At 43.7% G+C, this 72,089-nt stretch overlaps 1 protein-coding gene and 1 long non-coding RNA gene across 6 annotated transcripts in view; both read left to right on the forward strand.

Moving 5' to 3' along the window:
* The first annotated feature begins 51,227 nt into the window (after positions 1 to 51,227).
* On the forward strand, positions 51,228 to 55,747 carry LOC114053292. The gene is made up of 5 exons (XR_003570368.1): positions 51,228 to 51,302; positions 51,463 to 51,505; positions 53,387 to 53,455; positions 54,655 to 54,771; positions 55,640 to 55,747. It is a non-coding gene; the product is annotated as an uncharacterized LOC114053292 (long non-coding RNA).
* Positions 55,748 to 60,216: 4,469 nt separating this feature from the next.
* Positions 60,217 to 72,089, forward strand: part of LOC114053425 (forkhead box protein P4) — a 99,165-nt gene continuing 87,292 nt past the window's right edge. For 4 of the 5 annotated variants that reach the window (XM_027876465.1, XM_027876468.1, XM_027876467.1 and 1 more), the window contains exon 1: positions 60,217 to 60,301. The gene's annotated coding sequence lies outside the window, so the exon portion shown is untranslated. Of the gene's footprint in view, positions 60,302 to 64,278; positions 64,301 to 72,089 lie in introns of those variants that run through there. The other variant, XM_027876466.1, reaches the window with a different exon arrangement.

Here is a 72,089-nt window from a genome sequence, read left to right on the forward strand (position 1 = left end):
GATTTCTACTAACTGATGCAAAGTGAAACAAACAGAACCAGGAAAATATTGTACACAGAATCAGCACATCGTGTGATGATCAACTATGAATGACTCAGCTCGTCTTAACAACACAATGATCCAAGACAAGTAGAAAGGACTCATGAAGGAAAATGCTATCCACATCCAGATAAAGAACTGATGGACTCTGAATGCAGATTGAAGCATACTTTTTTCACTTTATTCTTTTTTGTGTTTTTTTCTCTTTTGATCTGATTTTTCTTTCACAGCTGTGACTAATACAGAAATATGTTTTACATGATAGCACATGTATAACCTATATCAAATTGACTACCATTTTAGGAAGAGGAGAGGGAGGGAGAAAAATTTGAAACTCAAAATCTTATAAAAATGAATGCTAAAAATAGCCTTGACATGTAATTGGAGAAAAATAAAATACAATTAAAAATGTAAAAAGTACAGAAAAAAAATTGAGAAAAAAAGAAGACCTGGGTTTGAGTCTCTCTGGCTTACTAGTTATGTGACATTGAACAAATTTCTTCTCCTCTTGAGACTCCACTATCTTATCTATATGGTTGTTTTGTGGCTAGAACAATATTCATGGATAATAATGAAGATGACTAGTCCAAGACTGACAGTCTCCAGAAACTGCAGTTGATTGGATAAGAATAAAGCACTTAATGAAATAAGGGGAGACAGCAAGGTGTAATGTGATGATAATATTCATAGCTAGTATTTATGTGGCATTTGAAAGTTTGTAAAGGGGTTTACAAATATTATCTCAGTTTATCCTCACAACAACCCTGGAAGGTAGGTCCTCTTATGCCCCACTTTACAAATGAGGAGGCAGACAGAGGTTAAGTGACTTACTTGCCTAGAGTCTACAAAGGCTACTAAGTGTCCAAGATGGGCTTTAAACTTAAGTCTTCTTGACTGCAGATCCAGTATGCCATACGTTTAGACACCTAGCTGACTCTAGAGAAGTGATAGAGACAATCAAGCTTTTGGGTATTCTAAAGAGGGTTAGCCCAGTGGGCTGGGGTCACCAAGGAATGCTGCATGGAGGAAGTGGCGTTTGAGTTGTCTCTTGAAGGAAGTATAGTATTCTTGTAAGTGGAGTGGAAGGAGAAGGACATTGCAGATGAGGAGAAGGTAGTAGGTGGGGAAGGCAGAAGTTTTAATTGAAGAGCACATGAAGGAGACTTGGTCTCCCTGTGGAGTGGAGGGGTGCATATTAAGGAGAAGTGAGAGAGAAAGTAGGAAAGATAGGGTAGGATCAGACTGATAAGGGAAGTCTGGGGTCTCATCATTTAATCTCTTCCTGTGGTTTCTGCTTTTTCTCTATCTCTCACTTCCCCCCTTTCCACCCCCCCCCCCAAAAAATAAAAGCAAACCTCAGAGAGCTACTTGGGATCTGCTTTCAGAAGTTAGGGGTTAGAGAATGGAGGAGAGCCCAGCTCAGGTGTGTGGAGCTAGGGGATCCTCACCTGGTTTGGTCTCCCTCCATTCCCTAACCAGGCATCCCCTGGTCTCAATCAACTCTTCTTTTCCAAGCAGTAAATAGATGTTAAAAGCAACAGTCTCCATTTAAAGCTATGCAAGGCAGGGGGAGGGCAGGGAGGAGGGGCCCCGATGGGCCCTTGTTTGGCAATGTTTGTACCGCAAAACAATCTTAATGGACAGAGATTTATCACCGTTTTCATTAGCCAGAGTTGCTTCGGTTTAGAGTTCTCTACCAGAGTTGAAGATTTATGGTGGGTGGAAGGGTTGGGGGCTCAGGAAATGGGGGGGGAGGGATGAAGGTTTGGGCTCATCCCATACTGAGAGAACCTACATTTTCCCCGATTGGGGTGGGGAATAACTGGACCAGGGATACAAAAGATTTATGCAGCCTATAGATAGAGAACTCTTTCTCTTCCCCGAATTTAACCCCTTTCTCCGCCAAATTGTTATGACTGAAAGTCTGCTTTGGTGAAAAAAGCAAAAGAATTAAAAATCATTTGACCTGGGTTTAATAAACATTAATTAATTAAACATATATGCTATGAACTATACTGGGGAGTGGGGTGGGAAGGGGAAGAATAGAAAGGCAAAAAAGAAGGCAGACCTCAAGGAGCTTACATTCTTTTGGATTCCATGGGTTCTTGCCCTGTTCTGCAATTACAAGCCAGCTGTGTGGCCCTGGGAAAATCATTTAACTTCTTGGGGACTTCTTCACCTGTCAAATGGTCATGGTGATACTGGAGAGGGTTTTGTAAACCATAAAGAACAATAAAAATGTGAGCTAATTTTATGAATGTTGAAGGTTGAAGGAAGTAGGGATGTGTAGGGGCAACTCCTCGGAATACTTCAGCCTTCATTGATGGTCATCTCTGATTATCCTGGAAGTGAATATTTGTTGAATTGAACTGAATTGACTCTATTCAAGAGAAGACCCAGGGCAGACCTGAAGTGGGCATGGGTAGGAACGTGTCCTGGCCCCAAAATATTTTTCTTATTGATGTTAGACATTTCACCACTAAAAAAGAATGGGAAATTAGAAGACCAAAGTTCGAGTAATGGTTCCGTCCCTAACTGTGTAATCTTTTCCCTTTCTCTATGCCTCAGTTTTTCCATCTATAAAATGAAAAGGTTGAAAGGGTTCTCTTAGGTCACTTCCAACTCTGCCATTCTATGTTCCATGTTCTAACATTACATGTTCTAGATTAGTTCTAAGATCCCTTCCCGTTCTAATTGCTAATATCCGTTACTTTTTGGGGTGGGGATTAAGTAGTGCCTTTTTTCTCCCATTTCCTTTTTGGAAACACAAACCCTCAGTCTGAAGAGGGTAACTAACATGCTCACCATCTTAGTATGAATGAGTATACCAGATGTTTTTCTCTTAAGGGGCTAGATAGATTGGGCAGCAGGAGAGTCCTGGGCTGAGGAAGGTGGGAGGAGGGAGGAGTGCCTTTAAGGATGGTACATCACAATTCTGTTCTAGGGTGTCATTCAGGCTCTATAGGAGAGGAAGTACTTGCCCCCTCCTAACCCCCTTCTAGGACAGAAATCTAAATCACTCTCCTACCAATTTTCTACAGAATAGCCCTCTGTAGGCAGTTAAGGGATGAAAGAATCTTGTCAACTCAATTTATCAATCAATCAACAAGAATGCGTTGATCGCTTACTTTATGCCAGGCTGGGGATACAACAAAAGATTAAAAATAGTCCCTGCCCTCAAGGAGCTTGTATTCTAATGGAGAGGAGGAATTAACATGTATATAAATAGATATATACAAGATAACATAAAAAAAAAGATGGAAGGTGACTTCAGAAGAGAAGGCACTAACAATTCAAAGATGGAGGGAAGGCTTCCTGAAGAACGTGGTGGTGGTGGTGGTGGTGGCAGTGGTGGCTGCAGCAGTAGTATTGTTGTTGTTGTTGTTGTTTGACCTTTGTTCTTGAAGAGGACTAAAGACATCAGGAATGTGATAGCTTGTCTTTCAAGCCAATTGGATTTAAGTGAGGCAGGACTGTGCAAAGTCATCAGCCTCAATCTCTCTTCCAGAATCATTTGGAATCAGGAATCCCTAAGAGGCAGATTTGAGGGAAAAGAGCATTCCAGGCATGGGGGACAAGCCAAAGCAAAGCCCTGAGAGGGGAAATGGAGCATAGTATTTAAGGAACAGCAAGTATGGCTGGAGATCTTAGAATTCATGGAAAGGAGTAATGCGTAAGAACACTGGAAAGATTGGAAGGGGTCAGATGGTAAAAAGCATTAAGTACCAAAAAGCTTTAAATGTCTTTGTTTAGGCATTTGTATTTTATCCTAGAGTTAATAGGGAGATATTGGAGTTTATTGAGTAGGGGAAGTGATGTGGTCAGACCTATGATTTAGGGAAATCACTTTGGCAGGTGAGTGGAGAATTGATTGGAGTGAGGTAAGACTTTAGACAGGGAGCCCAATTTGGACAGCTATTGAAATAGTCCGGGTAAGAGGCAGGCCTTAATTCAGACGTTAGTTGTGTGAATGTAACCAAAGGGATATATATAGGAAAAACATTGTGGAAGTAGAAATTGTCAAAAAAGATTGAATTTTTTTAAATGCTGACATTTGTTTTTCATGTACATATTCACTATACATATTTGTAGTTTTCTTACCCTCTCAATGGGGGGGGGAGAATTTGGAATTGAAAATAAAAGTGAATTAAAACTACAAGATTTGGCAACTTATTGGATATTCTATGTGAATGAGAGTAGTGTTGAAAATGACACAAAGCTTTTGAACCTGGGTGACTAGAAGGACAATAGCACCCTTGAAAGAAATAGGACAATTCAAAAGAGGGGTGAGATGGATGTGGGAGCTAATGAGTTCTGTTTTGGATTTGCTGAGCTTGAGACATCCAGTTCAAAAATACAATTCAATTGAACAAACATTTATTAATAATACCCTTATATGCAGGGCATGTTGCAGAGTGCTGGGAATATAAAGGTGAAAAAAATTTGACAGAGACTTTATCCTTAAAGAGTTTATGGTCTAATAAAGGAGGAAGGGGCATGTACTCAAATATCTGTAATAGAGTCTATAGTGGGATAAATGTATAAGAGGTCAAATGATCAAACATGTGGCATGAGAATTTTGAGGAGTAAAATCACTTTATTTAAATTTTTTAATATTTTATTTCTTCCAATTACATATAAAAACAATTTTTGACATTTTTTTAAATTTTGAGTTCCAAATTCTCTCATCTTCTCCTCCCTGCTCCCTGAGAAGGCAAGTAATTTTATATAGAACACACATGTGCTGTCATGCAAAACATATTTCCATATTAGTCATGTTGCAAAAGAAACACAGACCAAAAAAAATGAGAAAAATAAATTTTAAAAATAGCTTAGATTTGTATTCAGACTCCATCAGTTCTTTCTCTAGGGGTGGAAAACATTTTTCATCATGAATCCTTCAGAATTGTCTTGGATAATTGTATTGATCAGAGTAGCTAAGTCTTTCACAGTTGATCATCTTTACAATATTTCCATTACTGTGTACAAAGTTCTCATGGTTCTGCTCACTTCACTCTGCATCAATTCATATAAGTCTTCTCAGGTTTTTCTGAAACCTCCCACTAATCATTTCTTATAGTACAGTAGTATTCCTTCACAATCGTATACCACAACTTGTTCAGCCATTCCCCGATTGATGGGAATCCCCTTGATTTCCAATTCTTTACCACCACAAAAAGGACTATTAGAAATACTTTTGTACATATAAGTCCTTTTTCTTTTTCCTTGGAGATCACTTTATTTTTATAAAGAAATATTATTACTTCATTGGTCCTCAGAGCAACTTTATGAGATAGGGAGGAAAAAGCTATTCCTATTTTAAGATGAGAAAACTGAGGTTCTGAGCAGCAAAGTAACTTACCTGAGGTCCCATGGTTCATATCGTAGTGTGGTCAGGATTCAAACCCAAGTCTTCTGATTCCTTGTCCTGTGCTCTTTAGACCACCCCAAGAGCTGCCTCCGAAAATAAAATCATCCCACACTCAAATGAGTCTAATGATCAGTAAGTCAATGATCTAATGAGTCAAATCATCAAATGAGATATTTGCAAAAAAAAAAGAAAAGAAAAGAAAGAAAGAAAGAAATAGATGAAAGAGAGGGGAAGGAAGGAAGAAGGAGGGAGGGAGGGAAGGATGGAAGGAAGAAAGGAAAGCACTTAGCACAGTGCCTGGCACATAGTAGGTGCTATATAAAAGGTCATTCCATTTTGTTCCAGACTCTTCTCTTTACCATCTTGCCCCATGTTCCTTAGCCCTTGGAATAGAGCCTGCTTAAGATGACCTGTTAGATCCAACGTGTGTCATCACAGGGCTTGGCAACCTTTGAAAAGTGTTATACCATAGTTCCTACATCTGGTTTTTTCATGAGTCAGGCAGTGGGGGAGGGAGAAGGATGAGTGCTCACACCTGCTGTCACTTCACTGCCACCAGGGGAGTGGGGAGAGTATATGCCAGATGCCGAGACCAAGCCATTGCAGCTTTTGAAATCAATGAAGTGGGAGTATGGCAATGATAAGTGACCTTTGTGCTGATGAGATTTGACTTACTGTGAGGGTGCTCACACCTGCTATGGGGATCTCGAGTCAACCCACCATTTTGCCTACTGTGGCAACTGATCAGCCACAGATTTTGCTTTGAGCATCTGGTTGCCATTATCACCCACTCTGCTTACTTAAAAGTCCTTTGTTGATATTGCCACCATCTTAATCTGGTCCTGTACAGCCTGTGAAAAGGGAAATCTTTTGAAGCCAAATCATTTCAGTAGCCCAGAAAAAGTCAAACTTCCAGGGAGAGAGGATCGCTCTGCCTAAGTTAGGGCTTTGCAGGCATGTGCAGGTACATTGCCTGTCACTATCATGAAGGGGGCATGGAGAGATCTTAATCAGATGGGTGAGATGGGAAATTTCAGGAAGCTGGATAATTTCCTGGCTCTTTTTTCTTTTTTTTAACAACATAGCTTCATTATTTGGTTAAGAATGCTATAAATTCCCAAAGAATTGGGACGTATTCCAAAGTGAGGGATAAGTGACTTTTGGATTACCAATAGCCCTGCTCAAATCAATTTAGCTCATGAAGTATTTGCTGAGTGTCTACTTCATGCCTAGTGTATTGCTAAACAGTAGTAAGGGATAAGTAATAAGGCATGTGGTCCCTACATTTTAATAGCTTATCTAGACTAGGGGGATAGAAAAGACAGAAATACAGGAGCAGGTTAAAAGGGACCTCTAAGGTCGTATGACCTAACTTATACCAAATCAACTATCCCTTCTACAAAATACTTAAAGAAATGGTTATCCAGCTTCTTTTTTAAAAATATTAAATCTCCAGTGTTGGGACACCCTGTATTTCCAAAGACAACCTTTTCTACCTTTAGATAGTTCAAATTGTTGGGGACTTTTCCCTTACATCAGATCTAAATCTGTATCTTTGTAAATTCCATTCTTTGTTCCTTCTCCTGTCCTCTGGGGCCAAATGGAACATGTCTAATCCCTCTTCCACATGACAGTTTTCTAATACTCAAAAACAGTAAGCATGTACCTCCCAAGTGTTCATTTTCCTAAGCAAAACAAACCAATCCTCATTTGACATGGATTCATGTCCCCTTACTATCCTGACCATCCTCTTTCTGCTGGACTTCATCTTGTTGATCAAAGGCCTTCTTAAAATTTGTCATTCAGAAAGTATTCAGATATAGTCTTTGGATATAGTCTGATCAGGGCAGAAAACAACTGGACTTTCACCCTCTTCATTCTGGACACGGTGCCATCTTAACTCCTAGGATGGAATTAGCTTTTTATGACTGCTGCATCACACTATTGATTCGCACTGAATTCGCAGTCCACCAAAAAAAAAAAAACAGATCTCTTTCCCTGAACAACTGTTTCCTAAGAAAGTTCAAGTCCCATCTTGGTCATTAACTGAAGGTGTGACTTTAAGTAAATTGCTCCACCTCTATGAGCTTCAATTTCCTACAAAAATGGAAGTGATCATATTACTGTCTACTTTACAGGTTGGTTGATAGGGTCCAGTGAGACAATGTTTGTGAAGGTGATTTAAAACTGTAAAACCCTTATTCAAATATGAATTACCACTGTAATGCCATAGGTTTGGGAGTTAGATGGAACTCTATGGACCATCTAGTCCAACTGGTCCATTTTACAGATGAGGAAATTAAGGCCTAGGGGAATGCCTACAGTCTCCTATCTGTTCTCTTTCTTTCTCTCTCCCTTCCTTTTTCTTTCCTTTTCTCCTTCCATTTTTCTTTTTTTATATTCATTTCTTATATTTTATTTTTTCTTTTTAAATGTTTTATTGATACCTTTTTTTATATTAGTTACTTTCCAATGGCTCCCTGTTCATCACCATTAGAACACTCTACTTGCAACATTCACATGAATGAATGAAACTATTTATCAAGCAACTGATAAGTACCAGGCATAGTATTAGGCATTGGAGGTGCAAATATAAAAATGAAACAGCCATTGCCTTCAAGAAGCTTATATTCTAATAGGCAGTGACAACACATATAGAGAAGAGGTGGCTAGAATAAGGAGGTTTTTACACTTTTTTTCCCTCTAGGGAAGGGGAAGGAAAGGAGGAAAGGGAGTGAGCATTTGTGTAGCATCTACTATGTGCCAAGCACTGTGCTAAAGGCTTTTTACAGATATTATCTCACAGCAGTTCTTCAAGGTAGATGCCATTATTATCCTCATTTTTACAGTAGAAGCAGCTTAGGCAGAAAGAGGTTAAGTGACTTGCCCAAGGTCACACAGACACCTGTCTGTTTGAATTCAGGTCTTCATGATTGTAGATCAAGCACTCTATCCACTGAGGAACAAGAACAGTGACTGGAGCCAAGCACAATGGATTGTTTTACTCTTTTCATCATTCTCAGACCATAAGGCAGAAAGCCTGGGGATTGAGGAGTGGGAAGAGGTCAGTGCTTCAGCACAGTATACAAGTCTGCTGATGAGCTGGTGGTAAGATGTTTAGGGTGGAAGGATATGAAACATGGGGTGGAGACTGGGAAGGGAGGTGGTTAGATATAGTTAGGTGAATTTGTACTCATTTATCTGTCAAAAGAACTCAGTTCTAATTATACATGAACTGTTTGAAAAAAATAGATAAAGAAAGGATCCTATTGTATTACTTTTATGACACAAATATGGCCTTGCTACCTAAACTACAGCCAGAACAGAGAGAAAACTATAGACCTAATATTGATGCAAAAATTTTCAATAAAATATTAACAAGGAGACTACAGTAACATATCTCAAAAATCATACACTATAAACAATCTGGATTTATACCAGGAATGCATGGCTAATTCAAGATTCAGAAAACTAGAATTGACCATCTTAAGAACAAAACCAACAAAAAATCACATGATCGTTTAAATAGATATAGAAAAATTTTTAGACAAAATACAATACTCATTTCTGTTAAAAACTCCAGAAGGCACAGGCATAAATGAAGCTTTCCTTAAAATGATAAGAATAGCTATCTAAAACCAAGAGCAAGCATTATCTGTAATGGGGATAAGTTAGAAGCTTTCCCAGTAAGATCAGGGGAGAAGCAAGGATGCCAGTGATCACCATTACTGTTCAGTCTTATCCCTGAAACTCTAGCTATAGCAATAAGACAAGAAAAATAAATCGAAGGAACAAGCACAAGCACATTTCCTAGTTCCATAGGAAATAAAGATAGCCCAGGATGGCAATCCAGAGCTGAGTGAGTTAATCCACCCAGGGAGGGATACAAGGCCTTCTGGAGGTTTAGTTTTGAGGGTGCTTCTCCAGGTGGGAAGAACAAATGACAAAATATCCAAGACAGAGGGGGTGAAGCATGGCCAAGGGAAACCAATTACTGAGCTGATCATGTCTAATAAAGTATGAATCTATCTAGAGCTGACCACTTCTCTAGGAAGAGGAGGGAGATACATTCCACTATCAGTCTGCTGATGTCCTGATTGGACGCTACGGGTTGATCGGGTTCCGAAGTCTTTCATCATTGTTGTTTTCCTTTACGTTATTGAGGTCATTGTGTAAATTGGTCTCCTAGCTCTACTACCTTGATCTGCATTGGTTCATACAAATCTTCCTACATTTCTCCAAATTCTTCATGGGCAATAATATCCCATCACATTCATATGCCACCATTTATTCAAGCTGTTTTCCCCTAGTCTTTTCCTTGAATTCTCCTCTACCACCCATTCTAGGTCCTTGGCCATCAATAAAATCCCTGGAAATTATGGTGGGATGAGGCTTTTGCAATCATGTTTTCCACCCAACCCCCCACCTTTACCCTCATCCTCAGGGTTGTACTCTGGGTCAGTTGTTGCCTGAAGTGGCTTTTTAAGCAATTAGACTGAGCTGCTGGACACTTGCAAGCCTAATTGTTTCAAAAGCCCTTGAAGGGTCTGAATCCCTGCTCTTAGAAAGCCTGTGAAGTGGGAAATCTGTGAAGACCTAAGAAGTGTGAAGAATTAGGGCTTCTCCTCCTCCTCCTCTTCTTTCCTACTCAAAGTCTCCCTCCAAATGGGAAGGTAAGAACAGAGTCAGATGATCCCAAATCTTCCCAGAGCTGTTGGACTCTGTTTCAGGAGATTAGACCATTGGGCAGAGGGTTCAAGAATTCAAGCCATCACTGTCTCCCTTTATGTTCATCCAAGGAAGAATGGACAAGCATCCCACTACCCCAGGCTTCTAGACAGATAACCTAGGGAGGGTGGTTCTCCTTCTGAGTGCTTCCTACAGCTACAGCAGTGGAAAGCAGAAAAGCCTGTTGGGCAGATGCCGTGGAGAATAAAACCATCTTAAAAGTTCTTTTAAAAAAACCATCCAGGGCAGCTAGGTGGCTCAGTGGATAGAGCACCAGCCCTGAAGTCAGGAGGACCTGAATTCAAATCCGGTCTCAGACCAGATACTTGACACCTACTAGCTGTGTGACCCTGGGCAAGTCACTAAACCCCAATTGCCTTGCCAAAACAAACAAACAAAAATCCATCCATTCAACAAACATTTCTAGATATGAGTACTAGCCACAGATCCTACCTAGGAGAGGAATAATTTGTAGTGCCCTTGCTAACTGTGAGATTCTCATGTGTCTCTGGGCCTCAGTTTCCTCCTTTGTAAAAATGAGTTGGACTGGATGACCTCTAAGACTCTTCCCAGCTTTAACATGTTGTGTTTGGAGAAGAACAACTAGTTCAGTTTGGCTGGAGCAAGAAGCTGTGCCAGAGGAGTAGAATAAGCTTAAACAGAAAGGGAGGTTGAGGTCAGAGCATGGAGTGTCTTAATTCCTTGAAAAATCATTACAACTTTTAGGTGACCAGAACTCTTTTAGGAAGATAGATCTGGGGTAGTATTCTTCTCTTCCCTTCTATGCTCAGCAGAGAAGGCAAAAATCTAAGAATAAGATGGATGTTCTGTCACCCATCCCCTCTACCGTGTTTCCTCACTGCCCGGCACACAGTAGGCAATTAGTAAGTGTTTATAGGCTGACTGACTGATTGCTTCCAGCTCTGACATCCTAAGTGGAGCGTTCTAACCTTCTAAGTTCCGAGGTCTCTTCCAGTCCTGACATTCTAATTTTGTGTTTTTCAACATTCTTTGTTCTAAGGTCCTTTCCAAAGGCTAACCATTCTGTGTTCTCCCATCTCCTCCAGCTGTAACACTCTATGCCCATTCATTCCACAAGCATTATTAAGAGCTTACTCCAGGCAGCTTCATGTTTTCTGGTTCTTCGGGAAGTTCAATGCTTGGTTCATTTATTTCTTTCAATCACCCTCAGCCCTCTTTTCAAAGCCTTGAAAGGGCAGCTGTGGTCTATCATACAAAGGGCCTGGGATCTTCAGACAGAGGTCCTTTGCTTGAATACTAGCTCTGGTGATCACCTGAGTGACACTAGGCAAGTAAGTTACTTCCTTCTCTGGTCTTCAGTTCCCTCATTTGTAAAATGAGAACGTTGGAGTAGATGATAATCTGTATTTATAAGCTCAACGGCTCCAAATCCTGTGATACTTGATATGGGAGAACAAGGGTAGATTTTCTGATTTATCCTGTATAAATCTTGTTTGGGACAGCTAGGTGGCACGTTGGATAGAGCACTGGTCTTGGAATCAGGAAGACCCATCTTCATGAGTTCAAATCCAGCCTCAGACTCTTACTAGCTGTGTGACCTTGGGTAAGTCACTTAACTTTGTTTGCCTCAGTTTCCTCATCTGTAAAATATGCTGGAAAAGAATATGGCAAACCACTCCAGTATCTTTGCCAAGAAAACCCCAAATGGGGTCATGAACAATCTGAAACGACTGAAAAAAAAAAAAAGGCTGTAGAACAACAACATTTTGTTTGTACACAGTTGTCTGCATGTTATTAAGACTGTGAATTCCTTAAGAACTAGGACTGACTTTTGCCTTTCTTTGTATCCCCAGGGCTTAGCACAATGCCTAACACCTAGCAGGTGCTTAATAGTTGTCTATCCACCAGCTGACTGACACTAAAGTAAAACAAGTCAATCAGTGGAGGAGTGGGGAGTATTCAGTTTGGGTCAAATTCCAAAGAGGAGGAAAGTGGAGATCTGTCACTTAAGGCTTTGAGGTCTGTGGTCAGATCTTCATTCACAGTTGGATTGATCTAGGTTAGATCTTTGATCTTTATAAGATTATAACCTTTTTAATGGCAGGGATGGCCCCTGAACATAATAGTAGTAATGAAGTAATTTCTATATAGTGTCTTAAGGTTTGCAAAGTCCTGTATATACATTCTCTCATTTGACCCTCACAGTAATCCTATGAAACAGATTCAATTATTATCCCCATTTTACATAAGAGGAAACTTGAGTCTTAGATGAAGTGAGACTAGCTTAGTATCACAAGCTAGTCAGTATCCATTGAGTGACTAGCTCTTGGTTAAAATACAAACTCCCCTGGGAGAGGTTACAATTTAAATGGTTATTTGCAATTTATATCTTTACCTGAATGGAAATTTTGAGGCCAGATTTTCCTAAGGGAAAGTGAAGGCAGAGAAACATTAAAAAGGATCAAAAAATCATTGGGTTTAGAGCTGGAAGGTATCTTCCAACCCCTTATTTTACTCAAAGGGAAACTGAGGCCCAGAAAGGTGAAGTGGTTTATCCACCTGGATAGTATAGCAGAATCATGAGTCTAAGGTAAATATTCAGATTTCAGCATCAGTTTTCTTTCCACCAGGATGTTAAATTTTAAAATATACTGAGAATCTGGAGTACGGGGAGGAAATTCTGTGCAGAGAAGAGGGAGTTTTGGAGACAGGGTGGTGGGAGACAATATGCATGCTTTTGCTCCTACAAACACATCTCACACCTGTGTTCCTAACTCTTCTTCTCTCAATTAAATCCAATGAGAATTTATTAAGCACCCACTGTGTGCAGAGAACTATTTTAGGTGCCAAGGGAAACACCACTTTTAGGTAGCAAGGTTTCTTCCCACAGAGATCTTATGGGGAGATTGAGAAATCCGCATAGAGAGCTATAATATATCCTAATAATCAATCAATCAATAAGTATTTATTAAGCACCTACTATATGTCAAGCCCAGTGAAGAGTGCTTAAGATTCACAAAAATCAAAGTTCTATGGGAGGTCTTTGGGGGAAAATCATTACTTACAGTAAAAATCTCAAAAGATCACATGGAAAATGATGCACTTAAGCTAGGGTTTAAAGAATAGAGAGAAATGAATGAGCAAAAATCATGGATTACGTTCCAATCCTATAATAGGAAACAATGTGGAACAGCACAGTGGACTGAACCACAGGTTGTTTTCAAGAAACAGCCAGCAGTCCAATGGGTTAGAAGTATAGGGTAGATGGAGGGGATAAGGTTGATAAGATGAGATGAGGCTGGAAAAGTCGAGGGTCACTGGATTTTGGAGGGCCTTGAATGCCAGGGGAAGGTATTGGAATTTTGTTTGGCAAAATGGAGCCACTGAGTGTTTTTTTTAGAGCACAGGAATGAAATGATCAGTCCTATGCATAAGGAAAAGAAATCTGGCAATGTGTTTTTTTAACCTTTAAACTTTAAAGGATGGGTGAGGGGAGAAGGAAAGAGAAGAGAATGGAGATGAGCATAGTATAGTGGAAGAAATTTTGCATGTGGAGATAAAGGATCTGGGTTAAAATCTTGGCTCTATCTTTTCTTACCAAGCCATTCCATCTCTATGGGCCTCAGTTTTCTTACCTGTTAAATGAGAAGCTTGGACTAAATCATCTCAAAGGTCCTTCCCAACTCTAAATCCAACTCTGAAATGGATTACCTATTCTCTTTAAGGTCCCTTTTAACTCTAACTCTATGATCCCAAGACCTACTGAGAGACTATTGCAATAGTCCTGGCAGATGGTGACGAGGGTGTGGACCAACCTGGTAGTAGCGGGATAGGAGAGGAGACCGATTCAGGAGACGTCGTGTCTCCGTGGTTGGTGGTTTACATTGAGCTCTCTCCACCTTTCCTCTCCCTGCCCTGGCTCCACCTCCTCACCGCTCCAAGCCCTTCACCTGCCTATAAGGAGGTCGGCCCCATCCCTCCTAGCGCCCCAGTGCTGAAAAGTGCTTTCAGGGTGAAGAGGAAAGGTATTTGGCCCCGAGGCTGGGGGCGGGCGGAAGGGGGTGGTCAGGGAGTCAGACCGCTTTTCCAGGAGGGCTGACGGCTGTTTATATGTAAACATTAAGGAGGGGGAAAGCCGCTTCCTGTCGGTTTAATTTTTTGAGGGGGAGGGGTGAGGAAAGAACTGAAATCCTTACCTGGCAGTCTTCTCTTCCCTTCGTCCTCCCCTCCCCTCCCTTGAGGCTTCTTAGGGCCCTTCTGTTCTACAAACAAATCCCAAACTGAAAGCAAGTGGAATCTTTTTCAAGACTTTCCCCTAAACATCCGTTTCTCTTGCAAGAGATGCCTCAGAGGGGCTCCATGATTTTCACCCATTAATTCCTATCCGTTCTTTAAACCTCAGCTTAGATGCCTCATTCTCCATGAAGCCTTCCAGGATTCTTCCTGTAAGGAATGAGGCTTCTGGCCTCCGGAAACCTAGGGCCATAGCCCTTGAAAAGTAAAAAGAGCACTGGATCTGGAATTAAAGACCTGAGTTCTCTGCCATTTACTCTCTGAGTGACCCCAGACAAACTGCTCCCTCTCTCCTAGCCCCAGTTTCCTCATCTGTTAAAGGAGGAGAATGGATTAAATCATTTCAAGGGTTCCTCCAAACACTAAATCTATGATCCCAGAAGTTGCAAGTTTGTGTTTGTGTGTGTGTGTGTGTATTTGGTAAGGTGATACGATTTGATAGGAAAAAGTCTAATTCCATCCCTACCTCCCTCAATACTTTCTCCAGGGATTTATTTCACTTGTCTTTGCACCACCCCCTCCCCAAAGCCTAGGCCCCGTAGCAGTTTCTTTAGAGATGCTTGTTAATTGATGGATTGTTTGACTGAGTTCCATCAATCAATCAACAAGCACACACACATACAAACACATATATATGTATAGCCTAAAGCCTTGGAAGGTCTGAGTCCAGCCCTTGACATATCCTGACTGGGTGCATCTGGGCAAGTCACTTGACCTCTTAACAACCCAGGCCATTTGACAAGACTATAAATTGCAAAGCAGATGCTAACCCGGATTGGCAGAGGAAATTTCTTCACGAGACATTCCTTATATCAATGAAGTCACAGGTCCAGTAAAAAAAATTAAATTAAATTAAAAAAGCCTCTTCCTTCAAGGAACTTACATTCTATCTGTGAAGATGTCATGTGTGCACGGAAGTAGATTCAACATATATAAAATGTAAGTACATGGTACTTTTTGAAGGGAAATTTGTCTTATGCTACCCAAATTCCTTCCCCAGCTGAAAATGCTGAAAATCATAACTCATGTTTCTATGCCATGTAAAAGTTGACAAAAAATGCTGTTTTTTAAGTTGTGTTCTACTCTTTGTGACCCTTTTTTGAGGGTTTTCTGGAGTGGTTTGCCATTTCCTTTTCCAATTCATTTTACAGATGAGGAAACTGAGGCAAAGAGGGTTGAGTGACTTGCTCAAGGTCCCAACAGCTAATGAGTGTCTGGGGCTGAATTTGAACTGGAATCTTCCTGACTCCAGGCCATATGCTTTATCCACTTCGCCCCCTAGCTGCCCTGTGAGAAGCAACCTGCCTCCCAGCAATGTTGTGAGGTAGGAAGTCTGATAGGGGGCAGCTAGGTGTCACAGTGGATGGAGTGCTGGTCCAGGAGTCAGGAAGAGTCACCTTCCTGAGTTCAAATATGGCTTCAGACAAGGCTAGTAAGCTGTGTGACCTTGAGCAAGTCACTTCACCTTGTTTGCCTCAGTTTTCTCATCTGTAAAGGAGAAGGAAATGGCAAACTACTCCAGTATCTCTGCCAAGAAAACTCCAAATGGGGTCAAGAAGAGTCAGACATGACTGAACAACAACAATAAAAGTCTGCAACACTGCAGTGAATTGAATTACACTTCTTGTTATCTGACAACACCTAGTCTGGCCCTAGGCAGTAGTAAGTGCTCAATAAATACTTGGTGACTTTTTTTTTTTTAAAGAGAAGGGGAAAAGGGGTGGGGGGGGGGAGGAGAGAAGTCATCTTTGTGTTTAAGAACAAAAATCACCTGGTCTGGGGAGGTGGGAGTCAAGGAAGGGGTCTGACAGAAAAAAGTTAAAGAAGGAAGAGAAAAGAATGAAGCCTAAAACCAAAAGCCACAAAAGTACAGCCTACGCATTATGAAAGCAGACCATTTACAGTGGACATGCAGGGGAAACTGATTGATATCCAGACATCATGGGATAATCTCAGAAGGAAGCAAAAATACAATACTTTAGTATCCTAACAAGTCCTATCTTAAAAGGGGCTTCATCTAGCCTAACCCCTTGATTTTACAGGTGAGGAAACTGAGCCCCAGAGAGGGAAAATCAAAAAATCTTAGAATTTGAGAGTCAGAAGAAACCTCATCTGCCAACTAGTCCAACTCATGCCTCAAAAGAATCTCCACTTACTGGATGATTGGTTAAGGAGCCTTGGCTTGAAAACCTCCAAGAAGTGGGAAACCACTAACAATCATTCAACCAGCAAGTATTTATTAAGTGTTTATTATGTACTGGTCACTATGGTGGGCACTTTTGTACAAAGGGAAAAGAAGTGAAAGTCTGTCCACTCAAGATGCAAATGGTTGTGTGTGTGTGTGTGTGTGTGTAACTGCAGGAAGGGGGAGGAGACAAGTAGATATGTAGTTGTGTATATCTATAGGAATTTAGAACATTTGCATACATAGATACGTACAAAATTACTATATGATAGATAATTTGGGGAGGGAGAGAGGTATTTCCATTTGAGATCAACAAAGACTGTCAAAGGCAACACGAAAGCTGAGCTCAGAAAGAAACTAGGGATTCTTAGAGGTAGAAGTGAGGAGGGAGTGTATTCACAAGAGATCAGCCAGTTCAGAGGCACAGAGATGGGAGATTGAGGGCCATCTATGAACAGTAGTTAGAAGAATGTTGTGGTTAGTCAGAAAGCATCTCAAAAAGGAGTAAAAATATAATAAAGCTGGAAAGGTAAGTAGAAGGCTCAGGTGTGAAAGGCTTTAAATCCCAAAACAGAGGAATTTATTTGCTTCTAGAGGTAAAAGGGAGCCATTGCAGTTTATTGAGTAGGGGAATGACATGGCCAGACCTGCACTTTAGGAAACTTCCTTCAGTAGCTATATGGAAGATGGATTAAAGTGGCTTGAGAATCGAGACAGGGATCCCAATTGGTAAGTTAATATAGTAGCCAGGGTGGGAGGTGATGGGGACCCAAACGAGGGTGCTGGCTGTTTGAGAGGAACAAAGAGGATATATAGGACAGACATTATGGAGATAAACCTACAAGATTTGGGAATTGATTGAAAATGTGGGATGAGTGAGTGTGAGGAATTCAGGATTACCTGGCAGTGAGTGACTGGTGGAATGGTGATGTCTTTGACAGAAATGGGAAGGTCAAGAGAGGGGTAGTTTTTGAGACCTGTTGAGTTTAAGTTGCTTTCTGGACATCCATTTTGAAATATCCAATAGGTGACTGATTCGTTGGTTGTTGTCCTTCATTCTCAAAGAGGACCAAAATGACATCACTATGTTGGAGTCAAGGTACTATGTGTCTGACTGTAGCTGATCAGACCAAGGTGAGCTCTGAAGGCTCTACCACAGGTTGAGCACAAATTGTCCTTATGAACATTTGGAGTGGACATGTCTCTAAACTTGGGAGTCTCACGTTTCTGTGATTGCTATGGCAATTCTGCTTCACTCATAGAGTTCAGCACCTTCTTTGATGCAGGCACACCATGCTGGGCAGACCTGTACCAGTGTCTCCCATGTCCCACAATCAATCCCAACGTTCTTCAGAAAAACCTTGAGAGTGTTCTTGCATTGCTTCTTCTGACCACCATGTGAACGCCTGCCTTGTGTGACTTCTTCATAAAATAGTCTTTTAGGCAAACATCCTTTTGGCATTTGAACAATATGGCCAGCCCATTGGAGTTGTGCTCACTGTAGTAGAGTTTGAACGCTTGGCAGTTTGGCTTGAGAAAGGACCTCAGTGTCCAGTACCTTATCTTGCCAGGTGATCTTCAGAATCTTTCTAAGACAATTCAAATGAAAGCAGTTCAGTTTCCGGGCATGGCTCTGGTATACAACAGGTTTCACAGACATACAACAATGAGGTCAGGACAATGGCTCTGCAGACCTTCAGTTTGGTAGTCTGTCTTTTCTCCCACACTTTTCTTCAAAGCCTCCCACACATTGAGCTGGCTCTGGCAATGTGTTCGTCAACCTCATCATCTATATGTACCTCCCTGGGAAATATAATGTCAAGGTAAATAGACTTATCCACAGTATTCAAAATTTTTCCTTTTGCTATAACCAATGGTTCCATATATGAATGATGTACTTCCAAAACCAACCCATTCCACTTTTGGACAGCTCTAATTGTTAGAAAAGTTTTATTCCCCCCCCCATCAAAATCAAATTTATCTTATTGGAACCTCTTAAGATCATATGTTTGTACTCTGTGTGTCCTAGGGGGAAGGAAACACAGTGAGCCAGCAATCCCTGAAAACTCTGTCCGGAGGCTTGACATCTTAGACTTTGCCTAGATTGACTGGGGATCTCATTCTGGTCCTGGCCTGGAACCCAGTCACTTGAGGGTCCTGAAATAGGGGAGAAATCTAATTTAGGGGTATAAGAATAGGGAAGTTGGGACTCTTCCCCATGTTTTAAGATGGAAGAGCTATAGGACCCTAACCAGACCGTGCCTGCTCCTTATTCCCAGAGACACATATTTACAAAGTGCTTAGAGATACTTTTCCTAGCCCTATCCCACCTTGGAAAGGGTAGGTAGTGAGTGACATCCCCCCAACACCAGGGTTATAGGATGACACTCCTCACCCCCCACCTTCAGGAGGACCCCCTTCTTCAGCTCTCTCTTGCTTTATACCAGCTGCCCAAGATCTCCTGAGCAAGCTGGATCCCATCTCCCTCTGACATATCCCCTCACAAACCCCACCCCCAGGGAAATATAGGTCTGGCAGACTGGAAGGCTTAAGAATGAGGGGGAAACATACTACTGGCTAATTTGCAGGAAGGAGGGGGTGGGGTCCCTGACCCAAGAATAAACTCCAGAGTTACCACCTACCCTTCCCAATCATCTTCTACAGATTCACCCTACCCCCCAAACAGCTTGCTCCACCCCTCTGGAGGACAGGCCATGGGGAAGATCATAGAAAAATCATAAGGAGTTCACACTTATGCAGGACTTTTAAGTTTTACTGAGACTTTCCCTTACAACAGCCCTATGAGGTAGGTGTTACTGGAGGAGGGGGAAAAGGGAAGGGAAGAAAGAGGAAACTGGACTGTGATTTCATTAGTGTAAGGGAAATCAGCACCTGCTTTGCAATTTAAGAATCTTGCCTTTAAGATTAAATGTTATTACTCCCATTTTACAGATGAAGAACTGAGGCTCACACAGGTAGTAAATATCTGAGGTGGGCTTGGACTGCAGGTCTTCCTTACTCCAGATCTAACATGCTATCCACTCTGTTAGACATAGGATTAAGAGCTGGGAATGTGTGTTAAAGACTATTCACTCATTTTACAAATGAAAAAACAAAACAAAACTGAGTCTCAGAGACATCAAGTGACTTGTTTAAGATCACACAGGCTCAGACCACTTCTATCTCATTCTTCCCACTCCCCTCCCACCAAAAAATAATATAAGATAAAATGGCAGACAGGCAGGCTCTTCATTTCAACTTCCAAGCAGAGTTTGGGAGGTAGGGGCCCCAAGGGGGTGGCCATTTGTCCTCTGACCAGGAGTCCAGAGTACAAAGGAGTCTGACCCTTCCCAGAGGCCATGCCAATTCAGGCTGACCAACTAGGAAAGTGGACACCCCTGACCTGCCAAGTGTGTCTGGACTCACTGACAAGAACCAAACCCCTTCCCCTCATCTCCCTTCTGCTCCCCTCACCACCCCTACCCCCTCAAATTTGTTATTTTCTTTTCCAGAAAGATTAGTCTATGTTACTCCTCTATCAAAGCCAGGAGAATAAATATGTGGTTGGGAGACAGAAAAACCCAGGCTCGAAGGGCCCCACTCCCCCTGAAGCATAAACCCTGGGGCTTTTAACCAGAATGGCTTTCAGTAAATCTCTCCTATCAGCAGAAACCTTTGAGAGAGTTTGTTTAAAGGCCCAGGAGATAAACAGCTCAGAGAAATGTTTGTTTAAGATGTATGTTCTGTGCCCCCAATCCGAGGCTAGGATTTCTATCTGTGGGGAGAGGAGGGAGCCTAGCCCACTCCTGTGACCTGGGGTGAGGGAGGCCTCCTCGAGGGGGGCCAGCGCCCCATTGGGGAGTCACTCTGGGATGGGGGCTGGGACATGCACCTGAGGTTGCTCTGTGTATGGCCCTTAATGGAAGCACTAGGGTTGGGGGAAGGAACTGGGCCCCCCACACCTGCTAGGATCTCCGAAGGGGGAGGGGAGGCCAAGAGAAAACGCCACAAAGAGGGAGAGCTCATGGAACATTCAACATTTATGAAGGCCTACCATATGTAAGGCCCTGTGATCCACACAAGAAAAAATAAGATATGGTCCCTGCCTCTGGGAGCTTCCAGTCATACATGAAAGGAATTTTAGAGGCCAAATCGTCTGACACACTCCCCACCCCCATTTTACAGATTAAAAAAAAAAAACTGAGGCCCAAGGAGGTTAAATAATTGATTGAAGGTTGAACAGGTAGAAATGATGACAGATGGGATTTCAACTCAGGTTCTCTGAACTCAGAGCCAGTGCTGTGTCCACTGTACATAATAATAATGGCTAACATGTATATGGCACTTGCTATGTGTCAGGCACTGTGCTAAGGGCCATAACAATACTTTAAAAACAATGATAACTAACATAGCTATTAGCTAACAACAGCTAATATATAGCACCTACTATATGTCAGACACTGCTAAGCTCTTTACAATCAGCATCTCATTTGATCCTTACGGCTACCCTGGAAGAGATTGGACTATTATTATCCCCATTTTACAGAGGAGGAAACTTAAGTGACTTGCCCAGGGTCTACAGCAAATAAGTGTCTAAGGCCATATTTTAATTTTCCTGAATTCAGGCCCAGCATTCTATCAACTTTTTCAGACACAAAATTGAATTTAAACACACAGAAAAGTAGCAGCAAAGTGCTACAAGAGCTTAGAAGAGAGAGAACTCATTTTCAGTTGTGGTATCATGAAAACAGCTGAGGTTTAGGGTAAGAGGACAATGGATGAGCTACTTCCCTTCTCTGGGCGTCAGTTTCTTGTCCTGTAAAATGAAGGCAATGATCTCTGAGGGCCTTTCCAGATCTAAAACCATGATTCTACATTTTATTGACAGCCTACTATGTGCTAGGCCTTGAGCCAAAGGTGTAGAGAACACAGGAAGTTTGAGATGTAGACCCAGTCCTCAAGAATCTTACAAGTACAGTTAGCAAGACAAATTGATCTAATACACTGGAGAAGAAAATGAACAATACCAGGCAGTGTGTAAATGGTAAGTGCCTAATCCCCACTCTAGGTAGGTGCTAGAGGAGCTGAGGGGAGAGGGGGGAGGGGGAAAAGGAGAGAGACCTGGGGATTCTGGGAGTCAGGGAAGACAATGGAGGAAGGAGCACTTGAGTTGGACGTTCCCCAATCTCACTTTCCATCTGAAAATAAAAAAGAAAAGTGGAACAAGGTTACTGTGGAGGAGAAAGGGAGGCCTGGAAGAAGAGGAGGCTGGGTGATGGTGAAGGGGAAGAAAACTAGGCTTGGAGGGTAGAGAAAGCTGATAGGGGAGGAAAAAGGAACAGCTTAAGGGAAAGTGGAGGGTTGGTTAATAACAGCAAGTCAGCAAATCCCTGAGCGCCTCAGATCTCAGACCTCAGGCTCTCCCTGGAGAAGCCAGGACTGTACATAGGCATAACTGTGAAGCAGGCAAAGGGTTAACCCTTTGAGACTAATCCCTCATGTCCCCCCTACACTTCCCCTACCTCCATCTATTTCTCTAGAACGCTGAACTTTCATTCATGCCTCCGGCCTGTTCCAGGCCAGCTCCAGAACTTTCCAAGATCCCTGTCCAGAGATATCCTGGCCCTCCCTCGTGATGGGACCAGTCGAGAATTAATGAAGGCAATTCTAGCTAAGGAGTTAATGACTGATATAGGCAAGGTATTGCCCATTTTTTCCTAACACCACTCACTTTCTAGACTTTAGTACTTCCTTCCTTTGCCCTTTCAAAAGGCTTCTGCCCAAGGAGGCTTGCTTTTCTGAGTGATAAGTGCCTAACCTGGTCTGGCATTCACGAAGGGCCCCACCCAAGCTCATTTTATTCCCGGCTCAATTCGGTCTCTAGACTTCTCATCTCCTCATCCGCAATCTCTCCTCCCATTCTGTGTCACCTTCCCTAAATTAGAATATAAATTCCTTGAGGTCAGAGATTGTCTTGATTGATTGTATTTGTATTGTCATGGCTTAGCACAGTGCCTAGCACATAAAGATAGCTTATTTTTTTTATTTTAATTTATTATTTATTTTAACATTCTTTTCTTTTTAAATTTTGAGTTCCGAATTCTCTCCCTACCTCCCATCCTTCCCCCACCCACTGAGAAGGCAAGCAATATATCAATTATACATGTGAAATCACACAAAATATATTTTCATATTAGCCGTATTTCAAAAAAATCAAGAAAAATAAAGTGAGAAAATTAGAGTTCAATTTACACTCAGTTCATCAGTTTTCTCTCTGGAGGTGGAGCTTAAAAGCTTAATAAATTCTCCCTCTCTTTTTCTTCCTCCCTTCTTCCATCCCTCCCTCCCCATTCTCTTTCTCCTTTTCTTTCTTTTTTCTCTTTTCCTCTCTCCCTCTCTGCTCTCTCTAACATAGTGACCATTGCACACACACACACACACTCTCTCTCTCTTTCACACACACACACACACACACACACACACAACCCTATCTTCTTAGATAATACCAATTCATTTTAATAGGGTCCATTAATACTACAATCCAAAAGAAGCAGTAATAAAGTAATAAGAGAATTTCTAGCATGAAATAAAGTAGGAGGCAGGTTTGATATTTTGGGGCAGGCAAAGCTTTTCCCAGCTCCAACTCAAATTACACCTTGAATCCCTTCTTCCTATATGAGAGCAGTAGGGAGTGGAAAGCCAGGCAGCATAAACCCTGGGGCTGTGAGACACAGATTGGATTTGCTGTCAGCAGAAACTTGAGTTCAAATCCCGCTTTGCCACTTTGTAACCATGGAGAAGTCACTTTATTTCTCTGAACCTCAGTCTCCCAACTCTTGAAAATGGGACATCTAATAACTTCTGTACCTACCTCCCAATGGTGTTTCGAATATCAAATATGATAATGGGTATAAAGTTTTCCAGAAATCTTAAAGCCCTAAATGTCAGCTATTATAATCATCATAGTTATCATTAAGATGTGGATAAGGCTCTGGGCCAAAGCCCCTAGATTTAAAGGGGCATCACCCCTGATCCATCTCGGCCTCCATGGCTAGACTTAAGTACTAGGGTCTCCCTAGGATGCTTTTCCTCTTCTCGATGCCTCAACAAGGAAAACCCTCCTGCCTGGCTGCCACGAAGCCAGCACTTTTCTTTTCAAAGCTTCTGCATCTCCTTTCCCTCCTCCCCCCACCCAAAAGGAGGATGCCCCCTCTGTTGAGTACACAGCCTGTAATTTGGCTGTCAGATCCCAGCCAGCAGGTCAGTGTTGTGACTGACTGTATAAGGATCGCTCCCTTAAGGGTAATTACACTAAATTCCCCTCTGAAGGACAGCTCTCTCTGGATATAATACAAGAAAGCCCGCTTCCCCCATTCACTGAAATTCATGAATTCGGCGCCTGTCACCAGCACCCCAGAAACTAGACACTCAACTCCTGAGTTTCAGTGCAACCATCAAGTTGAGCTGCAAGAAGTGTGGCATTCCTTGACACTCCTCCTACAACCCTCCCCCCCCCATAAGAGAAGAGGGGATAAGGAAATGAACAAATATCTGGTATCAGGCAGGAAGGGCCTGAAGGTCACACACAAAGGCATGACTCTGACCCTGGGTTGGCTAAATTGAGAGCTAGGGATGCCTTCATGTGAGAAATCAGAACTCAAGGAGCACCAGGTCAATCCAGGCCCTGGAATAGGATACCCAAAAAACCCAGTCGTTGCTGGGAGAGACAACTTAGGAACTCTTAAAGCAATCTATGTCTTTCTATCAACTCACCCAATTGAGATTAGTTTCATAGTTGCATAGATTTAGACCTTGAGGGACATTTAACCCAACCCCTTCATTTTCCAAATGAGGCAATTGAAAGCTCAGGGAATTGAACTAACTTCCCCACATCACACAGGTTAAAATCAGTAGAGTTCCGATTTGAGCGCAGGTTCCCTGACTCCAAATCTATAGTTGGGATTATAGAATTCAGAGACAGAAGAGACTTTAAAGATCATCATGTTGACCAACCTCTTGATATTAGAGAAGTGAGAAAACTGAGGCCCAGGAAAGGGAATAATTTGTCCAAGGTCCTTCCTTCCTTCAAAAAATATGTCCAAAATACACATGACCTACCCTTCTTTGTCCTTGGCACCACAGGCAATGGAGAGAAATATAAAATATAGTCTTTACCATGAAAGAGTTGACAGTCTAGTGAGAGAACAAGACCTATGCCTCCATGAAAAGTTAAGTACAATATAAGAGCCTATAGAGAAAAGAATGACTGAAAGAACAAAAAAAAATTTAAAAATTAAATAAAAAAACCCAACCCTTGATTCCTCCAAGAGTGAGGGAGATGGGGAAGGTCAGGCATAGCTTCCCACCTGGCAGTCTAGCCCAGTACTCACCAACTTCTCCCAGTGCCCCTCTCTTGGGGACACCTCTCCAAGAGTCCGGGAGTCACTCACCCACAACAAACAGTTAAAAGGAAGAAAGCGGGGCTGGCGATATCAATGCACTTTGATAACAATAAACTCTGCTTTTAATTTATGCTAATGTGTGGGGCTGTGGTGACAGTAAGAACTAAATTACAGAGTGGCTTTCCAGCTGGTAATTATCCCCCCATTTTTCGCTGCTCTGGAAGATGGACACACAATTATGCTCTCTTGCTGTATATTAATACGGATTCTTGACATCTTCAGCAGACCCGGAGCTGTCATCGGGCTTTTTGTCTCCTTTAATTGAAAATTAATGGTTACTGGGTTGCCACGGAAACAGAGGCCACGGACGCCAATGGCGCTCACGTCTCACCAAGGGACTGGCGGCATCAGGAGTCCGGAATGACCTTGAAAGTTAAAAGAAAAAAAACTTAAAATAAAAAAGAGAGGGAGATGGAAAAAAGAATGGTAGATGGTGAGTGGAAGATTATGTGTCAAAGGCGAGACAGAGAGAGGAGAAAGGAGAAACTTAGGGAAGAAGTGGGGGGGGGCATGAATCTAGGGGACCTTACTGCCTTTTGTGTCTGAATTGTTTTTAATGTGAATACCTTATCTAAGGGGGTAAGCGGAAAGGACTATATGATTTCTTGAAGCCCCTTTCACCTCTAAGATCTAAGATTATAGGAAAAACCACTATGAAAATACCAGGACGTCATTGCAGATGACCACACTGAGAGCAAAGAGGTGGGGTACATAGGCAATGACCAGTTGACTTGTGTGGGCAGTGGCCCAGTGACAAAGTGGGGTATGAGCACTAGCAGGGTGATGGGGGGAGGAAGGTGGCAGTGCTATGTGGGCAGTAGCCCAGTGGTGAGATGGGTTGTGCCATCAGCATGAGGGAGGGGCTGCCTCACTCACGGGTGAGTCCTGAGAAGCTGCCACAACATTGCCATCAATTTGAAGACACAACAAAAGAACTCAAATGAGTCTGAGAAGGGGAGGGAAACAAGGAGGGAGGACTGAGGGAGAGGGCCCTGGCAAGGAGGAGTTAATGTTGTTTTTTTTTTTCCTAGAAGGATAAGAGGTAAAAAGAGAGGAAGAAGGTCCCTGAGAAGGGTTTCTCCATAGCAGATAAAATAGTCATTGTAGACAAGCCTAGATACTTTGAGCCACTTTCCCTAGCAGAAAGCTTCCAAGGAGCCAGAGAAAGGCTACTAGGATGTAGGGCAGAAGAGTGACACCCTTCTTAGGACCCCACCCCTCCTGTCCAGATCATCTTAATTGTTCCACCCCAAACAACTCTCAGAACCTCTTACCATTGTCTCCTACAGACCAGTCTCCTCAGGCTAATAATCCCAAAACCAAACCTACCTAGACCAGTCGCCTCAAACTAATCCATTACTGCCAGTCAACCAAGAAACATATTGCGTCAGATAGGGGTACGTAATCTTTTTGGTTTCACAAATCCTTTGGCAATCTGGTGAAGTCTGTGGATCCCTCTTCAGAATAATGTTGTTTTTCAATTCATAATTAAAGGAAATATTCTATTTCATTTAGAGGTTAGTGAAAATTAAAATGCACTTTCTTTCCCATTCAAATTCATGGATCTCCTGAAATCTATCCTCAGACTAGAGACTCAGGTTAGAAACCCCTGTCTTAGACCAGTCTTCCCAAAGACTAGTTCCCCTCACCTGACCAATCTCCCATATCAGCACCATGACATCTGTCCTCTAAGAACATCATCTAAAATCAGAATCCCCAGAGACCAGTTTCCTCAGACCAATCTTCCCAAACACCAGTATCCTCCACCAGAAAATTTCTCACATTCCAACCCAATCTTCTCCAGCCCAGTTCTGGTTGGCACTAAATGGACTATATTAACTGTCATTGCAGGGCACTGGACAATAAGCCAAATAGAGAATGAGGGGTGGAGCACAGTCAGGAAGGGTAGGTTAAGACTTTTCTCTACATTAGTAGAAGACCAGAGATCTCCAGTGAGAAGCTCTAGGGAAGCCACAGTCTAAAGGACTTCACTTACTCTTCATGCCTACATCTCTTTTGTGAGAAAGTATCCTTGAAGAGAAGAAACTCTTTGAGGCAGGAACTTCAACAAAGAATCCAGTCCCAGCCTACTGAGGGAATTGCTTCAGATACTTCTCATTAACTATCAAAGGGGCCAGATTCCACCCAGAAATATTCCAGAAATATTTTGTATGTCTCAAGCTCCATTCTGCTAAGGTCACTTCCTATCCCTCACACAGTGTCTCAGAATCTCAGAGCTGGAAAGGATCCCAGATATCATGGAGACCAGCCCTACCTATACAGTAATCTTCTCTTGCAATGCCCCAGACAGATCCTCCACCCTCCTATTCAAAGACCTCCCATCCTCTCACAGCTTTGCCTTGGAGAATCAAATAAAGAATTTGGCAGAGTTAGTTTTATTTGCACCCAAAACATCATTTTGGGGGACACTTAGCTGCCTTGCTTTTGCAGTGCTCTTGATGAAAATAAGCAAAAAAAAAAAAAGGAAAGAAAGAAAAAAAGAAAGACCGCCATAAAGATAATTGCAATTTAGAGGCCAACATCTGTTGAAAAAGATGTCGAGCAAGTGATATTAACAACCTGAAAAAGTTCTCTAAACCAAGTAATCACATACCTTTATTCTAATTGTCTTCAACATGAAAGTGGTAGGCATGGTGGAGGATAGGAAAAAAAAAAGGATTGGGAATATGGATCAGTATCAAGAAATTAAAGAGACCAAAGGCTAGTTGATGATGTGGAAATATCACACCTACATATCATGAATGTTTTATTTAAAAAGAGAATCAGAAAGCACAAAAAAGTGAAAGTGATTATATCCTAATAGATAGGAAAGGACTAGTTACTAATGGAAAAAACCTTTCTGAATCATCTCTACATGTACATTCAGACCATTGACTTTTTAGGGAAAAAAAAAGATAAAAATCAATACCAAATAAGAAAGAATAAAATGCTATGGTTTGCCATCAAAATAGCTTCAGCTTGACCTATTTAAATAAGCTATCAATGCACAAAAATGGAGAGTGGAAAAAGGAACAGACATTGACATGAATTATCAGCATTTCTAAAAAAAAAATTAACCAATGGATCTCTCACCATGAGGGTTGGCCAAAAAATCCTAGAAGGCACATTAGCCAGCAAACACATGGTCTCTTTGTCAAGTGGAGGGATATGGCAACTAATACCATGTTTTAGAATACAAACTTGTTTGTAAAATTATCCAGAGGAAGATGATGAAAGATTACCAGTGATATCCCCTCATAAAACCCTAAGTAATAGTAGAAGAAAAAGGAGTTTACAGGAAGCTTGTCATGAGACCCAATGAAGTCAGATCATTCCAAAAGCATTTGAAGAACAAACTGGAAAGAGGACAACAAATAAATGAAAAATGAGAAGTATTGTGTCAAGATTTCTAGAATAAACTATTTTTTTCCATCTGACATCAATGACATTTGGATTCTACCCTCACTGAATCCTGTTTTCACTATAAGGGAATGGAAATAGCACTAAGAAGAATAAAAACAGAAAGTGCAGCTAGACCAGAGCAAGTATGCAATAGGGATCCATGATGGAAGCAAGATGGTTTGAGTTTTGTGGGATCATCGATCCTATATAGCTGGATCACTTCTCAAGATATCTAAAAGGGAAGATACTGAATGATTGGGGAAAAAATGATGAGTCTTATTACTATTTTAAAAGGGCTATCAAGAGTTTATCAGTAACTACTAACCCACATGCCTACTTTTTCATCTCTATGAAATCTTTATGAGAATAAATTGCATGTATATTGAGGGGTTTCTTGATGAAAATAGAAGAAGAGAAGAGGCAAGTATTGTCAAACAATATTCTAAAGCTGATCACATCTTTACAGTCAGTCATACAATTGACTGAATGGTGCAGAGAATACAAGATCCCACTGTGCTCATTGTTTGTTGATGATAGGGGAAAAAAAAGCATTTAATGAGGTTGAGCAATATGAAACCGTAAAGGTTCTCCTCCAAAAAGATGTTTCCTTTGCAAAAGTTAAAATCCTATAAGATTCCTTAAAATATGCCACAAAAAGCTTCTTTTAATTATTAGTTAATAATATTAGTAGGCATTAAAAGGCATAAAAATAGGGAGAAATGTTCTTTCCTAGGATACTATTTGCTTGTTACTTATAGAACATGTCTAGTACAGAGTCCAACTAGAAGTGAGATTCCCTAAACAACAGTGAGGTCTTCCAGATGTTCCTATTTGTGGACTATTGTGCTGATTGAATCAAACCTTTAGGAGGCAGGGCCTCCTAAATGAGATCTAACATCACTCAAAAGGGTTTGGCTTAATTATCTGTGCAAGAACAATTCAACAGATGAAGGATGACTATTGTTCTAACAATGAGTGTCAATTAGATGGACAACCCATAGAGATGGTACATCAGCACACATACCTTGGACCCACACTGCGGGTGGACAACAAATGGGGTCCAGAACTGAGCAGGAGAAGAATAATAGCCCATATTGCATTTGGGAAATTATGGAGTATTTTCACTGATGTCAAGTTTCTCCCTAAAATAAAACCCCATCTTTCTAATGCCAATATTCTTTCAATGGTATTATGTGGCTCTGAATCATGGAACGTCATAGCTGCTGAGGCATCTAAACTCTGGGTCACTTAAAGGGCAATGGAAAGATGTATAGAGGACATTAATAGGCTGGACCATGAAGCATCATAAAAGATATCATCAGGGAGATGTATGACCCAAAAAGGAGCTTGGCCAGTCATTCACCAAGAGGAAAAGATAGGAGGTGGACAGACTGAATATGGCATTGGTGCCCAGATAATATGAAGACCCAAGAGGAAAGCCCCCCAGTGCCTTGAGTGGACCTTTCATGGAAGATTTATAACAGGACATGGAGAGGATTCCCGCAGGAGGGGAGACGTGAATGGATCATAAGGCTGCAGATTTGGAGCTTAAAAGAGACCTGAGAAATCCTCTAGTCTAACTCCCTCATTTTATAGATGAGGCAACTGAGGCCCAAAAAGGCTAAGTCATTTGTTCATAATCACACAAATGATAAATTACAGATAAAAAATTCCTCTGGTCCTCTGACATTTTGATCTAGCAATCTCTCCATTGTGCCACAGATAGGTTGCTACCTGTGCTGTTGGAGGGAGCACCCACATCTATGATATCACATGTGCTTCAAAATATTGAAGCATGAGGGCAGCTAGGTGGTGCAGTAGATAGAACACCAGCCCTGGAATCAAGAGGACCTGAGTTCAAATCTGACCTCAGACACTTGACACTTACTAGCTGTGTGACCCTGAGCAAGTCACTTAACCCCATTGCCTAGCCTATATATATATATATGCATAGTCATGTAACCATTTTTGGGTGCCATGTCATACTTTGGATTCCTCTTGTTCCAATAGTGCTAAGGCAGGCAGATGTACATCGTTGGATCAGGGAACTTAAGGAAGGAATTTGGGAAAATAGAGACTAAAAGTAGAGTCATAGATTTAGAGTTGGAAGGGATCTTAGAGGACATAGAGTCATTTTATGGATGAGGAAACTGAGGCTCAGAGAAGTTAATCAACTTATCCAAGGTCACAGAGCTAGGATAATCAGTAACAGAGCTGGGAATTTAACCTATGTCCTCTGACTCCAGATTCAGTGCTCTTTCTGCCATACCACACTACTTTCTAGGCTCTTCAGACATTTTTTTCCTTCTCTATCTCACCATATTTGCCCTTGGCATAGTAGAAATTACAATGACTTTGGAATTAGAAAATTAGTTTTAAGTGCTATTTCTGGGATTCAGTTTCCTGATTTATAAAAGGGGGTATTAATCCCTGTCCTGTCTGCCTCGTGGAACTGTGATCAGAGTCCACAGAAATAATGCATGTAGGGCTTTATAACATACTGTATACACATGACCCCAGACATTTACCAGCTGTGTGACCCTGGGCAAGTCACTTAACCCTGTTTGCTTCAGTTTCATCATCTTTAAAGTTAGCTGCAGAAGAAAATGGCAAACCACTCCAGTATCTGTGCCAAGAAAATCCCAAAAAGGGGTCACGAAGAGTCAGATATGACTGAAAATGACTGAACAACAACATTAATATTTCTTATGAGGACCTCACCCAAACTCCCATTTTGAAGAAATCAGACCTACTTCCTGTCCCTCACTTACAACTTGTCATGCTTACCCATGAGACTAATCAATCATTTACCCTCACCCTTCTATATAAATCCATTCCTTTCCTCCCTGTGTCAGATCCAGTTCAAAACTTCCCCAGGTCAATGAGCCAGACTACATTATCCTGGGTTCATGAAATATAGATCTGAAAGAAAACTTAGACATCATATAACTCAATCTGCTAATTTGACATATAAGGGAAACTAAGGTCCTGGTAACGGTAATGATGTTCAAGACCACACAGATGAAATGGACAGAACTAGAGTTTTAACTTGTCATTTTCTTTTCCTCCTTCTTCCCCATCTTCCTCATAATTCTCCTCTTCTTATTTCTTCTTAAAATAAAAAAAAAATACCTTTGGCTTTCTAAATCCACCCAAGTCTTCTGACTCCGGGTCTCATATTCCTACATTGTCCCATAACTTCTTGATTCCTTAAAGGAGAAGTGTCAAACACACAGATTAAAATATAATTGGGAAATGTTAAGATAAATAAAAATATAATAAGACATAGATAATGTTACTATATGGTTTTCTAAGTCAATATTTGTCTGCAGGGATCCTTTTGTATGGCTTGGTGGCCCTGTTTTTCTCTGAGTTTGACCTTACTGCCTTAGAGCTCATCAATTAGTGTTTCCTGACATTCTCCTGCCCTTGACATTGTAAGCATTTGAAAGTCATTCCAGACTTCGAGTCTTCCTTGTATGACCTTTATTTCCCTGACATTACCTGCCTGGAGATATATCTGCTTGTACTAGCAGTTTGATTCTATTTCAGTGGCTGCCCATGACTGAGCCTTTCTTGAGTTATGCTAGAATATTGCTGTATCAAATAGTGTTAATATTAGTAGACACATGACTAGGTTTTAGGGATATTTTTGTTTCAAAGACATTTTAGTTGGAATGATGTTTAAGAATAGGGGGATTTGGTCTGTAGGTTCACTTGAATTTGTTGACTTTGCTTTGTAAATTGCTTATGGATGTTCCCTATATTTCTTGTTCTCTCTGCTACAACCCTGCATCAGAGGAGAAGCTCCCTGAGGGTAAGGATTGTTCTCTCTCACCAGACTGAGAAGTCTCTAAGGACAAAAACAAAATTACAGAGTCTCCTAGAACTCAGAGGTTTAATGCAACTTCACAGGAATCTTTTCTATTACATCCCCAACAACCGTTCATCTAGCTCCTGAAAGACCTGGAAGGGAGAACTTATTGCGTCCAGAGACATCCCAGTCCACTTTTGGATGGTTATAATTGCTAGGAAGTTTTTCCTAAGTCTGTCTTTCCTGAATTCAACCCACTGTTTTTAGTGCTGCCCTCTGGGGACAAATTGAAGTCGAATCTTCCTGCATTGGAGGGCTCTTCAGATGAGGCTAATGACAATGGCTGACATACATTCTAAATCTTTTCTCCAGGCTGAATAGCATCCGTTTCTTCAGCTGATGCTTGTGCAGCAAGATATTGGGTCTTTGTTTGGCAAATTATGTGGTCCTCTGATCATACCCATCATCTTCTGGTCAATCTCCAGTTAATCATTGTCCTTCCAGAAATGTGGTGCCTTGATCTGAACACAGTGCTTCAGATGCGACCAGTCTGACCAGGGCAGAGGAAAAACTACCATTACCACCAGCTCTCTAAGGCTTATAAAGCTCTTTTCACATAATAACTCATTTGATACTTACAACAATCTAGTGAGGTAGATGCTATTATTGTCCCCATTTTACAGCTAAGGAGGCTAAGATGAGAGATGCTTAGTGACTTAATCAGGATCCCAAAGGTAGTCAATTATCTGAGGCAGAATTTGAATGCGAGTCTGCCTGACTCCAGATCCACTACCCTACACTGGTACCAAGGACTCCTATTTTCTGGATGGCATCCATGCCTTTCTAATTCAGCCCACGATCTCATTAGTTTATTTGTCATGTCACACTGCAGACTCCTATGGACTCTACTGACCCTGAAACCCCAGTTTTTTTTAACCCCAACTATCATCTAGCCAAACCTCCCCATCCTATATTTGTGAAGTTGGATTTTCAACCCAAGTGTAGAATTTTACATTCATCACCATTAATCTTATTAGATTTGGTTAATCGTTCCAGCCTGTTTATGCATTCGTTCATTTTTTAATTTATTTATTTATTTATTTATTTATTTATTTATTAGAGAGCCTAACTCAGTCATCCAATGTGTTAGCAACCTCTCCTAAGTTTTGTGTCACCTGCAAATTCACAACTATGTTGTGTATGCCTTCTTCCAAGTCATTGATAAAAATGTTGAACAGATTAGATAGGGTCAAGAACAGAGACTTGGCCCAATCTACCAGTAACCTCCCTCCATAGGATCACACGGAATCACGGAATTTCAGGGTTGGGAGAAAACTTAAGGCCATCTAATCTAAACAGCTCCTAAAGAAGAGTTCATCATCCCTTTTTGTTATTCAGTCATTTTCAGTCTTGTCTGATTCTTTGTGACCCCATTTGGGGGTTTTCTCAGCAAAGATACTGGAGTAGTTTGCCATTTCCTTCCCCAGCTCATTTTACAGATGAGGAACTGAGGCAGGCAGGGTTAAGTGACTTGCCCAGGTCACACTGCTAGGAAATATCTGAGGCCAGATTTGAACTCATGTCCTCCTGACTCCAGGCCTGGCACTTTATCCACTGTGACACCTCAATGCCCTCACCATCTCTATCCTCCAGTAAAGCAGATAATTGTTCCTTGATGACCTTTAATGAGAGGAATTTATTTCCTCCCAAGACAAACTACTCCACTATTAGATTCCTCTAAATATTAGGGATTTTCCTGACATCAAACCTAAATTTGGCTCTATGAAGCTTTCACTTATAGCTCATAGTTCTGCCCTCTGGGGTCAAGCAGAATAAATATTATAGCATCAAAGATTTAGAAGGAACTTAGATGTGATCTAGTCCAACCTCTCCATTTATAGATCATAAAATTGCCAAGACAGGCTAAGAGACTTGCCCAAGATGATGGAGTGGTTTGTCATTTCCTTCTCCAGCTCAATTTACAGATGAGGAAACTGAGGCAGACAGGGTTAAGTGACTTGCCCAGGGTCATACTAGTAAGTACCTGAGACCGGATTTGAACTCAGGAAGATGAGTCTTCCTGACTCCAGACCCAGCACTCTATCTGCGTACCACCTAATTGCCCTGTCTCTTCCACAGGAGGGCTATCAAATTATTGAAGACATCATATCTCCCCTGAGTTTTTCTTTCTTCAGTATAAACAGCTCCAATTCCTTCAACTGGTTGTCAAATAGCATGAACTTCAAGCCCTTCACAATCCAGATTATTCTTTCCTGGATACTCTCCACATTATCCATGGATTTTCCTAAAATGTAATGCTACCACTGTATCACTGATCTCTAATATTTAGCAATGATTCATCAACTAAGACCAAATCCACCTACAACACATTTTTCTATCTTCCTTTAAGTTCATCAAAAGAGACTGAAAAATCCAAGAAATCCAAGTAAATTATATCTATAACATTCCTCTGGTCAATTGCTGACCAGTAGAAATTGTATGAGCCTATAATGGCAACTAGAAATTGCCATTTTATTTTCTAAATGTTCCTTTATGATCCTTTTATTAATAACTTCTAGAATTTTACCAAGGATAAAGTCAGTAAGAATCTGCCCTCTGGGTCAGGGTCAAAAGAAAGAATAGAATAAATGGGGGGGGTGGGATAGGATTAAGGGAAATAGAGTTAGTTTTTCACAGCATGCCTACTATGGAAGTGTTTTGCATAACTGCACATATATAACCTGTATTTAGTTGCTTGCCTTATCAATGAGGGTGGGTGGGGAGGGAGGAAGGGAGAAAATTTGGAACCCAAAGTTTTAAAAACACATGTTTAAAAAAAATGTTTTCACACACAACTGGGAAATAAGAAATACAGGAAATGGGGTACAAAAATCCATCCTGCCCTACAGGAAAATTGAAGGGGAAGGGGATAAGAGAAGGGGGGAGATATAGAAGGGAAGGCAGACTAGGGGAAGGGGTATTCAGAATGTATGCCATCTTGGGGTGGGGGGAGGGGCGAAATGGGGTGAAAATTTGGAACTCAAAATCTTGTGGAAGTAAATGTTGAAAACAAAAAAAAATTTTTAAATAAAAAAAGAATAAGAAAAAAATAAAATTTAAAAAAAAGAATCTGCCCTCTGCTATTTAAAAAAAAATGACTATATTAACTCATAACCAGCCTTGTGTCCCCTCTCTAGTTTTTTGTGAAATTTTTCCCCCAATGATCACCAATAGTGGTTAAACAATAACATCTATAAGTCCTTTCAGTATCCTGGAATGTAGTTCATCTGTGCCTGGTAAATTAGTGAAAGTAGATGTTTGTTTGGGGCAGCTAGGTAGATAAAATATTCACTTCTTCCCAAGTTTCCTTTCATTTCTTTTCAGCAGTCAATTATTGGTCATAAAAAAATTCAAAATAGCATTTCACTGCATTATTTCCTCTCCTTTTTAATAAACAAAATCACCATTAAGTCAAGTGAAAATTTAGCAGCTTCCCTCATTTTAGAAAAATGAGATCTCCCATGGATGTTCGGGGTACTTAAATTCTAGTATCACTACTGTGTTGTATTTCTGTTTTAAGTTTGTGATATGTTTATAGAACTCATCCTCCATGACTTCTTTCTGGCAAAGTAGGTTGCAGTATATTCCCACTATGATATTGCTTTCTTTTTTTACTTTGTTCTTCACCCAAACACTCTCCACCATGCTTCCCCCATGCTGTGTATTTCCTTACATGAATATATGTTCTTAATACATAATGCTTCTCAATCCTACTGGTTTTTGTCTAATCCATTCTTTTTGAATGAGGAATATACATCCATAACCATATTCTAGTGATTTTATTTACCCCCATAAAATCTCAGTGATAACTACGAGGTTCGGGTGCCTTTTGAACTTTGCAAATTAAGAGCTGAAGACTTGGTTTCACATTACTGGCTCTCTTCTGGAGTATTTGTCTTTTATGAATTACTGGTCCCCTCCACTAATACTCTTTTTCTTATGTCATACTTGCTTCATGTTAGGGGTAGCTAGGTGGCGCAGTGGATAGAGCACTGGCCTTGGGTTCAGGAGGACCTGAGTTCAAATCCAGCTTCAGACACATAATACTAGCTGTGTGACCCTGGACAAGTCACTTAACCCCATTACCTAACCATATTAAAAAAAACAACAACAACAAACAAAAAGGAAAAACAAAAAAAATACTTGCTTCACTTTGTCATATTTGACTAGGCAGATAATTATGACCAGTTTTCTGCCTCTCCTTTCATTTTCAGTCCCTCTGCCTTCCTCATCAGAATGGGAGCTCCTTGGTGACAAGGATGTTGTTCTTTCATCAGCGTGGAAGTTCCCTCAGGTAAGGGTCTATATTTCCCCCATCAGCATGAAAACTCTTTAGTCTCTGGTACCAGCTCTGGTCTTCAGTATTCCCACTTAGAAGCAGAATGTTGCTGTGAATGAAGAACTGCCCTTAAAATCAGGAAGACCTGGGTTCCAAGACCCATCTCTTACACATACTGGTTGAGTAATACTAATAGCTAGCATTTATATAATGCTTTAAGATTCGCAAAGCACTTTAACAATATTTCATTCAAGACCTCACAATGACCCTGAGAGGTAGGTGCTATTATTATTATCATTTTACCATTGAGGAAACTGAGGTAGGGAGCAGTTAAGTGAACTGCCTATAGTCACAGAGCGAGTAAGTATCTTAGGCTAGATTTGAACTCATGTCTTCTTGACTCTTGGTCAAGCACTTTATCCACTGAGCCACCTAGCTGAGCAAAGAACTTACCCTCTCAGTGCCTCACATAACTTCAAGACTATAGACGGTGCCGATTCGCATACCTGTTCTTCAAGAGTACCCCATGCCTATGAAACCACAAATTCTGTCCCATCTCATCTATCCCCCAGAACCCAGTACAGAATGAACATGGGAAATGATAAGAAGAGGAACGTACTAAGATCTGTTACTGAGAACTCACTTGCTGAAGCAGGTGTCTCTGGGAAGTGCTTGGAGATCACAAGTGAGAGAGCAGGAGGCAGGGAAGGGAGCAGAACTCCTGGTGGGGTAGGCCTGGAAGCTCCAGGAACCCTACTCTTTGGCTGGGCACCGAGTCTGGAGATATCTCCCTCCCCTTTCCTGCTTCTATCTCCCCTCTGAGCCTTCTTTCCCAGAATGAGAACAAGAAGAAAACAAGCCAGAATGGAGCTGGCCCCAGGAAACAGCAAGAACCTTCCTTCATTTTTCCCCAGCTTCCCTGATCCCGACCTTAATCCCCTGCTCAGCATCCTGTCAGCTGGGCTGTTCTCAAGCTGACATTGCTGCAGGCGCCTTCTCCGAAGCTTTCCCTCAGATCTGCCTCCTCGAGGGACGTCTAAAGAGGAGCCTGAGATTTCTCTGTTACAGGCTGGTTCACTCCGTGCCCTCAAGCGAAGCCACAGCCCCTTGGGGGGTTGCAGAGGAGGGAGGGAGGCTGGTGGGGAGGGGCTGGGAGGAAGAACAGGAGAGAGCAGTGGGAAGAGAATGAAAGTCCTGCAGAAGGAAGGTGTGAGGGTGCTGAGGAGCTGGGGAATTAGACTGGGGCCTTGTTAGAGCCCTCAGATTCCCCCAAAGCCTGGGGTTTCACAAGCGAGGGGCCCCAGCCTGTGCTATGGGTTCATTCCACCCCAGATTGGGGAGGTCCATGCTTAGGTGTGCAGCATCATTAGACTGTGAGCCAGACTGGATAAACTGAGGCTCTGGCCTAGACAGGGGTTGGCTCTTGCCTGGTCTTGTAAATGGTGAGAAAGAGGGCTTTGTGCCCTACAACCTCTCCAGGATTGCCCAGCAATCATTCCATGTGGGACACTGAAAAAAAAAAAAAAGTCCTGGACTAGGGGTTAGAGAGCTGAATTCTAAACCACTTCTGCCATTAAATCGCTGTATGACCCTGGACAAATTATTTCCCCTCTCTGGGTCTCAGTTTAACCTTTTAATGGGATGTATGGGGTGTCAAAGGAGAACTAGCACCTCTGGTGTGCTAGCCATTTTCCACGGTGCTCATACACCTTTGGTGTCCACCTGTCACCTAGCTCTCACCTGTGGCTCCAAGAAGCTACAACATGGGCAGGGGCCACACCTCAGTAAAACTGTCTAAACCAAGTTGAAGGTAACTGATGGGCCTCAAATCTGTCTGTGAGTTAGGATGATGCTTACCCCAAGCATGTGAAGAATTCCCCGTGGAATGGGAGGATGAGAACAATTTGTTCCAATGGTCATGAGGGTGGCTGAAGCAGATGCAGTGGAGCACTTAGAGTTTGGTCAGGCATTGAAGATGCCAAGGTCATCCATTGCATCCCAGGCCATGACCGGTCATCCTGACTTTTGTCCTGCCACTGGATTTTGATGACTCTGGAAAAGAGTGAGGCTGATGACTGCACAACTCTGCCTCACTTAAATCCAATTCACCCACAAGTCAAGACATCCCCCCATGATGTCATCAGTCCTCTTCAAAAACGATCAACAACAACTTTTTTAATAAAGTAAGTGGATTAGACAAGATGGTCTCTAAAGGCACCTTCCAATTTTGACATTCTATGCCCCATGGCTCTATAAACGAGGCAGATTAGAGTAGGCAGGGAGGACAAGAGGACTCAGGTTTCAAAGGATTTAGAGAAGGATAATGGAAAGACCACAGGCTGTGAAGTCCGAGGACCTGGTTTCAAGTCCTTTCTCTATACTTGCCACCTGCATGACTTTGAGTAAGTCACCCCACTGGGCCTTGGTTTCCTCATCTGTCAAATGATGGGGTTGGACCAGTTGGACTCTGAGGTTCCTTCCATTTCTAGATCTATAATCCTACTTTCCCCATCCAAGAGCTGGAAGGTATTGTAGAGACCGGCTAGAGATCTCTTTATAGTTGAGGAAACTGAGACCCAGCAAGGTCAAATGACTTAATAAGTTAATAAATAGTCAAGACAATATTCACATTTGGGGCCTCTGACTCCAAATCCAACACCTTTGGCATTACCTTTATATTGCGTGGCACTTCAATTAGATATGTGCATGTACTTTTGAAAGAGTACCCATATTAATCAATCATTGACAAGCCTTCATTGACCATCAATGTCTTACCTTAGGTGATGTGGAGGTTACCATAGAACAGACCTGTATAACTTGGCAGTAGGTAGGGGCCAAAATTAAAATAGGCTAAACCTCTTCAGATAGGTTAGACAAGAGATAGACTGACGATGGTTGGTTGCAGCAGGTAACATGACAAACAGCTGAGTGCGAGGTGGCAACCCTACATTTTTGGTGGGCCGCCCAAAATCCTTTGGCAGGCCGCAAGTGGATGTATGTTGTGCAGGCCTGCCGTAGAAGCATAGTGTAACTCACATTTCCAGCCCACAAGGAGCTTACAATCAATTTGGAATTTATCTTTATGTGTGGGAGGTATCATAATATGTGAATGTGTTCCTATGTCCATATACACATTGATATAGATTGGTTGGTTAGTGTCCTTCATTCTCAAAGAGGACCAAAATGACATCACTATGTTGGAGTTAAGGTACTGTGTGTCTGACTGTAGCTGATCAGACCAAGGTGAGCTCTGAAGGCTCTACCACAGGTTGAGCACAAATTGTCCTTATGAATATTTGGAGTGGACATGTGTCTAAACTTGGGAGTCTCACGTTTCTGTGATTGCTATTGCAGTTCTGCTTCACTCATAGAGTTCAGCACCTTCTTTGATGCAGGCACACCATGCTGGGCAGTCCTGTGCCAGTGTCTCCCACGTCCCACAATTAATCCCAAAGTTCTTCAGAAAGACCTTGAGAGTGTTCTTGCATTGCTTCTTCTGACCACCATGTGAACGCCTGCCTTGTGTGACTTCTTCATAAAATAGTCTTTTAGGCAAACATCCTTTTGGCATTTGAACAACATGGCCAACCCATTGGAGTTGTGCTTTCTGTAGCAGAGTTTGAATGCTTGGCAGTTTGGCTTGAGAAAAGACCTCAGTGTCCAGTACCTTATCTCGTCAGGTGACCTTTGGAATCTTAGAAAGTTAAGACAATTCAAACGGAAGCAGTTCAGTTTCCTGACATAACTCTGTATACTATCCAGGATTCACAAGCATACAATGAGGGCAGCACAACAGCTTTATAGACCTTCAGTTTGTTAGGCAGCCTAATACCTCTTCTCTCCTACACTTTCCTTTGAAGCTTCCCAAACACTGATATAGATAGAGATTGTGTGTATGTTATGTCAAAATCCTAGAATCTCAGAAATGGCAAGGACCTCAGAAGTATCCAGTCTAAGATCCTCTCTCTAGCATCTCCAACTAGTAGTCATCCAGCTTCTTCTTGAAGACCTGTATGTCCCATGATGAAAGCTACTCTATATATGTGTATTTGGAATTGATTCTGCCCTATGAACTGACCCCTTTGAATGCGTCCCCACCCCATGGTCATCCCTTCCCCTGACAACTCATAGAGCTGGCAAATGTTCAAAGTACTGAGTGTGATGGGGTCAGAGATCAGAGCATGGGTTGGCCCAGTGTGGCCTTGTTTCCCAGTCCCTTACTACCCACCCCCTACCCCCACCCCAGGATACTCCTCTTTTACTCTTCCCTTCCACTGTCCCACAGGGAAGGAAACTGAGACTTAGAAAAGGTAGCCCAGGAATAGTGCTGAAAATAGGATCCAGACTTCTAGGACTCTGCTCCAATCCCCAGGTGTCTATTCTCCCTCTAGATAAGATTTATTAGAAGTTAGGCATGTGATATAGTAAAAAGATTTGGAGTCAGAGGTTCTAATTCTGGCTCTATCACTTAGTACCTATGTAAACCTGGGAAAGTCATTTCTTTTCCCTGGGCTTCAGTTTCTTCTTCTGTAAAATAAAGGGGTTAGATTAAATGACCTCAATTAGATGGTCTCTAACATTCCTTTTGGCTCTAAATCTTCAATCCTTTTTCTCCCCAACTTGGCACCTCCACTCTAATCAATTATTCTTACTGCTATCTTGCTCACAGGACTCACTCCTTCCTATCTTCTGATGGCTCACTTGTCCCTCTCCTGGGATGCCTTTCCCCTCTCCTTGACCTCAGTTCATGTTCTAACTCTCCTTCCAAACCTGCTGAAAATTCACTTGTTCCAGGAAGTCTTACTTCTTTGATTTCAGCTAGCTTCCAAGACTGTTACTCCTGGTTCCTTTAGGGTTTATCTACTGGCTTTGCACCATGTTCTTATTCAAAGTTCTTGTCAGAGAGTCTTAACTTCAGCACTGGGAGGGCCCTTGTAGATTGTGACCCTCTCATCCTACAAATAAATGAAGAAATTGGGGACTGGAGAAGTGACTGACCCAAGATGATACAGTCAGTAAGAGGCAAAGTCAGTAGTAGAAGCCCAGCCCTCTGTCTCTAAATCCCATGCTCTTTCCACCATGCTAGGCTGCCTCTTACCCTTGCCATTACTTCATAAGTCTAAAAAAGTCTTTACCTTATGTCTGTGAATGTGTGTAATGTCTTTCTCATCAGACTGGAAGTCCCCCAGGGAAGACCACAAGTCCCTTCATTAGACAAGCAACTCCTTCCTCTGAATTGTTATACGTGGACAATGCACTGGACTAAGTATCACAAGACCTGAACCGGAGCTCTACTTGTGCCATTTATTAGTTAAGAGACCTTGAGTATATCACTGACCCTCAGTTAATTCATCTCCAAAATGGGAATAATAATGAGGAGGAGATGGAAGAAGGAGAGGAAGAGAACTGACATTTGTATAGTGCTTTATTAAAGATCAGATCATTATTTGCAAAGTGCTCTATATGAATTATCTCAAATGAATCTCACAACCACCCTTCCAGGGAGGTGCCAAAAGCATTATTATCTCCATTTTACAGATGAGGAAGCTGAGGCTCAGAGAGATGAAGTAACTGACCCCCATGCACTACTTTTTTCACAAGACAATTGTGAAAATCAAAGACTATCTCTATGAAAATGCTTTGTAAAGGGCTATACTAAAGGTGATACTATTGTTAGTATTCTGTCTAGGGTTCTGCCCACATTTGGCCCAGTTTCCTGAAAGACTGACTGGGTAAGGTACAGCCACTATTGAAAATGGGAAGCTAGGGGAGCCAGGCCTTGAGGGATGGGAGGGGAGCTTACAAAGTTATGTTTACTTTCAAAACAAAACAAAACTCACTTTTTCCTTTCCTTTAGTATAGAGGAACATGGTGGTATAGTGGAAAATGTGCTAGACTGAGTCGGGAGAGAACTGGGTTTGAATACTCCCCCTAGCACTAACTGGGGGTAGGAAGGAGAATGACCCTAGGAAAGCAAATTACTGATATGTGCCTCAGTTTTCTCATCTGGAAAATGGGCATAATACCTGTAGTGCCTACTTCGTAGGGCTGTTATGAGGCTCCACCAGCACAATGTACCAGGAAGCAATCCTTAAATCTTAACTATTAGGATTGTCATCAACTATGTCCCCAAAAGAATTCCTATTTTTCCATACTCCTGGAAAAATGAGGAAGCTTTTCCGAAATTCTCCACCTCATCATTCTTGTGCCCCTCCTCCCACACACATATCCTTACTCCCCTAGCCCTAACTCAGGGTCCGTAAACTTGCCATGAACTTCCCCAAGGTAGGTTCTTCTCCCTGGGAAAGGAAGTAGGGGTGGGCTTGGGGTCTTTCTCCCTTTCACTCCCTGCCCTGTAGACAGGTGCAGCCCACCCAGGAAGCCCTTCTTTGCCTTGTTCCAACTGCCTTTGCTCAAGGAATCCCAGTTCCCCAAGTTCTCTGAGCTCCCAAAAGCCAACCTGGAGGACTGGAGTGAGTGGGTGGGGGTTCCTATCCCACCTCCAGTCCTGCCAAAGAACGGCATGGAGAAGTGGGTAGTGACAAGTCCCCTTTGAGGACAGGCCTTCCAAAGTGAAGTAGGCTCTGGGGGAAGTGGAGGAGATACAACCCTGGGAGACTGATCCCGAAAAATCGGCGCCCCCCCCCCCGCCTGGGTGTGAGCCAAGACATAGGACCCCCACCCCAGCCACTGTCCGGAAAAAATAAACGGTTTCCTGCACCCAACTACGAAACAAAGTCTGTGAGTGAGCTGTGACACATGTTACATAAATAGAAGCCGCAGAGGGGAAAAGCCTGTTTTCTCTTTCATTATTTATCACTATCTAACCATCTCCAGCTGGGTGAGTAAACAGCCTCATTGGCCCGTAATGAGAACAGGCTGTGGCGATGCTGCCGCGGCTGCCACCGCTGCCGCAGCCGGGAGAAAAGAGAGAGGGAAGGAGGGAGAAAGAGAGTGGAGGTTTGGGGTGGGGAGGGGTGGCGTGGGAGCGGGACGGAGGAGGGTCTGCGTGAACGGCCGTGTGACTGCAGAAGGCAACAGGACACTTTGCGGAGTGGCTCGGGAGAAGGGGGTGGGGAAGAAACAAGGGCGGCCCCCGGCCCCGGTACTAAGCCCCGGGCCCTGAGGGTTTGTGGGTGACCTGATGGGTTGTGTAGTGGAAATGTTGGGGAAGGGAGAGATGAGAGTTTAGAGGAACTATGTCTCTTCGTGTGTTCAAGTGTTAGAGCACTAGTGTGTGAATCTGGAAGGGCACGTGAGGGAGCATTTGGAGCATGGCAGTGTATATGTGTATAGGAATATACCTATGAAAGACCATGAGTCAATGAGGACGATAATGTAAACGGAAAACAACCACATCGAAGCCTAAGGCTGAGTAATGGTAACCACCAATCTTGGCACCAAGGAGAGATGAGAAAGCGTTTTCCTTTCCATAGAGAGTGAGGGACTATGGGTGGGAATGCTGTATACACAGAGGAGGGACACCTTGTAGGTCGATTTTGCATAACTATGACTAAGGAAGGCTCATGGGAAGAGGAGAATTGAAAATATAAAAAAGAAAATGTGTTAGTATGGTGTATGTGTACATGTAAACACAGGAGCGTGTGTATAAGCATTCATTAGTCCAACAAACATTAAGTCCCTGCTTCACACATAATACTGTGTTGGTGAGTTATAATGGAAGGAATGCTGGCTTGGACATTTGAGGAGTTGGGCTCAGATCCAGGCTATAACTTAACATCTCTGAGCCTCAGTTTCCTTATGTCTAAAATTAGGGGGGAGGAGGGATGAACCAGATGATGTCTGAAGACCCTTCCAACTCTAAACGTATAATCTTATGATAGAAACTTTAGACACAAAGTTTAGATAAGACACACTTGCCCTCTGGGGTGATACATAGAGATATAGAGGGGATGTTATGGTTCAAATAGTCTTGACTATCCTCATTATACAACAGAAAAAAATTGAGGTCCAAACTGTGACCTTCCCCCTATCCCGTAGGTGGTCTGAGTGGCAAAGCCAAGATTCAGATCCAGGCCTTCTTACTCCAAATTCAATGATCTTTCTACTATACCAATATGTCTATCATGGAGTTCTCAGCCTACCAGGGGGATGAGAAATGTACACAAATAATAATGAAAATACAAGAAAGATGTGCGGTTTATCTCAGCCTAGGAATAGCTGGTATACTATTTCCCTTCCACAACCCAGGTAGCAACCTGTCTCTGACTTAGTGCTAAGAGCGATGCCTAAGGCACATAGGAATTTACAGTGACTTGCCCAGGGTCATATTATAAGTCAGAAAATGCAAATTTGAACTTGAGTCTTCCTGACCACAAGCCCAGTCCTATCTACTATAACATGTTCCCTTATGCAGATAAACTATATTACACAATAATACATTAAATATATTAAAGAACAAAGTTCAGCGTGAGGTTCGAGGGGGAAGATGGGAGTATATTCAAGCATGATTATGTATGTGTGTGTGTATGTAGGTATGAAAGAGAGAGAGAGAGAGAGAGAGAGAGAGAGAGAGAGTATTACCCAGTCAGGATAATATTGGGAAGAAGCAGCTAACAGGGATGCCAGAAACCCAGTGTTATGTATCTACATCCCAGTGTTTCAGTCCCAATTCAAAGGTACCTGGGTTCTTTGGTTTATGTCTTTGGGATGCATCCCTAGAGGTCCCTGACTGGGGATGCCAGAGACAAGACAGTCCTGCAGTTGCCTGCCTAAATAACTTATATCCCACTGTCATCACAGCATCAAAAATGTGGATAAGAATAGGAATTAAACCAATTAGTTAATTTGTATCAATGAACAGGGGAGTTTCTTGTTGAGGAAACACACCTCATATACAGGTTTGTGCCTTTACAATTTAGATCATTGCTTAGGATGCTGACTGGTTAACTTACTTGTCTAAGGCCATACAGCCAATATTGTTATTGTTGTTGTTTGGTCCTTCATTTTCAGAGGATCAATAATATCACAGGGTGATACCTTGACTTTTAAGTGAGGCAGAGTTGTACCAAGTCATTAGCCTCACTCTCTCCTCTAGAGTCATCAAAGCCCAGAGACAGGACAAAAGTCAAGATGACTGGTGATGGCCTGGGATGCAGTAAATGACCTTACATCTTCAATATCTGACCAAGCTCTAAGAGCTCTGCAATACCTACTTCATGGCCATTGGAGCAGACTGTTCTCATCTTCCCATTCTTCTGGGGGAGGTCTTCTCATGCTTGGGGTAGACATCCCCCTAACTTACAGATGGGTTTGAAGCTGTTGGTTACCCTCAACCTGGTTTAGCCCATCTGCTGAGATGTTTTGTCTGGGATGTGGCTGCTCCCCATGCTATAGCTTCTTGGAGCTACTGGTGAGAGTTGGGTGATAGATGAATACCAAAGGTGGATAAATATCTCTGAAAAGGGCCAATACATATGTCAGAAGAGGAACTTGAACCCAGGCCTTCCTGGCTTCCAGGCCAGTTCTCTCTCCACTAATACATGCTGCCTCATTGATATAAACGGTATACACTAAGAATGAATACCCAAGGCTCCAAAGGGTTTCCAATTCTTTGCCACTATAAAAAAAGCTGCTATAAATATTTTCATTCATATAAATCCTTTTCATTCCATCTTTTTGGAATATAGACCTAGAAGTGACATTGCTGGATCAAAGGGTATGTACAGTTTTTTAGCACTTTAGGTATAGTTTCAAATTATTCTCCAGAATGGTTGGATCAGTTCACAATTCCAGCACTGCATGAGTGTTCCAATTTTTCCATGCCACCTCCAACATTTGTCATTTTCCTTTTCTGTCATATTAGCCAATCTGATAGCAGTAAGGTGGTACCTCAGAGTTATTTTAATTTGCATTTCTCTAATCAATAGTGGTTTAGAGCATTTTTTCATATGACTATAGATAGCTTTGAGTTCTTTTTCTGAAAACTGCCTATTCATATCCTTCGACCATTTATCAATTGGGGAATGACTCATATTCTTATAAATTTGAGAAATGAGGCCCTTATCAGAGAAATTGGCTGCAAATTTTTTCCCAGTTTCCTGCTTTCCTTCTAATCTTGCCTGTATTAGTTTTGTTTGCGCTGTCACTCCTTAACCCCTTATGATTCAGCTTCTGACCTCATAATTCCACCTAAACTGATTTCTCCTATGTTACTAGTTCTTAAATAGTTACTATCTCTTAACTGCCAAATCCAATGCCTTTTTCTCAACCCTCAGTGGTAATTAATGATGATTCACAAATCTACCTATTCTGCCTTTAACCTTTCTGCTGACTTATAGTCTCACAACCACAAGTGCTGTATGGAAGACATCTCAAACTCTATGTCCAGTAGACATTATAAACTCAGCATGTTCAAAACTGAACTCATTATCTTTCCTCAAAACTCTTGTTCCTCCTAAATCCCCCATTACTGTTAAGGGTACCACCATCCTCTAGGTTGGTAATCTAAGTATCATTCTCAACTTCTTACTCTTATCCTTCATATCCAATCTGTTGCCAAGGTCTGTCAATTTTATCTTTGCAGTATCTCTTCAGTATGCACCCTTCTCTCCTCTGATATTGCCACCATTCTGGTGCAGGCCTTCATCAGCTCATGCTTGGACTACTGCTATGGTCTGCTGGTGGGTCTGTCTTCCTCAAGTCTCCTTCCTCCAATCCATCCTTCCACCATCCAGCCACCAAAGTGATTTCCTAAAGTGCAGATACAAGCATCACACCCTCCCCAAATAAAGTCCAGTGGCTTCCTGTCACCTCCAGGATCAAATATAAAACCCTTCCCCCACCCTACCCAATGGAAAGGTACAACTCTATGCTCTCATCGCAGGGTCCAATATCCTACAGTTACTCTCTGGATATTTTCCCAATCAACCAAAGTTGGAAGTTTGGCACTAAGAATTACTTGTTGATTATTGTATGCCCTATTGTTTGCATATCTAGACTTTAAGACTAGAAGATAATCAAGGGCAGGGAACCTGTGTGACTGGGCCTCTATAAGGCTAACCAAAGAATCCCACGTGGTTATCACATCCTTAGGAAAGACCCTGGCTGTCTTCTCAAATCTGTCCTCACTACCATAATATGCTTCCATTCATACTAATTCAAAAAGGTTATTCCAATATTCTCATTCTCATAGGATTTAGAGTTAGAAAGGACCTTGGCATATCATCTTGTTCAATTCCTTCTTTTTATGATGAAGAAAATGAGGCGCAGAGAGGGAAAATCCCTCATCCAAACTTATACAGGTAAGAAGTAACATAATCAAGAATTGAACCCATCTTATGACTCCAAATTCAGCATTCTTTTCCCCACGTTAAGCTAATTTTCTGTGCCCAATCATCCTTTTCCCCATGGCCAAACCTTGGTCCATGCCATGCTATAGTCATCCTTCTATCTTTCCTCCATTTCATCTGCCAGACTTCGTCCCTGTCCTCAATGATGTCATAATGAAAGGCTGCCTCCCTCAAGAGGCCTTTCTAGATTGGTCCAGGCCATTTGCCTCAAAACACCAGCGCTATCCCTTTTTTCCCCTCTACATCATTAGCCCTTTGCTGCCCCAGTGACTTATGGTAATTTTGTAATAATACAAGTAAATTGATTGGTCTCATCTTCCCTTGGCCTTAGTAGATGATGAGCTCCTCAAGGACGAGGGTCATGTTTGCCATGTAAATATAAATGTTTGTCGACTAATCAACTGGGTTGTTTTTTACATTTTATTGATGACTTTTGTCTTTACATCACAGCCTTTCCTTTACACCAAACCTTGAGTTGAACCCTCCCCTTGTGACAAAAATAATTAAGCAAAAAGATCTGATGAAGTTGTAGAATTTTCTCCATTACTCAAAGTTTTGACTTCCTTATAGTGATCCTTTTCATACTGTTAAGTCACCATGTAAATAGTTCTGGCTCTGCTTACTTCACTCTTCATCATCATGCATCAGTTCATGCAAATCTTTCCATATCTCTCTGAATTTCTCATGTTCATCATTTATTTCTAAACAATGGTATTCCATTATATTCATATACCAGAGGGTTTTTTTCCCAATCTTTTTTTGTTAAACAAAATACAGTTTTATTTAAAGGAGGAAAAACAAATAGAAATACTCTGTCAAGCAACTATTAGTACCAAAGATGTATATAAATCTTGTAAATCCCAAGAGTAATTTACAGTTTGGAGTAGGAGGGCTAGAATTGGGGGAAATTCTGACCTGTAAAGTGTCTCTAGGCAGAGTTAGGAATGGTGATATGGCCCTTCTTTTTGAATTCCTGCCAGTGCTCATGACTGTAGCATATAGTCCACTGGTTTCTTTAGTGAAACTTTCTATTAATAGTCAAATTGATGATTAATCAAGGGAATTGACTCCCCCCAGGGAGTTTCTGTGAATGATCCAACAGGCCTTCTACCCTAAACTTAGAAGTAATAGAGAACACTGGGGTATCCTCGGCACCTGGGACCTACCACCTCAAGACTACCTCTACTTGTGGTAGACAGAACCAGGAGACCAATTTATACAATAACAACAACATTGTAAATAAAAACAACTCAGTGAGACTCAAGTGCTCTGATCAAGGCAATGAACAATGACAACCAGAAGGGACCCATGATGAGGTACCCTTCCCACCTCCTGAGAGGTAAGGGACTCCACATGTAGAATATTTTAGTACCATAGCACTTTTCAGGACTTGGGTTCCCTGACTTTGCAGTTCTCATCTAAGGGGCTTGATCCTTCCTAAGACTAAGCAACTTGGGTTTCCTGCCATACTTAAGTTCTGCAAGAGAACAGGGTTCCCTTTTCTGACCTTTGGCCCATTCCTAGAATTTCCATCTGCACATCCAGGGTAAAGTGGTGATTTGGACTGTGATCTAGGAAGAACTGGCCTGTCTTTGGTGTTCATGGGACAGATGGGAACATAAGACATGAAGTTGAAGCGAGAGATGCAGGGACAGGAGCAGGAAGGGAATGTGTATAAGTGAACTCTGGGGGCTCCTACACAATCCTGTCTAAAATTGGTTCTTACTATTTGCCACACATTTAGTTCCTGGGGCTTCTACTGTAAATGAGGGGTGTCCAGAGGGGAAGGAGGAAAAAGAAAAGTAGAGACAGAGAGGAAAAGTCGGGCCCTCCAAGCGAAAGAGACTGGATCTGGTGGGAAGGATTCTTCCTCATTTCCTTCCCTATCTCACCAACCCCCCCTTTATTTTCTATCCTTTGCCCTCCTACTTTTCTCCTATCAATGAATCAGAAAGCCATTGCTGAGCAACTACTACGTGCATAGCACTGTGCTAGATACAGTGAAAGATACAAATCATAATAAATGACATATAAGTATGAGGTTAAAGTTTGCAGAGCTCTTTACATTATCCTATTTAAGCCTCATGATAATTCTGTGAGGTAAGGGCTCTTAGTATCTCTCATTTACAGGTAAGGAAGCTGAGGCACAGGAAGGTTAAGTAACTCCCCCATGATCATACAGCTAGTAGTGTGAGGGGCTGAATTCCACCCCAGATCTTGACTACAGGTCCAGAACTCTGTCTACTACCTAACAATGTGTCTTTCCAGAAGCTAGGTGACCAAGTGCACTGGGCCTGGAGTCAGGAAAATCTGAGTGAAAATACAACCTCTGACACTTACTAGCTTTGTGACCCTGGGCAAGTTACTTAACCCTGTTTACCCCAGTTCCTCCTCTGTAAAATCATTTGGAGAAGGAAATGGAAACCACTCCAGCATTTCTTTGTCAAGAAAACCCCAAACAGTATCATGAAGAGTACAACAAAATTGAACAACAAAAGACAAATTCTTTGCCTGAAGAGGTCACACTCTAGTTCAGTTCTATCCAATAAGCTTCATTGGGCACTAACTGTGTGTAGGTGACAGATAGGAAATTTTAACCGGACTTGTCTGTTCTTGCCCTCAAGCAGTTTACAGTTTAGTAGGTGGAAATGACATATACACAAATAACGAGGTGTTCTTAAGAGGTATGTACAAAGGGTGCCCTGTGCGATAGGAGGGTAGGGGAAGGAGACCTATACTTGTGAAAACTACTCAGAACAGAAGGTGGGGCCTGGTAAGGGTCACATGATGAGTGCTGTCAATAAATTATCTGGGAGCTCAAAGAAGGAAAAGTTCACTGGGAGCTGGGAGTGCTCTGGGAACTTAAGTGGGCCTTGAAGGATGGGTATTAGCTAGGCAGAGGAACTTTTATCCTTTCCTCTTCCAGCTTGTCCTTGAGTCCCCAGCCCCCTTTTTCTTCCTGCCCCCTGCTTCTCTCCCACTCCGTTCTGGGTCTTCAGTTAACAGCTGCTTCTGGGTGAAAATCTGAGATGTGGGCAAAAGAGAGAAGAGAGATGGGGGAAGGGAGGAAGGGAAAGATTCTGATCTCTCAGACTCAGTCCCACGCTGTCTCCTCTCCCCCGCTCCCCCAACCCCCACCTTCGGGAATCCGACACGGAACTTAATTTGACCCAAAGAACGCAGCCGGGTTCTAATTGATGGAAAATTGCTCGCTCCTTGTCAGGTTATTGTTCATTTCCTGATCCTTAATGACTGATTTCCCACCAATCAGCCTGCGCTCCCGAGCCCGCTCGGCCACCGCACTGTCCCCTAGGCTGCACAGTCCCGTAGGGCGGGGTAGAGGCGAGGGTTTGGTGAAAACACCTTAGAGGACAGGTAGGTCGCCACCCGAAACTGTGCCTAGGAGTTGGGGTTGGGGATGGGGGAGTGTTAGGGAGGGAGGTGGAATCCCGGAATTAGAAGGACCAGATTACTGAGTGGACTCATGGCCAGCCCCCAGGCTGAATGTCCTCACCTTGCCCTCCCCCTTTTCCAGGCCATCTCTCCACACAACTGCAGGCTCTATTCATGCCATTACGGTAAGTTGATAAACCAACTCAAAGGTAAGACTTTTTCCTTTGCTTTAAAAGGGAGTGGGGGGAAGCTTTGCGTTTTTGACCGCTCCTGGGGACAATTCATTAAGGTATCAACTCCTTAATGAAACATTTCTTTGTTAAAATATTCACTGATCTGCAAGGAATAGTGCGTGTATAGGTGGGGGAGACTGCGGGGGAGGGGAAAGCATGGGCCCATTCCTCGCCCAGGGACCCTAATTTGCACTGAGCACAGATTCCTACTTCGTTTGTCTCTTACGGAGGGGAGGGAGGGAGGGAGCTACATAATGTGTCCATTTTGAATCCCTAAAATCCCTTGCACACAGTAGAAGATTAATAAATGTTTGTTGAATTGAATTAGATGGAAAGAAAAACCAGAGCCAAATGGAGAGGAGAGGTGGGAAGCAGATTGGCCATTTGGCTCAGCCCTCTAGCTCACAGAGGGCCTCAAATTTAGCAAGGATAGAACAAGAGCTATTAGATAAGGATGGTCTCACTATGCTTAATATCAACTATGACACTGCACAAAAGGTAGATTTCCTGCCATAATCAATTCATTTGTTAAAAACAAAACAAAACAAAAACAAAACTAAAAACTAAAAAATTCGAAGTATGTCTCACTAATTGGCTTCTCTATTTTAATTTCATGTATTTTAGAGAAATGATGAGGTCTAGTGGAAATAATGTGTGTAAGTTCCTCGAAGACAAAGACTTTTGTATTTTAAGACTTTTTTTTTTTTATATTTGTGTCCCCAGACCCAAGCATAGTGCCTGGCTTTGGGAAGGATATAATAAAGGCTTGTTGAAATGAATTGAACTGAATTGACCTAGTCTCAGAAATCTTGAGCAAAACCCTGCTTCTAACCCTTAATAGCTGTGTGACCCTGGACAAGTTACTTACCTTAAAATGGAAATCATAGACTTACAGCTGGAAGGGACCTTAGGTGTTTTAGAATCCAACCTCTTCATTTTACTGAAGAGTAAATTGATGTGCAGAGCAATTCAGTGACTTTCCCAGTTTCACAGAATAAGTGTCTGAAGCAGGGTTTGAACCCATGTCTTCCTAACTCCAAATTCAGTGTCTTATCTACCACGCCATGTTGCCTCTCAAGATGATAATTTTTACCCTGCCTATCTCGTAGGGTTGTTCTGATGAAAGTCTTTTATAAATATGATTTTCTATTTTAAAAATTATTCATTAAGGTATCAACTTAATAATAATAATAATAATAATATTTATTATTATGGCTAAGGCTTCAAATGCTGGAAGTTGCCCTAACTTCTTTGGTCCATTGCTTATACCTGATAAGATCTCAGAGTTGGGAAGGGAAAGAAGAGGGCATGAGTGAGGGTGGAAGAGGAGTCTTGGGCTGGGGAGGTGAGGGAAGAGGCATTGAAAGAAAAGAGGAAAAGTGGAAATCTAGAACTTGGAAAAAGCTTGAGCCAATACCAGCCCTAGAAGTGGTACTTAGGCAGGGCAGGGACCTATTGTTGTCCAACCAATGAAATCCAGAGTGAATTGGGTTTCAGGCTTGGTCTTTGAGAAAGAAATCTAGCCAGTAAACCTCAAGTTAGTAGATAGGTTTTGGCCATCAAAATTTACCTTCCTTTGGGCAGAACACCCTCAGGTAAGGGCATGATACCCCAGGAGAGAAGAGGAGAGGAGAGGACAAGCTGAGTTGCCCAAATGGAACTGACCAGCTGGATCCCCAATAGGGCAGCTTGGACTCCTTACAGGTTGTGGTTTGTCCTTCATTCTTGAAGAGGACCATGACATCAGGGAGATGATGTCATGACTTGCAACTGAATTTGATTGGAGGGAGGGAGAGCTGTGCAAAGTAACCAGCTTCATTTTCTCCTCCACAGCCATCTGGGTCCAGTGACCTGATATCGATCAGGACAACTGGAGAAGGCCTAGGATGCAGTGAGCACTTGGTGAGCCCTAGAAGGCATGAGCGGGGAGGAGGAGAAAAAAAAGTACTTACATGGAGGGAAAAGAAAACTAAGGTTCTAAGATAGAAGAAACCAAGGTTTTGAGTACACCATGAAGGGAAATATTCTGCCTTCTCCAGAAGGCCTCAATGAGCAATGGATCTCCTCCATACACCATGCCAAGATGAGTTTATTATGAAGGAGAATCCAAAAGATTAGATGAACCCTTCAGGGATTGTGTAGAAGGTATTACTGTTGGTATTGGATTAGATATTTGAAGTCTAATTCAGCTCTGAAGTCCTATGATCTTATTAACAAAAGAGACAGGGCAGTAATGCCTAGCCCTCATGGCTACCACCCTAGCCGTTTTTGTTTTTTTTTTGAGGTCATGAAATACAAGAGATTGAGAATAGTTTCCCTGTCTGGAATGGATAGCATCATAAGATTTGAGCATTGGAAGGGACATAAGGGATACTCTAGTCCAGCCATTTTACAAATTGACTAACTGAACCTCAGAGATGTAAAGTGACTTACCCAGGGGTTGACATTCTATTCACACAAAATCCTGAGAGAAACTCAAATAATCCCTCCCTTTTCCATGCCATAGATCTGAAGGGATTGATGACCACAATGTTAACAACAAACTAAGGAAATCAGCTTCTTCCATTAGGCTTTTTTTCCCATGCTAGGGAGATAGAAAAGCAGTTTGGGGAGGGGGGAGAAGAGATTGGTAATTCCCAAAGAATTATTTGGAAAGACTCATATTGAGACAACTAGAGGAGTTGGGGAGGACTGAAAAGGACAGAGAGGATACTCTGTGCAGATCCCAGAGGCCGTTGGAAGAGAATGAAGAACAAATTAAATGAAGCTGGAAAGTTCTATTCTGAACTTTCCCTCTCATCCTTTCACCAGGGAGAAAATATTTTGGGTCATTTGCTTTGATTTGGTTGGATTTGTTTTGTAAATTATCCCCCTCCCCTTCCCCCCCCCCCATGGTTTTTTGTTTGTTTGTTTTGGCTTTGTTTTTTTTTGTTTGTTTGTTTTTTGTTTGTTTTTTAATCAGTGAGTTCCTTGCATTTAGGGTCCTTGTTTTATGGTTCCCTTATATATCTCCTAGTGCCCAGTAAGGGACTTTGCACATAGTAGGCATTCAATAAATACTTGCTGACAGATTGATTGAAATGAAAAAGAAATCTTTCTAGGAGAAATCCCGATGGGAAGGACAAAGGAAGGACAGGTATTGGAGAGAAAAAAGTCAGCAAAGAACCAATGAATCATATAAGGTCACAGGATCATAGAACATCCCCAAATCAACACAAGTAAGTATCAGAGGTGGAATTTGAAGCTGGGTTCTCTGACTTCGGGGAAGGGACCTTTGAGGTCTTCTAGTCCAACCTCCCTCCAAACAGGGAACTCTCTTCTCTAGCATCTCAAATGATTGAAACGTAGAATTTCAGGAATATGAGGGACCTTTGAGATCACTTAGTCCACTCCCTTCCTTCTGAAGGTGAGAAAAGGAGGTCTAGAGAGGACACATAACTTGCCCAAGGTCATCTAGAAGATTATTGGCAACTCCACCCTCCATATTCCCAACTCACAATCATGAAATCACAAAATATCAAGAATCGGGAGTTCAAAGGTCATCTATTTACTCACCAACCTCTAACTGAATAAGAATCCTTTCTGTAATACCCTTGAGAAGGGGTTATCTAGTCCCCATGTGAAGACCTCTGAGGTCTTCAAAGCCACTTACCTTCTGAGGAAGATAAGAACCAGAGCATAACTATTGAGCTAGATGACCTTTTTCTTCCCATTTTCTCCCCAATGAACTAGTATTTATTTTCTTCCACACCCCCAATTTAAAATAAAAAAAGAAAACCTTTCTAGCAAATACAAGTAGTCAAGTAAAACAAATTTCCACGTTGTCCATGCCCAAAAAACTGTGTCTCATTCTGCATGTTGCCAGCTGATTTTATTTAAAAAAAGAAAAAGGTATAACTCATTGGCCTGGCCTAAAGGCTGTGACCACAGAGCCAAAGATATTCCATCACTAGCTTTATTCTGAAGGCAAATTAAGTCTCTTTAGTGACTTAGTATTGGGTTAGAACTTACTTGATGGGACCAGTCTGAGCACGAGCCAAAACCCTTTGTAGCCGATAATATCCTTTTCTTCTTCACCCTCTCCAGGTGACTCCTGAGCCAGAAATGTTCACTAAGGAGAAGCCTGTAAACTCCTTTCTTGATTCCACTGGGAAAGAACTAAATAAAATAGAAATTTGACACAATGTCCTCCTCCTGTGCACCCCTCAAGATCTCAGGCAATTCAGTGAACTTTGAAGATGTTCTTCATGCTTCCGATTAGCTTTTGAGGACTCAAGGCCAAACTTTGCAACCTTAAAGGTCAATTTAAGGCAGTTATTAGAAAAGTGCAGATATTGCTAGCATCACCATCCTGTTCCTTCTGAGCCAGAGAGGGCAGGCTATGTTGGAACAGCATTAATTACTCCTAAGCCTTGTACTTTCCCCTTCTTCTGCATCCATCTAAAAGCCCCTTTTATCCAGGAGGAGCTAATCTAGACCTGATCTCAGCCTTAAACAAACACTTGCATTAATTATAACAATAGTTAGCAATTATATAGTGTTTTACAAATATCCTTTCATTTGATCTTTGTAACAATTTGGGAGGTGGGTGCTATTATCATCCCTTTTTTGTTTGTTTCAGTCATGTTTAACTCTTCGTGACCCCATTTAAGGTTTTCTTGGCAGAGATACTGGAGTGGTTTGCCATTTCCTTCTCCAGCTCATTTGACAAGTGAGAAAACAGAGGCAAACAGGGTTAAGAGACTTGCCCAGGGTCACACAGCTAGTAAGTGTCTGAGGCCAGATGAGTCTCCCTGACTGCAGGCCAGCACTTTGTCCACTGAGAAACTGAGGCAGAGAAAGGTTAAATGATTTGTCCAGGTCACAAAACTACAAGTGCCTGAGGTTAGATATGAACTCAGGTCTTCCTCACTCCAGTTGATGACTGAACAACTTCCTGACTCCAGACCCAGGGCTCTGTCCACTGCCCTACCTAGCTGCTTTAAAAGAATCACCATGTACTTTGCTGCCCTTGTCAGATGACAACTGGAGTGTTATTGCATTCAGTTCTGGGCACTACAATTTAGGAAGAACGTTGATAAGATGGGGATCATCTGGAGGAAAGGCAACCAGGATGAGGAAGCACCTTGAGATCATGATGTATAAGGATTAACGAAAGGAACTTTCATTGGTTTAGTCAGAAAAAAGAGAACACGTGTTGTATAACACACACATATACATGTGTATCTATATGTATATAAGTTACTTTATAGGTGTAGTTATGTACATGTGTTCGCATGTGTTTATATAAACACACATGTCATGTATGTATTTATTTGCAGGGCAGGCAAACCACCATTCCATGACTAGCTTCAAGTATTTGAAGAGCTGTCAATGGTGAGAGGGACAGGATTCTTTCTGCTTGGCCCCAGAAAGCAGAACAAGGATCTATGGGTGGAAGCTGCAGAGAGGCAGATTCAGGCTACTCCATAAAAGGACACTTGTTTTCTCACAATTAAAGCCATCCAAAGTCCAATGGGCTGACTGACTCTCAACAGAGCTCTTCAAACCCAGGCTGGGTATTGTAGAGAGGATTCTCAGCCAGGTACAGGATTAACTTGATGGCCCAAGATCCCTTCTGACTTTTAAACATGTGTGACTTCCCTGCCTAGCCTGATCTGGACCAGGTCATCACCTCATGTCCCAATCCTGGGTCCATCTGGCTTATTTGAACTGGAATGTGAGCTCCCCAAGGGAATGCCTACAGCTTAGTCTGCCTGGTTGTTGGCACTTGGCTCCCTATTGCAGTGTTCCTAGTGGCTGTCTAAACTATGGACATAGGGCCTTGGAATTCCTTAGCAATAATAATAGCTCACATTTATGTAGACTTCTAGATGGACACACTGCTCTCCACCAAACCAAGTACATTGTCATTCTTAATTTATAGGGAATGAAAGAAAGGCTCAGGAAGATCCAGCAACTTGCCCAGACTCAAACACTAGTAAATAACAGAACTAAGTCTCAAATCTGCATCAATGACGTCTCAGGGGAAAGAAGCAGTATATTATAGTGGGAAGCCCAAAGATTTGAGGCCAGGACACCTTGGTTCTAATACCTTTTATTCCACTCTACCATTTGTGTGACCTTGAGCAAGTCACATTGGCCTTAGTTTCCTATTCTGTGAAGGGAGAGAGAAGTACTACATTATCTCTAAGGTCCCTTCCATGCAATCGACATGCGTTGATTAATTGCCTACTATGCCTAGCTAGGTGGTATAGGGCAGCTTAGTGGCATAGTGGACAGAGTGCCAGGACTGGAGTCAAGAAGTCCTCTTCCTGAGTTTAAATCCAACCTCAGACACATACTGTGTGACCCTGGGCAAGTCACTTAATCCTGTTTGCCTCATCTGTAAAATGAGCTGGAGAAGGAAATGGCAAACCACTCCTGTATCTCTGCCAAAAAAATACCAAATAGGGTCACAAAGAATCGGACACTACTGAATAACAACAGCTATGTGCCAGGCACTGTGCTGAGGCTCTGGGGACACACACACATATATACACACACATACACAGTGCCTCAAAGAGTTTACATTCTTTAGAAGAATACATGTTGAACATATATAAGTATACAGATAAAATATTATATATATACAGACAATTATACATATACATATATATGTATACACACACATTTACCAGACTTGTGATTACATCTGTGTAGAGAGCTTCAAGTAAGCAGTTTCATCTAATCTAACAATGCAGGCTGGCACCTGCTTTCCAACCTATAGTCTTTGAAAGGTGATCTGGGCTAGGGGGAGTTAAATGACTTCCCCAGAGCCTGTAGGCTCTACTGTTTGTTATGCTGACTCTTATACAAAATACACATAAAATACATATGTTAAAGGAAGGGGAGATATTAGCCGCTGGGACAATCAGGAATGGTGGTGCTTGAGCTGTGAAGGAAACTAGAAATTCTAAGATGTGGAATGAGAAGACAGTACATTCCAGACATGAGGGACAGCTGATGCAAAAGTGAGGCGACAGGAGATTGGAGTGCCGTGTTAGAAAGAGAAAAATGGTCCAATGTAACTGGATTGATCATTTATGCGAAAAAGTAAAGGACTGCTCCCTCCCTCAACCCTACCTCCCCTCCCCTTTCCGTCCGCCACCTCCAATCTACCAGAAGAATTTCAATTCCAACCCTGACCTTCTTTCCGGGTCCGAATGGGGTGTTTCCCCTCCCTTCCCCACATACAACCAGACAGTTCAACTGAGTTTTTTTCAGCACCTATACACAGAAATAGTTCTCCCCAGCTCCCACCCTAACCTCCCCCCCACCTCGCCCCCGGCTGTTCTAAAAGCAAATTAACTGGGTAATTTCCTGTAGTTCTCACTTCTCTTTAATCGGGTAGAACTATCCACTGACCGGTTCCCCTGTGTATTTCAAAGCTGGTTACCCAAACTCCTCTCCAAGAAAACGCCCTGAAATGCAGCAGCCTCTGAGCTGTAGCTTCGGAGCGCGCCTGGAGAGATCGCGAAGTCAGTGGTGTCGGGGTTTAGGGCGTCTTAACCACACGGAAGCTCACTCCACACCTCCCATTCCCGACCCCCACCTTTTGGATCTAATGGGGCTGGGAGGGGGGTTGCTTAGAGGCTGGGGGCTGCGCTGGACAGCCGCTCGAGCTCTAAGGCGAATACGATGGCCAATCAGCAGTGAACTAAGGGAGGCTGAGTTAGAACATGCACCCCGAGGTTAGCTTGAGGTGGTAGGCAGTCGCGGGGGGGGGGCGCAGAGGGGGGGAGAGTATAGAGCCCAAAAAAGAATCGGAGTAGAAAGAGGCTGTGCCAAAGTATCCCACGTTCTCCTTCTGGTCCAAGAATCTTCCAGACCCGTACCCCAAGTTCTCCTCCCTCTCTCTCGGCTTTCCATTCTCCCTCCCCAAAAACCTTTGCTCTCCAGTCTTTCCTCTCCCGCGGCTATTTCAGTAGGAGTGAAAGCGGCTGCACCTGTTTTAGATGAATTATGGTAGCGCTGGAAGTTAGTCTCCCCCCTTCTTCCCTCCCTCCCAGCCTGTCTCCCTCCCTTTCTCCCTCTCTCCCTCCCTGGTTTGCTCCCTCCCTCCCCCCTCCCTCCTCCCTCCTCCTCCTCCTCCTCCTCCTCCTCCTCCACCTCCTCCACCTCCTCCACCTCCTCCACCTCCTGCCCCCGCCCCCTCCCTCTCGCAGTCACTCACTCGCAGCCCCTAGCCCGGAGTCCCGAGCCGCCTGCCCCTCTGCACTGGACAGCGCCGCCGGACGGCCCAGGACGGAGCCCCCCCCTCCCGCTCCGAGCCCCGGGAGGGCGCGGCGGAGGCGGCAGCGGAGGCGGGGAGGAGCCGGGGCCGGAACAAGGGCTGGGCCGGGGGCGGGGACGCCGGGGTCCGGAGGAGCCGAGAGGAGCGGAGGACGCGAGAAGGAGAAGAGGCGAGCGAGCGGAGCAGGGAGCAAGGAGCCGGAGCTCAAGCCCAAACCCGATCCCGAGCAGGAGCCGCCCCTCACAGTGCGATGCCCCAGAGGGGTTAGGGCGCCGGGCGCCTGAGCCTAGAGCCAAGAGGGGCTGCCCCGGGGGGAGGGGGAAGCGGCGGAGCCGGAGCCGGAGCCGGAGCCAGAGCAGGAGCAGGAGCAGGAGGCAGCGGCGGCAGGGCCGGGGCAGCGGCCGAAGCGAGAGCCCCATGCCCCGGGCGGGCTGAGGGATCCGAAACCCAGAGTGGAGCCTCGGCCCGGACAGGTACTTGCTGGGGCCCGGGTGGGGGGCAGGAGGTGGGGCGGTGGGGGCCGCGGGGTCCGGGGGGCGGAGTGGGCAGGGAGCAAGAAGCTCGCGCTCGCTCGCTCGCTCACTCACCACTCACTTTGTGTTTGCAAACTGCCGGGAGACGGAACTGGGCCGGGCTTCGTGCTGACTTTTTTTTTTTAATCTTGAGATGGGGTGCTTTGCTGGGCAATGACCACACTGCGCAGAGACCGGCATCCCCTTATCCTAGCACCCCCTTTCCTGCCGCTCCCCCCCCAGACCGAGCCTAGTCCTAGCGTTGTAGAGGGAACAGGTGGGGGCAGCCGGTCAGTGGGGGCGGGGAACCATTGGAGTAGCAACCCCCCATCCCGGGAAAGAGGCTAATTATCCCGCCCCCACCCCATCTCCACCCTGGTAGATCCCCCCCTTAACACCCCCACCACCACCAGGATGCCAAGGCATCAGCCCCGCCTCCTCCAGGGCTGGGTTAGTGGAGTGGGGGGGTGGGAAGCGGACCCCCCTGGAGCCGGGAGTCAGACAAAGACAACTTCCCGGCTGAGACTTTGCTGGACTGAAGGGAGAGTGAAATACAGGGGCCTATTCCGTCCTCCCCCTCCTCCCTAGCCCCCCACCCCACCCGGTCTGTGCCGGACTCTCCCTATAGGGCAGAGCTGTGATGTGGGGTTTGTAATGCAACCTCCAGCCAGGAGCCGCTCAAGTTTCTTTAAGAAAGGGATCTGGTCTTACTAAGTCCAAAACTCAGGAAAAATGGATTCCCATGCATCTATGGATAGTGTACGGTCTTAAGTCGTTCCTCCACCCCCACCCTGTACTCTGAATCAATCTCCTAGTTGGGGCAGAGATGGAAAGGAAAAACTTCCCAAAGACCTGGGAGTCTCCAGTTAGGGAGGTCCCTCTGATGGGTTTGAAGGGAGGGACTGAGCTGTCCAACTGATCCTCTGGCTCCAAACGCCCTTATCCATGATGCCCCCTTACCAGGTTGGTGGAGAGAGGCAAGGGGGGCTTTGCCGGGAGCTAGACCAACGGGGACAGTTGCCAGACCGGAATCCTAGCAGGGAGGAGTATTATGGTGTGTGTGTGGGGGGGGAGAACAAGACAGCCCCCCCCCACCTACCTGTTGCCTTGGGCTACAGCCTCCTGCCTCTCGATTCCAAGTAGTGCCCTCCACTATGAAGTCTTCACGTCTCTTATCCTGTCTCCCTTAAGCCCTATGTCAGAGAAACTAACAGCAAACTTAGGCTTCGCCAGGTCCCGGACTGGGGTGTGAGGATGTTGGGCGTTTGAGAGCGTCCATCCGGGGTCAGGTACCTAACCTACCTAACAAGTGTCTAACAATTCCCCTTCTTCCTATTTCTCAGTCCTCTCTGTACCTCGACCTCTTCCCCGACCCCCGAAAGTTTGTCATTTCGTCCGAAGCGGATTCTGAGCTTCGGGGATGCTCCATCTTCCCATTCCTCTCGTGTGAAGATGAGAGGACCCCCCTGGGACATTGTGAGAGTGAGTGAAATGGGAGGGGGGATGAGGCAGAGAGGGCAAAATGGTGACACCCTCCCCAGCATCTGACCAAAGAAACCCCCTTTCCCCTCCCAGCTCTTTCTCATCTTTTCCCCACCTACATATGACCCCCTTGTCCCCCATTTTCAAACCCATGTCGCCATCGAAAATACTGCGATGTAACCGGGTGCTATCGAAGTGGCTGCCTGCCAGTCCAGCAGCCATAGCTGAACCCGACGAATTTCCCTAACAACTTTCCGCATCTAGAGAGGGGGACCAACTGAGGGGACCCAGTATGGAATGATGGGAAAATAAAGGGAAGAAAAAGGATGAGAGACATCAGGTCTTTCCCCCCTCCCCCCCCCACCCCAGTTGAAGAAGGAGAGAACTGAGATTACTATCCAGAGAGGATTCGAGAAAAATGCTCTTTTGGCCAATGCGGGTTTTTGCCTTATTTAAGGATCATCCTCCAAGTTTTTGATTCCTTCGGTCTGACCAGGCCGATTTTTTTTTTCACCCCGACAAATAAATAAATAAACAAATACATTCCATCTGGGGACAGGCTAAGGCTCCTTTAGCCTGGAGGTGAATCCTTTCCTAGCATTTGTATTTCTGAACCTTCGGAGGAAGACTGAAGTCAGGAATGCTCCTAGCTAGTCCCAAGAGTCAGACTCGGAAACACCACTTTGGGCCACAGCGGCAGGAGCTTTATTTTTATAGAGAAGAGGACTGGGAGTTTCGACCCGGTTCCTCCAGCCAAAGCCAAACCCAGAAAATTGAAACAATTACTCGGGATATTAAGTCACCCGAAGTTCACTTTCATCCTGGGGATTCCGAAGAAATTGTTCCCCATGACCCTGCAGCTCTGCTGGGAGCCCTGGGGCCATACTGAGTCTACACATATTGACTTCTCTGGACTGCAGTGGGGATATCAGAACTTCAGGGGAAGCGCCTGTTAAGTCTTCCAGCTCCAGCTCTTTTCTTGGGTCTCTCTAACTTTCTTCTCCTGCTTGGGGTCAAGCGCCACCCAAAGGCCCGGGATGCAGCGAGTATGGGCAGGCCGAGGTATTGGGATGTGGCTATTCTCGGAGGTTGCAGAAGCCTACTCACCCTGGGTCTTGGCGGAATGTCAGCGCCTACTTCAGCACCCGATGGCCCGCATCTCAACCGTCCTGGCTTTTTGTCCCACAAATACTGCAGGTCTTCTCCTACTCCCTCCACAGAAGGAAGCTGTTTTGAGAGGATGTGAAGGTTTTCGTTGTTTTTAAGTTGAAAAACAAAGTTTTGAAATTTTGCTGCTGCAGGCCAAGAGAATCTTTTGTCACCTTTCAAGAGACACCCCCAGACGCAGAAGGAAGTAAACTCGTTCCCTTGGCAGCTTTTTCTCCTGCGCTGCCTCAGTCCCTTTCTCCCCTCAGTTTCTTGAAAATCTGTCTCTGGATCTCTGTCTTTTTCATCTTCGAACTCACACTCCAGCCCACTGTGGGTCTCGGGTCAGGATGACAATGCAGGTATCTTATTGTTTCCCCTACACACGCTTTCAACCCTCCCCCCATCTTCAAATATATGCACTTTTAGGATTCGGAAAGAAGAGCTTAGTTCAGGAGAGTTCCGCCTTGACAAGTCCCTGCTCCCGTCTTCCTCATGCCCCACCCCACCAGCACTCATTGCCAACCCCCCCCCCCCCAAGTTCCTCCACTGCCTTGAGAAGGGGATGGAGGGGCGGGTGGGAGCGGGGGGGGGGGGCACCTTAGGGAAAAGAGAACAGATAGCACCTTCTTTCCTGGCGTCGACCCCAGGGATTTTTTTTTTAACCAAACGTTTTTTTTTAACTTTTTTTTTTTCAAACGTCCCAGATGTTTATCTCGGGAGCTGAAGGACTGGGGAACCCTTGAGCCCTGCAGGCTGAGAGAGCCTGGCATTGGGAAGGGGAAACGCCCATGGGCGGGAGCCAACTTGCATCCGGGCTGCCTTGCCTCTACTCCCCAACAACCCCCTGCAAAGTTAAAATGGAGCTGGTCATGTCAGTCCTTTCTCCTTCATCCCACCCGCAAAACATTTCAATTCCCCCACGGGTCTCAGGACATTACTGGCCTAGGCTTAAAGAAGTAAGGGCCTTGCTTCAGGTCATACCTGGTGAAGTGTGCACAGTGGAAGAGTAGTCCTTTCACCCTAATACCAACCCCCCCCAAAAAAAGTCCTCTAGGCCGGAGCTGCTTTTGATCCAGAAAGCTCCTCTATGGACTTATGTGAAGCTTCTACCTTATGACTGAGGAGTATGGCAAAATGTATAGGGTATTCTTTTTGTTCAGTGCCAATCCCTATTCGTCTTCTGTTAGGTCCATCGTATTCACTATCTACCCTTAAAAATCTGTAAGCTTGGATGAGAGAGATTTGGGTTGGAGAGGAGGTGAGGTGTTCAAGATTCAGCTCTTCCAAGAGGCCTTCCCAGACTGACTTCACCCTACACATTCCACTTAGGTAAAAGCTCTAATCCTATTTTGGAATTGTGTATGAGTGGAAAGAGCCTGCTGAAATGGGAGCTGTAGGACATTAGTTCGGATCCTGCCTCTCCCATTTATTGCCTGTGTGATCATGAGCAAGCCCCGTTAGGTGGGGGGTGGGGTGAGGCATGGAGTCTACTAGCATCTGACACAATGCTTGACACATAGTAGGTGCTTAATAAATGCTTGCTAATTCATTGATTACAAAGTTCTTTCCAGCTCAGAATCTATTATGATCCTGTGAATTGTTACTCCGATATTTCATTTGTGTGCCTTCTCTCTCTGTCTCTGTCTCTGCCTCTCTTTGTCTCTGTCTCTCTATCTGCCTCTCTCTGTCTCTGTCTCTGTCTCTCTCTCTCTCCACCCCATATTATAAACTCCTACATGGAAAGTACCCTGTCTGTGATGCTCTATCGAGCTGGGCACCAAAGCAGACTTCCAGTCCCAGCTGTGACACTAACTGAATGTGTAACCTTGGGCAAATCAGTTGATCTTTCTGGCCCAGGTTTCTGTACCTGTAGAATACGGACATTCGACAAGATGGCATCCAATATCCCTCCCAGCTCGAATATTTTTGCTTCTGAGTTGTAACATTCTATTTTCTGAGATCCCTTAAATCAGATATTCTACCAACTTTGTTCTAATATTCTGTGTTTCAGGGTTCCCCCCCCACCTCTTCTCCCCTTCAGCTTGACATTCAGTGGTTCTGTGATTCTTCTACACCTCTCATAACCTCTGCAGATTATTATCTAACAGCACATTCTAGGCACATAGCTTCATAAATATAAGTTAAATTCAGGTGGATGAGAGCTACAGTAGGAGTCCAGTTGGTCTAAGACCTTCAGGGCAGGAGGTGACCATGGAAAGAGGAGAAAACAAGGGCTAGTGAGACTTCTGGACACATAAAATTGTGACTATAAGGACTCAAGCTCTTTGTGAGTAGATGAATGGAAGGTGTGTATAGGAGGGATTAGTTAATGGGAATGCAGTTAGTTATCTCCTCCTGTCTGCTTTTACCCTGGATGAAGAGGAGAGTTCTATTGCAAGGATTTGTCAAACAAACTCTCCTCCTCCCTCCCTTCCCCTCTCTTTCTGAAACTTACCTGCCTAAATAGTCAGGTCTTTAAAAGGAGACAGCATCAGCTGGGATCTTGGAAAGTTAGGAGTTGTATGAGGCAATAAAGAAGACTACTTCAAGGAATCTCCACTCTTAGTATTCCTATGTCTTAGTATTTGGGCCTTTTCTCTTGCTATGATGGGTGTGTGCCTTGTGTAATTTCCAGACAATGGGTGGCTGGTTCAGTAATCAAACTTTTGGCCTGGAAAAAAAAAAAGCACTGGACTGTAATGAGAGGATGCAGACTTGAATCCTGGTTCTGCCGTTTACTACATGTGTGACCTTGAGCAAGACACTGGACGTCTCTGGGCTTCACTTTCCCCATCTGGAAAATGGTTTCCTATCTCTCCATAACCATCATCAACTCCTTTACCCTCACACCCCGAATTAAACTACAGTTCCTTCCCCTCCCCGCCCCCCCCCCCCCCCCCCCTCAAAAACCACCCCACACCCCCCCCCCCCCCCCCCCCCCCCCCGCCATTGTAAAAGAGAGACTAAACAAGGTCCAGTTCTCCTCTCCTCTCCTCTCTCTCTTTCCCTGTCCTCTCTCCACTCCATTCCTTTCAGTTCCCTTCTAGGAGCCAGATGGGAATGGTTAGAGGTAGCCAGTGGAGGAAGGTGGAAATCACTATCCCCTTCCCACCACCGCATGCCACCATCTCTCTTCAAAAGGACAGACAGATGCCCGTGTACACAAAAATATCAAATGAGTTTGGCCAATTTGGGATTCTCAGTTTTGCCACACTAGATAAAGGCAGAGAGAGGAAGGAAGAAAAAGAAAGTATGTTTCTTCTGTGTTGGGTACGTTCATCCTCTGAAGAGATGCAAACCTTCAGACTTCAAACCTACCTCCTGACTTCACCTCATCTTGTCCAGAATTAGAGCTCTCTGAGTTCCTGCTGTGATGCTGTCTTAGGGACCCTAAACTATGGGGCTTATGCTGGGCATGGCAGTGGGGTGAGGATACGACCCACATCTGCCTCAGATGTGGATATTTTGGGGTCTCATGTTCTCTTCCTCTTTGCACTGACATAGAATAACTATGCTCCTTGGGGCTAAATTGGGAGTATAAGGGCAATGGGGAGCCTGGGGTGGCCAGAACCAGTAACTGATCGGACCCCTGGATGTCTGGCTACCCAGAGATCACCTCCTCTCCGCCCCCCCCAACTTCCTCCAATCTCCTGGTGCTGCCCAGATGAGGGGAAAGAGTGGGGAATAAAGACAGATCTCTTCTTTCATACTGATGCATAGACTTTGTGTCGGTTCAGACCTCCTGAAGAACTGTAGATGCTCAGGAAGAAGAACTGGGGGAGGGGGACCCACAGAACTATAGGTGAGCCTGGATTCCTTTATTCCTCAGCCACCCAGTGCTCCCTCTTGTCCACTCTGCCCTCCCCTGTGCTGTGGTCCTTTTCCCTTCAGCTCTGTACATTTTCCCTAACTCTCACTCCTTCACTCCTTCCCTCTCTGTCACTCCCTCTCCCTCCAGTGTCTGGCTCCCTGAATGGCTGTGTTCTCCCACCTTCTTATGACAGATCTTTGCTGAGCTCTTGGGCTGTCCCTGCTGGTTCCGCTGTGCTCCCTCCTCAAACTCAGAGGTCCAAGCTGCTGCAGGATATTAGGGGTCTAATCCCAGAGGCCACTTCCTCAAGGGTGTAGGAATCTGTGACTGGCTTCCAGGACCAGGATGGAGAGAGGAGGAATCCAGAGGACTAAATGCCAAATCCTAGAGAACTTTCTCTAACCCTCCCCCCACTTTAATCCCCCTCCTCACTCTTCAGGCCACAGTCTGAACATTCTAACCTCAGACCTCAGTCCTTTTAACCCTGTGTCTTATCCAAGCTCTACCCTGAGGGCCATTGCGTGGAGCCTCCACTCTCTCCACCTTGCCTGGTATCTCACACTTGGGTCAGCCAGATCTCAGTCTCGCCAAAGGTTTTCAGCCTACATATTTCACCACCCCTCTGTTTTACTCCTTGCAGATCTCCCTCCCATTCTGTGTCCTCAGAGGTGGAGGGGGTAGGGGTGTGTTGGGGGAGGGCATGGTGGGGTGGAAGGTGGAAAGGGAAGATAGAGCAGTGGGAAGGATTGTGACAAATTTCTGCCTCTCTATCTAGGACTTGGTTAGAAAAGAGCTTTAGGGGAGGGTTTGTATTTTAAATTCAAATGAAGGGGGGGTGCCTTTGGTGGAACAGTTGGGGCTTGGGTGTAGGCTGCAGGTTCTCTCCACTTCAAAGCATGCCAAAGGTAGAATTAGATGATCTCCTCACTCCCTTCCACCTCTAAATTCTATTATTCCCAAAGTGAGTGGGGGGGGGGAGGGTTGGGGGGTGCCAGTAAGTGGGGGATCTGCAGGATAGGTAAGACAAGACCATTTTCCATTGGCCGAGGAAAGTGAAGGTCCCCAGCTAACCTTAGAGCACCATTGATTTGAAGTTGAAAGGGACCTCAGAGGTCATATAGGCCAACTGCCTCTTTTTTTTTTTTTTTTTTTCAAGATAAGAGAACTGAGGTGGAGAGGTGACGTGATTTGCTTAGTGTCACACAGGTAGAAAATGGCCCAGTCAGGACTGGAACCAAGATCCTTGGGTTGTATAGTCCTACTGTATGCTGCCTGCCATTCCCTTAAAAGATATTTACAAAACAAAATAAAAAGCCAGTATTCCATGCAGGGCACACACAAGGCTAGGAGCCTGGAGGAACACAGAAACAAAGAAAAGCCCTCCAGACCTTAGGGTCTGAGACCTGAGAAGCTCTCCCAGTAAATGGTGATATCTCTCAAGGTGTGATGGTATAGATTTCCCTTTTAGACTCAGACCCTTCTGTAGTGAAATGTAGATTGTTCACACTTTCTGGAGGGGCCTGAGCTGGATTTCTGAGGTGAGTGTGGCAGCTGTAGTGCAGAGAACAATGGGTTTGCCTTGCATCCAGTAAGCCCATGTGAGCCTATGTGAGTAGTTTCACCTTAGTTAGAGTGAGGATCATAGGATTTACAGCTGGAAGCAAATGTAGAACCCTAACTTTTTCACAAAATTGTCAGGAAAATGCTTTATAGACCTTAAATTGCTGTGAATATATGAGTTTTTATTATTGGGGATCCTCAAGGGTCTTCAGCTACTACCCCATTCCTATTTTGTCTGCAGGATGAGCCCTGACAGCTTTTCCCCCCTTTGTTTCCTCCCCAACTATTTCACCTGGTTTTAGTGTTCAGACTGGGGGTGGGTAGACAAAAGGAGATCAGAAAGGGCCTTCTCTCACTTTTTCCTTTCCTTTCTTCTTCTCTGAGTATTTTTGGTAAGGGGCTCCTACCTGGGGGCTCTGGGATGTACTCTTCAGCCTATTGACTTCTATCCTTTAGGGAGCCTTGTTGGACCAGAGAGGCTGCCTGATGTTTCCCAGTACCAGAACAGGTAGCATCATCCCTGAAATGAATCCAACCCCAGAAAGGGGAGTGGGGACATCATGGTTTGCCAGGAGGGTTGGGCAAGGACAGGTTAGGGGAGAAACAGAATGAGCACCCTAACTTGAAGAGGGCATCCAAGTTTTTAATGAGGACTCATTGGTTTGTCACTAAAAGCTGAAGCCTGAAGGCTGAAGCACTCCCAGCAGTGCCAGGAAATACAATCAGGGGGTTTAGAGTTAGAAGAGACTTTGAAGATAGATCTCATTCAAACCCCTCACTTTCTAGAGGAGGAAACTGAAGCCCAGAGAAGAGGAAATGATATGAACAAAGTCACGTGGGCAGCAATTGGTAGGGTCAGGATCTGAACCCAGATTCCCAGATTCTGAATCTCACACCCTCTCCATTGGACCACACTGCTTCTCCCGTGCCCTGGGGCCTGAAATTTATAAGTCTGAGAATGTAACCTCCTTCAGGAATCTGTCTCTCAAAATATCCAGAGAAAAGGCTTCCTAAGTCTCACTCCTCACACTAACCAGCCAAGCCTCTTTGCTCTAGGTAAATGTTTTACTTGGGTGGCAGTATGGTATATTAGAAAGAAGATTCCCTGGATCTGGAGTTAGACGACCTCAATTCAAATCTTTATTTATTATCTGTTTGACCTTGAACAAGTTATTCCTTGGATGTCAGTTATTCCATCTGTAAGATGAGGGGGTTGAATCTACTGATCTGAGGTGTCTAGTGGTTGGTAAGCGCTTGATCTCTCAGAGTTGAAGCTCCTGTAGAACAGGACCTAGGCTCCCATCTTTCTCAGAGTATCTGCCTGGAACTGAGGAAGGAAAAGGAAGGGGGAGGAAAGTAGATGAGGGCTTGTCATGGAGGTTTATCCTTTCAGTCCTTATAAAGAAACCCTTAGGACTAGGGATGCCCTTTATACTGTGGAGAGGCCATTCCTCCCACCCTTCCCCCAATCCATAGGAATCTATACCCCCTTGACCTGTTCACAAGTGATGGAGAATTCGAGGAGGCAATTGGAGACTAGGGAAATAAGGGCTCTGGGTGCTATCTGAGCACACGGTAAAGCATACAAAATGTGCTATACTCCCAAATCAATGTATTCAGGCAGGAGGCAACATGGAGAGAAAAGAACATTTGGTTTTGGAGTTAGAAGGCCTAGGTTTGAATCTCAGCACTGCCATTCATTAACCTGTGTGACTTTGGGCAAGTCACTCACCTTTACACCTCAATGTCTTCATCTGTAAAATGAGAAGGTTGGTCTCATCTCCTAACAGATCTCATAAAACTAAATTAATTGCATTATCTACCTAGAACAAATGCCTTGTAGACCTTTATGCCCTCTGGAAGTGTAGAGTGTATCCCCCAGAACCTACAAACTATGGGAACACACACACACACACACACACACACACACACACACACAAGTACAACAGGCTGCTTTGCCCAAATCACAGCAGGAAATAGCCAGCCTCATCTATTGGCCCATTCTTTCTCCTAGACCACGGCCCTCCTAATTTCTTGAGGAAATAGAGGGGAAGATGGCGCAGGCAGGAGGAAGAGTACTGCTTCTCTGACATGTCTAGAACCCTAACCCCACAGTGTGTCCAATCATAGGCTTCAATTTCTCCCAAGGTGCAGTGTGGGTGGGGGACAATGAGGTCTAGGAGAGAGTAGGACCCCCCCTCCCAATTAAGTAGCTGGAGCCTGATTAGAAAGGGCTGTGCCCCCTCCTCCTCCCTCCCCTTCCACTCTGATTCCCATCGAGGAGATTTCCCTTCATCAGAATCTCACATCCTCGAGAAATTAATTTGATGCCTCTTCTTATCAATTAATTGAATCTCGTTGGGAGAGAGCTCAGTGCGGCGGGGGCGGGAGGGTGGGGGGAGAGCAGCTGGGCCCTTGTTCACTGCCATCTTGTCTCCCCCCACATACATACTCCTCTATGGGACACCAGAGTTCCCCCTCCCTCTGCTCATCTCCTCCCACCCCCACTTCATTTCTCTTTCTCTCTCTTTTAATTTCACTCATCTCCTAAAATAAAACCAACGGAATCAGACTTCCTGATGCCAGCAGCTCCTGCCAGGCTGCTGCAGGGCTGTCCACCTCTCCCACTGCACATCTCTGCCTCTCAGTGTCTCTGCCTCTGCTTTCCCTTCTCACTTGTCCCATGTTTATTTCCCACTTAAATAAATAAATAAAAATCCCTCATCAAAAATCTCTGGCTATCACCGGCTGTGCCCCTGCTTTATGGAGGAACTCAGGTAGCTGCCCCTCGACTCCTGTCCCAACTCCTGACAAGAGAAAGGAGTGGCAGGGAAAGAAGATCCAATATCTCCACCCACGCTCACAAGGTGGGTCACCCCCCACCCCCAAGGAGGCCAACAGAATTGAACCTTTCAGGTCATTCCCAGCCCATTTCTTGGTGAATGGAACAGCTGGAGCTGGAGTGGGGCTGGCCACTGGGATGCAGATAACACCCTGGATCTGGAATTTAGAACTTGTCTCTAGTCCTGTCTCTGGCACAAGCTGTGTGACCTTGGGCAAGTCATTTCCTTTTCTGGCTCTCAGTTCCCTCACTCAATTCAATAATCATTTATTAAGGACCTACTATGTGCCAGACACTGTTCTAGATGCTGGGGATAAAAAACAAAAATAGAAGAGACCTTGGTCTCAGAGAGACCATCTCTAAAATGAGGACAGGACAAACTCTCAGAATGGCCCATAGTCCTCTTTGGTTAAGAATTCGGAGTGAAATGGGCAGGAAAGGTAGATTGGAGACAGATTTTTTGAGGGCCTTTAATGCCAGACCAAGGAATCAGCATTTTTTCCTATCAGCAATAGGGAGCCAGTGAGTATTTTTGAGTAAGGGAATTGTCTGATTTGTGTTTTAGAAAAATTAATTTGGCATCTGTATGAAGGATGGATTAAGGAGAAAGAGATGCAGTGATCATAGGGCCAGAAAGAATAGTATGAGCCTAAGACAAGTGCAGAGTGGTATTTGAGGTTAAAGGAACAAAAGCATTTCTGACTTTATCAGGGGAAGCTGATTTTCAACTCAGAGAATGAAGGCAGAACAACCTGGGTCTCCCCTAACTCCTCTTCTACGGCCCCTGCCCGCCACTCACTTCTACCCAATACCCTTATCTTTATTGCAAAGAGGCCTGGGTAGGGACTGGAGGCTCAGCAAACCTGGTCTGGAATCCAACCGATGGAGTATATACTGAATGGCTC

Source organism: Vombatus ursinus, unplaced genomic scaffold, assembly GCF_900497805.2.
Source record: "Vombatus ursinus unplaced genomic scaffold, bare-nosed wombat genome assembly UNPS02014811.1, whole genome shotgun sequence".
Classification (NCBI taxonomy): Eukaryota; Metazoa; Chordata; class Mammalia; order Diprotodontia; family Vombatidae; genus Vombatus; species Vombatus ursinus.